The 65,415-nt window shown below is 42.5% G+C and overlaps 1 long non-coding RNA gene across 4 annotated transcripts; it reads left to right on the top strand.

Annotated features, from left to right (window-relative positions):
- Positions 1–13,212: 13,212 nt before the first annotated feature.
- On the top strand, positions 13,213–21,003 carry LOC111944471 (uncharacterized). Of its 4 annotated transcripts, none has more exons than XR_015284676.1 (3): positions 13,213–15,969; positions 16,159–16,248; positions 16,400–21,003. It is a non-coding gene; the product is annotated as an uncharacterized LOC111944471 (long non-coding RNA). The 4 variants fall into 4 exon arrangements; XR_015284675.1 differs by having other exon boundaries at positions 13,213–16,248; positions 16,400–16,468; positions 19,045–21,003; XR_002871318.2 differs by having other exon boundaries at positions 13,213–16,248; positions 16,400–16,675; positions 19,045–21,003.
- The last annotated feature ends 44,412 nt before the right edge of the window (positions 21,004–65,415 follow it).

Genomic DNA, 65,415 nt, shown 5'->3' with positions numbered 1-65,415 from the left:
GACAGGAAAATTACCAGACAAGTTGTGGCTTTTACTTTGGGAAATTGATATGGACTGAGAAAATTGCAGAAAGGTGAGATGTGGTGTTTTTGACCCGTATTTTTTCTGTCCTGCAGAGCCTGTGTTGTCTTTCACAAACAGGTGAGGAGGTATCTGTGGTTGTGAACATGTTCTTCCTTTTTCTTCTTGGAAATCCACTCTCAATTAGTCTGGAACATTAGATAAACTGGTGCTAATGAAATAAAAGGTTTTATTAGGTTACACAACGGTATGCAGTGACTTAGGGAACAAAGTCAAATATTTACTCAGGCTAACTTTAAAAGAAAGAAAACAGCTAAAGAGATCACTAGTGAAACAGCTGAAAATTAAAATTGCATCTGTCAGATAGATTTGTAAATTAATTAGGGAGATAAATGACATAAGGGTGTTACGTGGAGAGCAACTGGTTTTTTTTTTTTTTCTTTCTATTGTAAGTCTTTGCAGTTACCTCCAAACACCTGCTACATGACTGAACTTTGGATCAACTTTGCAAAACTCTTCAGCATATGATTAAAACCACGTGACTTCATGGGAATGTACTTAACTGTGAGTCCAACAGGTGCTTGAGGCCCAAAGACACCTCTTGTTGAGGGCATGGCTCACACCGATGTCAGGAGCACAGGACTTGGTGCTCAGAGTGATACTTTTCTGATCGGGTCAAGAAAATTGCATCAGAAAAGATTACCTGTGCTGTGGAATTGCTTATCTCCCCCCACAGACACCACAGTAGTGATCAGTTTGGAGACAGCTATCTGCTGGAAACTGGAAGCTGAGTTTGTTTGGGTTGGCATAGGTTTAAGTGACTAGAGATACCACCATGGCCCAAAATACCCTTAAACGCCACAATCCCAGCAGAAACAAAATAATTCCATGGGCGCTTATCCAGCCAGGTACATACACACACTCCCGTCTGTGTTTTTCTGGGCAGAATGTGTAGGCTGCAACCTTTTCCAGATATTTTTGAGCAATATCCTTCTCAGCATGTCTGGGATGTCATGAGACCTAAGCTCTGCAAATGCCAGCCTGGAGCCCAGCTCATGAACAGCCTGCTGCTCCATGCTCCTCATTCAGCAGGTGCTTACACTGACTGCAGCCACAGCAGTGTGAGTTTGTACAGCAAAACTGAGGCTGAGACCCCCTGATTGTCTCTGTCTCCTCCATCTGAAAAACTCAACAGCCAGTGCAAACCCCAAATTGCTGAGCAGAGATGACTGCATGATTTAGTAGGCATAATTGCTCCCATCCCCTGATGTCACCCTTTCTCACCAGGTAAAGAAGCACATGCTTCTGATCAACACCAGCATTTCTGAGATTGATTTTACCGATTCTCTGGAAGCAGAAATGCTGTGAATTTAAAATGTGCTGTTTCAGTACTGAGATTTACTAAAGCAGGATGTTTTTCGCTTCCCACACACACTTAACCCGGGATGCATTCTCTATAGTCATGATGTTATTTGTCTAGAAAAGTTGCTACAAATGTTGCCTAAGTGGAAGCCAGAAGTATAAAATATTTTATATAGCTAAACCAGAGCTCTGTTGCAGGTGACTGAAGTGGGTAGAGTGGCAGAAGGTGAAGCATGGGACTGCCTGATCTTTTCCTAGTTTGTTTTTCCATTGAGTTCCCAAAGCTGTAGAAACTTTTGCACACAGTTCAGCACGGGAATAATCTTACTGCATGTACTTCAAATTCAGCAGGTGAATTCAAAAGAAGGGCACATATGCACAATTGTGTTCCTGTGACCTCCATCCCACAGGCATGTCAGGGGCTGCAGCTTGCTTGAAGTTTGGTCTCTCAGCAGAGGTAGAGTCTTGAAATAACCTTTAAGAGTGTACAATCACACCTGAGGGTTTTTTTCTGGCTGCAACTGAAGACAGAGAAATAACATTCTTCTGGTCAAGGGCTGAATCCAACAAATGTGCTTAAAGGAAAACTCCCAGCTCTCTCCATGGAGAAGACCACTGACAGGGAGGTTTTAACAAACCAGTAGAAAAAAAAATGTTCCTTTCTGCATTTTGGTGTGTTAAAAATATGAGCAAAAATTTATACATGTAAAAATGTATATATGTATATTGGCCAGTGTTTGCACTTTCTCAGATTTAATAGATTAATCTATTCACTGTATTTTTTATCCCCTCCTAAAAGGAAAAATAAACAAATTTTATAATAAACTGTTTAACTTGGATATTGATGCTGCTTGGTGTTAAAAGAGCACAGAACATGGAAATCCCCCAGTACCCTTATTTTCCATTTATCTGTTTTCTAAACCATACTTTTCAGTAGTCCATATATTTAAAGCTTAATCTTCACAGCATGTCCTGATTTCTGCTATGCAAATGGAAATACACAAAGTGCTGTGAATTTAGATCCATATTTTTATATGATGCCTATTCTTTCTAGTTTCAAGACATAATACAGAACATTTGCAGCTTCTTTACAACTCTCCTATACAGACATTGTTATTTTAGAGTCAAGCTGTTAAATGCGTTGCCTGTGACTGATTCCTTGTGAAAAGTCTTTACTGCAGCAATGATCAAAAGCAGGTTTTGGTCCAAAAAAGCCTGATGGAGAAAGAAAGCAGGAGAAAACAACCTGTGCAATGTACACTTTGAATGCAACAGAGCAAGAGTTAGATTAAATACTTTAATCAGAAGGTGAAAAGCAATTTGGTTTGGCAGTTTATATCACATTGCCTGTAGATCCCAGCTCCTGAGAACAGGAAACCCTAAAATCACAAGTCAGTAAAGAAGAGATTTCCTAGAATCAGAGGAAGTGTGAGGGATGGGAGCAAGGAAAGATATGGTTTGCAGGAGGGCATGACGTGGAAAATGCTCACCAGAGGCAAAGATTACTTCAGGCAGAAATTGAGATACAACTGGTCCAGAAAATGTGACAGGAAGCTGCTGCAGACCTTGATGGCAGAATGAAAAGACAGAGGAAAGGCTGGCAAGCTCAGATAAAGGAGGAGGTTGCATTCTGGGTGATGGGGACAGGGACTGTGCGGAGGCTGCCAGGGCACAGGGAAGGAGGGAAAGGTATTTCTGCAGATGGCAGGGCACTCTTTCTTCCACTTTCATAAAGGTGGGGAGGGGGAGTGAGTGGCAAGATCAGAGGGTACTCGCTGAGCAATGAAACGGAGAGGAGAAATTAACAGGGAGCTAGTTATCATTCCAGAGTGAGGGATCCTGCCATGTGCTAGAAATGGCAGACAAGCATAAAGGCTTTTCAGGTTTCAGGTAATGACAGTTCAGACAGGCCCATCTCTGTCAGAAACATCAATACAGTGTATTGCAGATGTTCACATGCCAGGCACAAAGAAAACCCCCTTCATTTAGAAAACATTTGAGTCATGTTCACCTTTCCATAAACCTCCAAGCCACAGCTGGCACAGTCCTTGTTCCTGTTTGCAGTGCCACAGGCTGTGTGATGCAGGTGATGGAGGCAGGTGGGTGTGTGGCTGTCCCCTGTCCCTGTGCAGAAGATGGAAGGACTCCGGAGAGCCTTGGAGGATGCTTGGGAGAGGCAGTAGGGATGCACTCTGTCAGTGCAGGACCCTTTCTGCTTTTGGCACCGGCACTAGAAGTGAGCGGGGTCTGAGTGAAGAGAAAGGGAAGTGAGCAGAACAGATGGAAATTGCCCTGCCTGAGCCCCAGCAGCCCCGATGCCATTGTTTGCTAATGATGTGGAGCTGTTTGCTTGCAGCAGGGGGACAAGCAGGGGAGAGGTTCGCAGAGCCTGGAGTGGAAACCCGAAACAGCGAAGCAGGAAATCTGGGTTTCTTTCGTGGTTGTCACCACGGGTGGGGAAGGCACTTAATCTCTGTGCTTCAGTTCCCCGGCTCGGGATGTTGTAAGCGCTCGGCTGGAGTCAAGAACAGGCACCGGCCCTGGCGGGGTGGGGGGAGCCCGAGCACACACACCTGTGAGGAAAGGACCTCTCCACTGCCTTCTCGCATCCAAAACCACAGCTCTGAATAAGCAGATATTGTATTACCCTGATGCTGGCAGGCTAATCCGAGTTTTTCCTCTCTCTCTCTGTGCCCTGTTATCCGGCCATAAGGTGCAGGGGGATGGCAAGGAGGAGGCTCTGCTTGGCCCTCTTCGAGCATCCCCTTGCGTCTGCTTGCAGCAGGAGATTAAATTTGCTTACCTGCCCTTCTTACTCTGCCTCTCCAGCAGTGTTGTAGATGGATGCCAGGCTTCTGTCCTCATATCAAACACCATTTAGCAAAGATTAGGAGGTAGTAAAGTGGTAAGAATAGTTGCATACTTAAATACTAAATGAGGTCCTAAAGCCAGAGCAAGCAGCCTAGCCTCATATTATTCAGAAGTTAGCTTGGGTCTAAAACATGGATACGTGCCTGTGGAGGACAATTCCAGGGTTATAAACACCCACAAGACCACAGTTTTCACCCTGCCTAAGAATTAACCCAAAGTAATTGCAGCTTTAAGGCTTTGCTTATATTTTTGTTGCTGTTAATGTTCATTGAAAGAGATTATTTCTTCATTTTCCACCTAACCAGATGAAAATTTTCACTGAGAGCTGTGTCTGCTGTATAAATAACTGTTTCTTGTACATTAGAGGCAGAAGTGACTTTCTCCAGCCTCTTATATGCTGGTTCATCCTACAAAGAAATTGTTAAGATGGTCATGGGGAATAGAGATGGGGAATGGGAGTAAAGATAACACAGATATTTACCCTTGCTTAGGTTGTCCTTATAAATACTTAATATCTTTGACCTAATAACTGAAGATTTTTTTTTTACATTATACATCCTTTTCCTATTTTCTTTTCTTCTTCTGCCCTTATCTTTTCAATATCAGAATTATCTGACTCTCTTTATCTTGTCACTTTGACTCCCTTCTTTTGTTGCTAATGCAGTTTCCTTCTTTTGCCTCACTTCCCTTCTGAAGTCTCTTTGCTTTTGTGCCCTTTTCCAGGAGCATCATCTTCTATCACAAACTGCAGATTGTATCTTTCAGCCTTCTCCCATCATGATTGATTTTAATCCTTAGTCCTAGTCACTTGTGACTAATTGGATTGCTTTCATAAAATGATAGGCATTTGCACTGGGAATTTACCCTGTGGTAATCTGAATTTAAGTAGCTCCACTCTGAGTTGTTACTACATTCAATCAGTTGCTTTTCACTGTGAAAGATCAGGTTCAGGGTGGGTTTTCTTCTAACTTCTTTATTTTGAAGACCATTAAGGTATATTCTCTGGAAGAGGGGATTTATTTTTTAACCTTTTCCTTAATTTTGTTTTTGTTTTCTGTTTTTGTTCATTTGTTTGTTTGTTTGATTTGTTTGCTTCTTTTAACAGCAACAAAACCTAGAAGAGAAGGTTTTGATTTCATTTCCCCCTCTTCCTGCATCCAGCAGTTGCTCAAGCCCTTTCTACTGTTTTCTATCTCTTGGCTCCTTGCCCCCTGGAGCTGCCTGGGATTTCCTTAACACATGGCACTGTGCCAAGCATTGCCTTCCCTAAGGCCCCAGTATCAAATCTCTAGCTGCTCTAAGCACCATGTTCTTCCTGTGCTCATTAGGCTTCATCTTCACTTTTCAGTGGCTTTTCTGTTTCTTGTTCAGTACTGCTTTTACTTACTGAAGTTTTAGAATATTGATCAGCTTCTCAGGCTGTCTGTACTTGCTTTGGTGGGAATTTCTGTTTTGTTTTAGTTGATGGTTTTGTTTTTAATATATAGATCCTATATCTCATACTGGTGGAAAGAGCCACCCTGTAAAACCTTGGTGCACCCTTGGATCTTGTACAGATGAGTATGTGTTCTCCACACCTGAAGGAAGATACAGTAGAATCCAAAAAGCTATAGGGAATGGCAAATGATGGCAAAATGATGAGGAGAATGGAGCAAATGCTTATCAAGAGGAACTGAAAAGGCTGGATCACATTGATTTGGAGAAGAGAAGGCTGAGGAAGGATGTGACAGAAGCTTACAAAACATGAAGGGGACAGTAAAGGGAATAAAAAGCTATTGTTCGCTTCATCCATCAATAACAAAAGTGTAGGCACAAATGAAATACAAATGAAATACAAATTTGGTAAATTTGTTCCCACTGGAGGTTGTGGAGATGGACAGTATGAGATGCAAAGGGACTGGAGTAAAAAAGTCATGAACAACAGATCAATAACCAGATCCTAAAGAAAAGAAGCCAGGACATCCCCTCTAACTTCCCTAATCCTGTAATTGCCGTGTGGGACATTACATGGACAGTGGGGCACCAAGGCTTGTGTGCTGTGCCCAGAGAGCCAGGACACAGACTCTGCTCTGGTCTGATCTCATCTGGGGTGGGAGGGTGTTTCCTGCACTCTCCTGCCTTTCCTGTTTATTGCTAGAGATCATTAAACAGCAGGAGTAGCACCATGCAGAGGGAAGAAAGATGAGCAGCGTGGCCTTTTGGGGTGGATGAAAGCTCAGAGGATGGAAGAGTTAATAGGAGTCAACAAAATTTCAGAGGGCTCAGGTGAGACTGAGACACTGGGATGCTCAGCAGGAGAAGGCAGAGGGAAGATGTGATGCAAATGGGGCTCTCCTTCTACCCTAAACTATCTTCTTAGATAAAAATGGCAAGAGAGGAAAACTGATTTGTAGTTTTGCCATGCTGCAACTCATTGTGGGTTGTAGTGATAATGAAAATAATCCAGAAAGGAAATATATGGTGCTCCTGCAAACTGTTAAGAAACAGACCTGCCGTGTGTTAAGGAGAAAATTTGTTGCACACGAAAGAATACTTTGTGATTAAAGCCAGTTTCTGGTTTTACGCAGCCTTCCTGTATGGGCTAGCTAGGGCTGTTCAAACTGTAATTTAAAAAAAAATACCTGTGCCCCCTGTGTCTTTAGCCTTGTCTGCCCAAACTGTGAGCAGTTACCACCAGGGACCTGCTCTTTGTATCTGGTACCTGAGAAACATGATTTAATTGAGCATGTAATGCTATTCTATAAGCACTTTTTCCTTTGAATGGATGTTCTGTAATGTCATAGTATGGAAATCCAGTAAATTCATCCACTGATGTTATAAGGTGGTGGAATCATAAGTGAGGAAGAGAAACGTTTTCCTGTTGTGTATAATCAACCCCTGGGAGTCAGAAACACGGAGGTTTTTAAACCACCACTGAGCACGTGCAAGGTGAGTATCAGAAGCTCGTCATGGTGAATAAACATTGTGCAAGACATAATATACTTCATGTTTAGAAAACCTCTAGCCTGTAATGGAGCTGAGGACCTTGTGTGAAGGTGCATCTCTTACCATTCCCCTTCATGAAATCCTGACCACCCTGCTTGGCCCTTCTCCCAGACAATTGTAAGCAGGAGGGGAGTCAGCTCAGCTTTAGATCTGGTCCAGGATGGCAGATTTGGAACTCCAGTTTATTTGTAACACAGAAAATGTTAAAATATGCAAGCACATAATCAGTAACCAAAGGATAATATTTTAAAAAACAGAGTTTTATTTTTTTTTGTGTGTGTGTGTGCAAACCTCTTCCCATTGTCAGCATTTCTGCATGATTCCTGTTTACCTTTTGCTAGGGAGTAATTTCACAATCAGCTTCAGCTAGTTCATTTTCCAGAAACCCAAACTGAAACTTAAAATAAAATTGACTTATAAAAATAACTCCAAAATATGCACAACATAGGGAAAAAAAAGGAGGGAAAGGTTTGCCTTGAACCCTGATAAAGAGGTGAAGTGTAATACTGCCCTGCTCCCTATTTACCCAGTTCAACAGGCAGCTGTGTTTGGTCCAGCCAAGTGAAAAGAGCAGCAAAATGTTCTTGTTTATGTTGGGGCTCCTTTAAATCTGTTTTGGTGGCTGTTTGCTTAGCTCTAATTTATCAGAAATGAGACACCAGGAAAGAGTGGTTCCAGTTGAAAACCTTGAGGCAGGGATTTTTGCAGGCATCAGTGGTGCTGGCCAAAGGTGTCCAAAAAATCTGAGTCTCAGCCAGAGCCAGGCATTGCTGATCCCCACACACGGACTCTGCGGGAATTTGGGAGGTTAGAGGCTGGACACAAGCCAGAGGTTGTAAAAACAGGACACTTGACTCCTGTTTTGTGGCAGATACTTGTGTTAGCATCTTTCTCTCCTACAGAAATCTTCCATCTGCCTATGTTAGTGAAAACCCACCAAGAGCCAGGCTGGCCCCAGCAACAAGTCCCTTCACCACTGACTCCTTCTCAAGCATTTCTATCATCTAAAGCTGATGGTGTCTTTTTAAATGCAGCCCCAGCCCTCATGCGTGCAGGGAAAAAAAAAAAAAAAATCAAACAAACAAACAAACAAAAACTCTGCAATTCCTTTTTCCCTACTATTCGACCTGTCAGAACATCAGCACTGGAGAAACTGGATTCCTTTCATTTCAGCAAGGGGAGGGGAAGCACTTTTATCACCTTTTCACATCATGACTGAGGATTAAAAAAAAAAAAAGGAAAGAAATGTTTCAAGTTGAGTGAATCCTCTGGAGGTGCTGCAATTTGTCAGATTACATGAAGGTTTTCTGAAACTTTTGAAACATTTTCAGATTAAAGACTTTCTTGGAAACTGATGTCACTCTCTCCCTCTACCCAAGGACTGTAAAATGTAGCCTGAAATTCACAGATTTGGACAACAGGGAAAGAGATCCCCATCCCAGGATGTCATTATTGAGTGCACCCCCAGCACATTTGCAGGTGACACCAAGCTGAGTGGTGCAGTTGACATACTGAAGGACAGGATGCCATCCAGAGGGACCTGGACAAACTCATGGGAACCTCATCAGGTTCAACAAGGCCAAGTGCAAGGTGTTGCACCTGGCTTGGGGCAACCTCCACCATCTGCACAGGAGGGGGGATGAATGGACAGAGAGCAGCCCTGACAAGAAGAACTTGGGGTGCTGTTGGGGGAGAGTCTGGATATGGCATTGTGCACTTCCAGCCCAAAAAGCCAAACATGTCCTGGACTGTATCCAAAGCAGCGTGGGCAGCAGGGTGAGGGAGGGGATTCTGTCTCTGCTCTCATGAGACCCCACCTGCAGTGCTGCATGCAGCCCTGGGGTCCCCAGCACAGGGAGTACATGGACCCTTTGGAGAGAGCCCAGAGGAGGCCCATGGAGATGATTAGGGGAATGGAACACCTCTCCTATGGGGAAGGCTGAGAGAATTGGGGTTGATTAGCCTGGAAAAAAGAAGGCTTTGGGGGGACCTAACTGTGACCTTTCAGTACCTTGAGGGACCTTACAAGAAAGGACGGGGACTTTTCACAAGAGCATTTAGTGATAGGACAGGGGGGAATGGTTTCAAACTGAAACAGAGTTGGTTTAGATATTAGGAAATAATTCTTCACAGTGAGAGCAGTGAGGCACTGCTACAATTTGCTTGGTGAAATTCTGGGTCCTCCATCCCTGAATGTGTTCAAGGCCAGGTTGGATGGAACCTGTGGCAGGTGGATGGCAATTAAATTATCTTTAAGGTCATTTCCTACCCAGTCCATTCTATGATTCTGTGGCTCTCTGACTGCCCTTTAACCTGCAGATTATAGGAGCCTGGACTGAATATATTTCTTGGGGTAAAGTTGCTACCTAACCTTTACACTTTCAGTCAGTCTGGTTTGTATCTGCACTGTTGATTTTTGCTCATAATAGTCAGCCAGAGTTGTGCATGGTACTGTAATTGCTACCTGCATAAGCCCTGTGGTTTCAGGTTATCAGAAGAACACCGTGCTATTGAGATACTGCTCAAAAATGCAAACATGCACTGTGAGAATGCCCAGAAAATATGGTTTCCCATCATACTTCTATTTTTGCAAAGGAAGATAAACATTAAACAGTGGAAAGAACAAAAACATGATGGGAGTTGAGAGCATGAGGCAACAGGAGAAGATAGAAAAGTTCTTTCAATGAAGGTTTTTGAAAAACAACAAATACACTTGCCTTGAAAGCCACAGACGTTGTTTTCACATGACAGTAGCTTTCACACAGGGGCCTTGGGCTCAGTGTAATCTTACAAGGTATTTTTAGATGAGGGTGGCTATTGCTGCTATCAGTGTCCAACCTCAGCTATCCCTTAGTGGGCCAGTTCCTTGCTTACCTTTCAAATTTCTTGCCTTGGCCTTTTACAATAGCTCAGATTTCTGAGTCTCCTGTATATGAGCAGATTTCCCCAACTAGTTGATGCAGTCTGTGAAGAAAATCTGTGAGTTCAAAGCAAGGCTTAGACAACACCAATATGGACAAATCCAGAGGTGAAAGAAAAAAAACTGGAAGACCATTTAGAAGGTATAACTGTGAAAAGGTGAACAGTTCCCTTCTTCTTCTTCTTCTCTGCCCTTTTTGTATCTTTCAGGCAATGTGGACTTTATCAAGGTGATGTTTTATCTATAACTTTGTGAAGTTAGTTGAGAGCTGAAAGGTTGTGATCACCTAAAAGCTACTTTGCAAAGCATTCTTGGTGCACCAAAAACATCATGTTATGAAAAAAAAAAAAAGAAAGTAATTCAAATCTGAGACAACTGCAATGCAACAATTCTGCTCTTGGAAATAATTTCTAGCAATGAATTGATGTTCATTTACAGGGATGGGACTAGGGTCCAAAACAGAACTAGCAGACAAAACAGCTTGCTCAGTGGGGTTAAGCCCTTGTCCAAAGTGGAGAGAGGAGAGGGGACGGTGTGGCAACATGAGGTCTGAGCAGACCCTTGGTAAGGCAGTCTTTGGAGCAGCCTGGAACATAAATCATTGTGTGGCTAAAGCCACTTCAGCTATAAAAGTTGCCACCAAACTGACATATGATTGATAGCTGATAGCACCTTTTATCTTACACTGCCTGAATCATCTTCATTACAATTAGCACACCACGAGTAGCTTGTAAATTAGGGGTGCAATTTTTCTTAACATCCCAACAGTCAAGAAAGAGAAGAATGAAGCTCCCCAAATTAACCCCAGTCTCCTGGAGGTGTGTCCCCTTCTCATGGAGTGTGCACCTACAATCATGAGTCAGCTACCCCTTTTTGGTGTCCAAACTTAAGTAAAAGAAAATTGGTTTGGAGGCCATTCTCCAAACATTCAGAAGGCAGCAGTGGTGGAGCAGGGTCTGTGTCACACAGGGATGAGTCTGTGCAAGAAAGGGCACCAAGGCATGAGGAGCCTTGTATGGCTGGAAATGGAAATGAGGAGCTGTGTCTGCAGCAAGGCTATGCCTTCTGACAACGTTTGCCAGTAGATCTCCTCTCTGGTGCTCTTTTCAAAGATCATACAGTCCTCCTCAGCCTTGTATCCAAGTGTCTTCCAGAGGACACTGATGTGTCCACCACAGTCTGCCACAGCAGGCTCTCAGTTTCATCCATAACCACAAAGGAAGTTTATTTCAACTGCCCAGCAATGACCATTGCAATGATAGATAAAGTGGTGCCTGTTCTCCTTAGAGGGAGAGAGATGGAGCCAGTGCCTAGGTCCAGCACTATGGATCAGAGAGAATCTTCAGAGGGCAATCCAGTGTCCCCAGATATTGTACAGCTAATAAAACACAGGGTGTGCATCAGTCCTGCTGTACCTTCCTCCCTCTTTGTTCACCTCCTACTGTCAGGAATGTTGATGCATTTCCTGTGTAACCACCCAACTCTTTCAGACCAGAAAACTGACTGTTCTTCCCTTTGAGGATGTGGAGAACTGCTGCCAAGTAAAAGTAGAGAAGTGTCTGGTGCTGCAGTGAAGTATGAAGACAAGGATAGATTACCTCTCCTTACTGAGAAAACTGGGACATCACATTCCTTTTTAAATCTCAAGAGCTTTGTGATACCCTTCTTGATTTCCATAATATTTCAAAATGTTTGGGGGGGGGTGTTGGGGATCGCTTGGAATGGATCCATTTTTGTACTCTTCCTTAGGTGAGTGTCACTACATCAGAAACAGGATCTCTGGCTGCACAGGTCTGTCAGCTCTCATCTCCTTAACATGCTCACATTTATTTCTGTGCCAATATTTTCCACTTGATGAAAGAGCTTCTTGGAATTTTACTCTAATATATTCACAGGCAACAAACATATCTATTCTCTGTCTTTGATTTGCAAGACTAAACAAGCTGGCAGCTTTCTCTGTCCATTCATAGAAAAGGTCTCCTTTCCCGTAAGCATCCCACACTGTGAGAACTCTGCCTGGAGAAGCCAAGGAATTCCTATGATGTGCATAGAAAATTACCAGGCACAAAACATTTCTGAAAAATACTGTGGTTTAAGGCATTCTATAATCAGCATTTTCTACTTTTCCTTCTTAACACATTGAGGTTACCTATTAACCTATTATTATAGATGTCCTAAAAATAAATTCAAATTCTTAAAATGAAATGTCAAGAAATAGAAAATACATAAAATAATTGTAACATTTTTTAAAATCTAAGCATTTTCAGTAAAAGAATTTTGATGAAACACACAACCTTACGTTACAAGTCAAAACAGCATTAGTAGTTTCAATGATGTTTTAAATTAAGCTGATTTATACATGTGTTATTTAATATCTCTAAGCAATATTTGCCTCATTTCATATAGATTTCAGGTTGCTTTTGGCAGTTTATATATAGTAGCTAACTCCTTAACACATTTGTGCATGTGATTAATTTATTTTTAGTTGTTTATGGCAAGTTAATATGTTTCTATAAGTAGCAATGATGGTAAGATTCTCCCAAAGCACGGCAGTTACAGATGCAAGCATTATAGAGACTAAATAGTGTGTATCATCTTATAAATTTGTCCTTGAGATAATACAAAATGAGGCACAGTCAGTTAAGATATTAATCCTGTATGTTTAAAGTCCCTGACAATGAAACTATTTTATGAAATAGCTTTTAAGGCAGTTATAAGAGCGGTTCTGTCTCCATTAACACCCACACACACATTAAGCAAGCCTCCATTTCACTTTGATAATTTTAGAACTGGATGGCTTTGTTATGAAGCTGAGAAAGCAACAAACTCTGTGTTTCTTTTGTGCTGCCTGCAAAACAGGGGAGATGATCTCCAAAAGCGGGTGTCCCTTATACAAAAGCGAGCCACGGACAGCGGGGCTTGCACCCAGCTGATGCCTCTGTGCCTCCTGAGGAGCTGCTGCAATTTGGTCATGGGGACCATCACTGCTGGGACCCTGTGCTAACCTTCTGCAAACGTTTGATGTCACAAAAATGGTCTGCTCATGACAGAGGTGTGACTGGGCACAAAACTGCACGTCAGAGGCTGCATCGCAGTGTCCATTCCAGTTCGCCCTGGAGGGTGGATGTATGTAGTACACACAGCTATAGATCTATCTATGCACAGTCACATCTGCTTCAGCATGGAGCTCCCGTGAGATGCTTAAACCCAAAGTGATGGTCTGAAGAGGTAGGGAAAGGCTGTGGGGAAAAGCAGACCTGAGGCAGACCTCGGCAGGATGTGGCTGCAGCAGGTGCTGCGAGTGCTTTGCCTCTTTTCTCTGCTTTGCCTACTCTTGCCAAGCTGCTGTGCTGCCACCACGGATCCCCCGGGTTATGGCTCTAGAGCTGGGACGCTGCAAGGTGAGCACCTAATTCCCAGTGGAGCTCTAGCAGGAACTGGATCTTCAGACTTATCTCCCTCTCTCCTCTCCCCCCTCCCTCTCTTCTCTCCCCTTCTCCTTTGCTCTTACAGCTCATTAACTCACTGATTTCAAGCTTGGTCCCAGCAGATTCTCACAGAGGCAGTACTCACAGAGCAGTAGCTGAGCTGCACAGACAATTTGTGTGTTATTATCGAAAAGGAATTGCTGCTGATCCATTGACAGGAGGGCAAACTAAGAGACAACAAGTTCTCCCCTCCTTTCTCTTCCCTCCCTCCCCTGCCCTTCTTTTGGGCAGTAAGAGGGAAATGGCTTGTGCTACTCAACGAGGATAAGGCACCAATATGAGTAATGAAAATATGCACAGTTCTATGATATGAGATGCAAAGCTTAGGCACAGAAGCACTCAGGCTTAAGGGAAAAGCCTGGCTTGTAGCTCGTGGGCATTCAGAAGAGATCCCCGGCGGCTTCAGCTGATGCTCTCTGGTTTCATTTGTTTGCAGATGGAGCAAGTGTTGCTGTGGCAGGAGGTAGACTGGTGGTGCCAGAGCAGCGTGGCTGTGAGGACGTGGCCCATGGGGGTGTGTGCCCCGCGCACTGCTGTGAGAGCCCCAGGCACCTCTCTGCTCCTTTCATGGCTGTGACAAGGAGGGCTACCTGGAGAAGCTATCATGCATCTATGCCTGTGTCCATCTCAGAGTTTGTAGTGACAAAAACAGCAGGACAACCTCTTCAGAGAAATACCACCCAACAATGCTAGAGTTGCTGGGTACACAGAGCAACTGTGGGATTTTTTCAGTTAATGATTCAGGTGCTCCTGAGGTCCCATGTTGACCCCAGTCTGATGTTTCCCCACGTCAAAATGAGATCCCTGTCAGGAGAAACTCCAACATAACCAGAGCACTGAGGAGGAATCACTTCTCTAGAGCTTTAGCTGTCACAAAAGCTGTCCCAAGGCAAAGCAGAAGAGCTACTGGTTACCACTGGTCCTGCTGGGTTTTGTGTTGGTGTCAGCCAAATCTCTTCAGGATGGCACAAGAGGGATGGGTGCAGAGGGGAGTAACTTTGCTCCACCAGAGGCTGGAAGGAGAGCACAGAATAGCAGGGTGGGAAATCAGGTGTGGAAATAAATTAGCAAATAAATTAGCATCCTGTCCCCAGTGGGAAAAGTGTTCCCATACTGCTTACAAAGCCAGCAGAACAAATGAGTATTTCTGGGCCACCGCCCCGTGCAGGGAGGGGTGGAGGACAGCCAGCTCAGAAGGAAACCCTGCAGCACCAGCGGCTGCTTCTGAGCAGAGGAAGTCCCTATCATGGTGGCTCTTGCTCTGCCCTCTTGGGCGTAACTATTTAGACTATTCATTTCCTAATGTTTGCTTTAGAGTAACAGATAGATGCACCACATGATATTTACTTGTGTTTTGCCTTGGTGCCAAGTACTATTACCCTGTATTCTGTGTGTTGAAATGGAACAGGGACACCACCTGCTTGCTGAAGTTCATTCTCCCAGTGCACATGACAGAAAAAAAAGAATTTTTTGTCTTACAGGAGGATGAACAAAACCTCACCCAAGTAGGGTTACACTTCAGCAACTCTTAAGCACATCCGCTTTGCAGCAGCATGTGCCTAAATGATTTGCTAAATCAGGACCTTCAAATGGAGCCAAAGCCATTTCAGGAAAAAGGTCCCAGTGCCAGCAATTAAACAGGGACTAGCCAGGTCCAAATTTTTTTGTGTTAATTATAGGAAGGCATTTTATCTGCTAGCGCATTCTTTCAATTCACACATATAACTCTTCCACAAGTAACCCAGGAGGTCAAAAAAATATTTTACAAAGCTGCCAAGGTGCAAAGACACAATAAGAGGAAAAATTTCTTTTTTCCATTAAATGGCAAAACCAGAAAAAAGGGTGCCACTTCTCTGGAAATTACATTTGCTCTCCTGCTCCTCTGAGGCTCTTCTAGGAAACAGGACTGGGTTCCTTCGGTTCTCTTTGAAGAGGACAATGTCACTGAATTTCAAGCCATTCATTTGCAGAGACCAAAGACAAATATTTTCCTGAACTTTGACTACCTCAATCAGGGAAAAAAAAAGTTTATAAACAGACACTGATGTTATTGATGACATACTTGGCTGAAATCACAAAGGCTTATCAGTATTCAGGGGTTTCTGAAGTAGGGTTTGTAAATGTCTAATATGTGTGTAAGTGAGCTATTTCCTGTAAATCAATGTACCTTACTTTAGACTTCAGCTTAATAGCAAACATACCCTCCAAAACAAATGGCACAATCATTGCTTTATCTCTTCATGAACGCTGCCCTATACCATTCTGCTCTTTTGTCTTTTTCTTCCAGCAGAAAATCCGTATTCGTCATAAGCTTCAATTAAGGTAAATGAGCGCTATAAATCTGGAATCCCTGAATGTATGATCAGCAAACAAAGGCTGGTTTCTTGGATGTTTTTATTAAGAGGATGTACCTTAATGAATAGATAGCAACAAATGCTAGAGATGACTGCAGCATGGCAAAGTGGGGACTTGCTTTATATGGTTTTAAGAGTGCTTATTCTGATAATTTAGGAGACCAGAAGAATAACATGGAGCAAACACACTAGTTCAGAGATGAGGGAAAGAAAACAACCCCATTTCTTCTTGTCCTTCAGAAGGCAGGTGGATAGAGGTTTCTGTACTCTGGATTTCTGTTATTAGCAACATTTTCATGGCCAGTCCCCCCTGCCAAGTGATGTAAACAGAAAATATCCTGAACTTGTTAAGCCCAGCCAGTTTATCAGACCTTCATGTGCCTTTGTCTATTTTTCAGAGCTGCCATGTGGAAAGCACACTGTTGGCCAAGCAGCAGAAGCTGATTGAACTGGCTCTCATGACACTGGTGGGTCTGGTCCACAGCTCCATCTTGCCCTTTCTTTCCAAGCCAGAACCAGGATCTAATGCACATCATTTGTCCTATGGAGCTTCAGACATGAAGCTGGCAGAAGGCAGTTTGTCTGTCTCTTTCACAGCTCATAGGGTGCCCCACTGAATCACCATAGAGTGGGAGCCTCCAACGCCGTGAGCTTTCCCCGTTCTATGAACAGAGGTAAGCAAGCAGCCCAGCCTTGCTGTCCCAGGGGCACTGGCACGTCACTGGGTCCCTCAGGAGACTGACCCTTGGGCCCTGCTCACTGTCACATGCTCTGGGTGAGGCAGGTAAATATGTGATGTGCTCTTTGGACAAGGGCTGTTTGCCAACCTCTAGAAGAGATTGAGGCTCTTGTTTCACAACTGAAGGGGGGAAAGTGAAAACATTTGGGAATTGGCCCTGTCTGAGTACACACATCTCTCTTGCTAAATGGGATGTCTCAATTGCTAAGTCTTCAGCAGCATTTTCATCAGTAATATAGCGTTACACAGAAACATCTTACACAGAGCAAAAGACAAAAAACCTCACCCCAACAAGTAGTCAGGGCTTAAGATCACTTTGAGATTTATGAATTTGAAATTATCTTCTCAAATTCAAAATGGATGGCCAGAGAGAGGGAGGAGATAGCCTGGACCATCTCACACATCTGACACTAACCAGGCAGAGCAGAAACTAAACCAGACCTCTCTGAGCAAATGCAGAACCTTCCTGCCAGCACTGCTTGCCTGTGTGGATTCTCTAATGTCCAAACAAGAATTAATTTATCAGCCATCACCTCCCTTCACAACAATTCTCATCAAAAGGGAAGAGTTAAAACACTGGATTCACACGTTATGGAGACAGCAGAGACACACATATGCCTGTAATTTTTCTAAGATTATGTATCAACCTTAGGAAACAAGAGTTATTTATCTGCTAGAGTAGAAGATGGTACAGCAGCTATTCCTGAAATTGGAAGTGCTCACTGAAAAACCTAGCAGTGTGTACTCCACTAGCTAAGAGGACTCTTGGCCATATATCTTCACCCATACAAACAGCAGAGGATTTGCCTGCTCCTCTCCCTGATGAGCACAGAAGCATGCACAGCTCCCCACTTGGTGATGTCACTGAGATCAAAGACAAAATCTCCCTGTTCTTGGGTGGAGCAGTGGGGTGCATAGTGAGCTCCTGTCCAGCCATGCCATGTAGGAGAAGGAGGTCATCAGCATGGTGAACAAATGGAGGTAAAATCCACACACACGTCCCTTGTCTAGGCCCTCCATGCATTTCATGCAGCATGGATGCAGGATAGCCACCTTCTGGAGAACGCTGTGTGTTTGTCCATGGCATGGTCACCATCATTGCAAGGCATCATAGTGCCCTGCTGTGCTGACCCTGCACTGGAGAGCTGGACACACAACACCATGCTTTAAATCTTCCACTCTTTTCACCAGACACCTGTTCTTGTGCCATTAACCCAATCAAAATTTGTCTCAGTGAACACCAGGGACATTTCCCTGGCAATGTGACTGGGACAAGAAATCCACTGGGCCATAGGGTGCCCAGAATCTGTGAAACCTTCTTTCATCACCATCACTCGGGAACTTGGGCCATGATTTTGCATGGGTCTACTGAAATCCGGAATTCACAGGGGACTGATTCAGTGTGCTGTGCAGGGACAGGGATGCAGATGGACCAAAACATCCTGGGCCACTTCTCTTCCTGCCACCTGGGCACTACTGGAGCCATCCTTGGGTCTGGGAAAGTCTAATGCTCTGTCAGGAAAGTGTGCTTGAAAGCCTGAAACTCTCCTTTGTGAAGGCTCCATGCATGGCTGAGGTCAGGCTTGAGGTATGCTGGGAGAATTAGGAATTCATTCCCTTGCTGCAAGCTCAGCGAGGGGGATTTTCTCCATAATATCTGAGTGCTGTTTTATAATAAGAAGCTAATTACTTTAAATGAAGTAAGGCTCAGTGCAACTAGAGAATTAAATGTAAAGTATAATCATGCCTTGTATCAACAGGACAGCAAGTAATTGGCTACTTTCCTGCAATTTTCACCTCAGCTCACCTCAGTATGCAGTCACTTCACTGCTCTGCCTCAAACTTCGTCTCTGTGCCAAGTTAATAAGGGTGCAATCTTTTCCATTAATTTTAAGAGGTTTTGGAGCAAGCCCTGCACATGTGGGAATTACAGCTGCATTGTGGCGGTGCTGCCTGCTGTCTCTGAAGCTCTCATTCACAGAGCTCATCACACACCAGTCCATAGGCAGGAAGCCAGAAATGCACTTGTTAGCTCCTTGTAGATACACCTGTGAGGTGATTACAGTGGCACAAATGGATTTTTGTGAACTGGTAGTCACTGAAAAAGCCAATGCTCTCCACGGATGCAGGCCACTGGGTCTGACCCAGTAAAGCAAACTAAGGGGAGATCAAACCATTCAACTCTGTCAGCTCATGGAAGCATTTAAACAGTGCTGTGTTTGGTGCCATTTAGTGAAATGAAGAAATTACTGTATTTCTAATAGTTACAGGAAACTGATACTTCCTTTTCTATTCATACTCCAGGGTACTTCGGGCTTCTCCAGGTTTGCTGTGTCTGTCTGCCTGAAAAATGTTGAACCTGCCTTGGCTGTTTCCTTGAGCAACGTGGCGACAACCAGCTGGGGAATACTTTCAGTTACTGATCTTGATGTCTATTTCTGGAGTAATTTACTGAATATATAATATTTCAATAATCACTGAAGCAGACCCTGGTCCCCCGCTGCCAGTTTACAAATCCTATGGATTTTCTGTCCTCATCTCTCAGTTAATGTTTAAATATTGATTAGTTATTCTTTATTGATAAATATTTAAGTGAGAGTGGTATGCTTCTGCGGGCTCTTACAAGAGAGATGGTTGAGGAGAATTAAAAAGAGAGAAGTTGATTTGAAGCCAAATGTAAATCACAGTGAAGATATGACCTGAGTCTCTTATCCCTTGGATGAGCAGCCTCAGAGCTCAAGAATTAAGGGACAAGACTATAGCACTGTAGGCAGACAACACCTTTGAGAGTATTTGCTTGTTCATTTTTTAGGCAGTGGCTCTGGGACCCACCCAAGGCAATCAGATGCAAATTCCTAGATGGACAGAGGCCCTATCTGTAAATGAGAGCATCCTGCCATGCCTTACTGCAGCTGTTCCCTGACAAGAGGAAACAGCCTCAGGTTGTTCCAGAGGCATTTTAGATTGGATATTAGGGTTGTCAAGCATTGGCTCAGGCTGCCCAGGGAAGTGGTGGGGTCACTGTCCCTGGACATATTTAAAAGATGTGCTGATGTGACACTGAGGGACAAGGTTTAGTGGGTGGAGCTGAGTTAATGGACTGAACAATACTGAAGATCTTTTCCACCCTAAATTATTCTATGATGCAACACCAGTGGCTTTTCTGTTCTCTGCCTAGGCATAAAATTAGGAGGAGCTCCATTTCCTCTTTCCTCTAGCTGATTATGGAGCTTTCTTGGCCTTTCCTCTCCTTGCCACCATAAGCATTAGCTTTTCTGCTGGGCTGGGATTTGTATTTATTTGGGTCTCTGTTTCAAAACACGGTAGCCCTGACTATAAGCATGTTACTTCATCTGTGTTTGTAAGCATGCTGAAAGGTGCACAGGATCATGTCTCTGAAGACAGCTGAGCATCTCATGGTCCTGTGGAACACAACACAGAGGAAAGAGGAAAAAGCAACACATCTCATGTATGGATTAGTAAATAATGCAGAGGTCTAAGGGGGAGACAGAAGAAAAATGGTTCTCGTGAGCAGATCTGGTCAGGATAAATAAGACTGCAATTAAATTGACTCTCTAACAGATATCTTTTTTTGGTACTTGAGCACAAGTATCCAGGTATACTTTTCCTTTGAACTGTGCCTCAGCCATGTGCTTGGAGCTACCCTCACCTGCCCTCTGTCCCTCCAGTGTCTGGAAAGAGGGACAGTTTCAGCAGAGAAGAGCACAACCCTGCCCAAAAGGTAGTCAAGGTGGTTGCAGCCCTGCAGGAGAAGATGCTTTCAGCTCAGAGCAGTCAGGGAATAGAAGATATCTGACCATTCTTCAGCCTGTAAAATCAGTCCAAGGCCCCTTGCCAACTTCTCACCACCAAGATGTGGTAGAAATGGAGTTTCTTGATCCCAGCTTGGTTTTATCTGACTTGTTGTTTAACACACAAAACATGGTCAGATCTAGAGCTGCCCAGAGACAGAGAGCCAGCTGCTAAGTGGGATTTTACATTTTAAATTTATTCATGGGAGCAGATTAGCGGATTAGTCATATTTCTTTTCAAGTGCTGGTCCATAGTATCTCAGAGTCCCAGCTGTAAAAAGGATAGTTCCCAGCTTTTGGAACTGTTTGGGAAAGAATTAATTTCTTGTGAGGAGTGTGAAGTCAAAAGTGAAAACTGTGCTTTGGTGTATGAACACACATCTCAGTGAGTTTCTGGGACAGAGGTGTTAATAGGTGCCACGGATACAATAAAGCAGAGGACTTGTTCCCTGGTGGAGTGATATTTCTTTCTGTTTATTCATATTACACTTATTATAACACTATCAGCATGAAGAGGGTTATAATAATGAGGGCAGCAGAGATAAGATCATGTGCCTGCACAGGCTGCTGGTACCTTGCACACAGCTTGATCCTATTCAAAGGCTTAAACATACTTAAATCCTATCCAAATCCTTTATCATTTTAAGCCTCTTAAGGCTTTAATGCTTCAAAAATACACCCTGGATCACTCGGCCTGACAAACTGGAAAGAGAGGAAAGGCTGGGACTTTTGATGGCACCTGGGGTTTGTGCCTTCAACACCTAGTTCAGGGTACTCAGAAAATCCTCGGTGGCCAGGCAGGATCCCCCTGGGACCAGGGGCAGGAGGAGGCTCCCTGAGCCCTGGGGAGTCTCTTGGGAGTGGGGTGGCACTGGGCATCATGGGCATAGGAACACATGCCTTTCTGGGAGATGTGAGATGGAGCTGGGTTCATGGTGCTGTAAATGAAAGCCTCTGCATAGCAGTGGGCTGTTTGAAAAGGTGAGCGTCCCCCTGGTGCTGACAGCCCTTATCCTGGAACAGGCACAGTGCCAGAGATCCATGCCACCAGCGTTTTAGGGTAGTGATTGTGGGAGGGTAGGGTTTATTTTCCAGTCTGTGTGCTCACCCTGCTCAGCATGACAGAGACCCAGCGCTGGCCAGAGCCTGTAGCTTTGACTGGAACATGAAGAAGGAAAAATGACAGCAACACTGCCAGTCTTTGGAGCTGGAGTTTGTTCTGTAGGGAAATCTCTTTTAACCTCTAAAGTTTAGGTATTGTGAGTTGAAGGAAGACATTATTATCCACCATAGTTCTTTTTCCAAAGACAAAATAAGAGGTTAGTAGGTTTGACATTAAAGGATGCTTTTAAAGTGTTCTTTTGCAGTATATTTTGTTGTATATATCCACCAAGTGTGGGAATAAAATGTCATACTTAGGGATTTACTCATCACGCAGCTTCTCTTGTTTCAATGAAAATAATTGATCCCAGACATGTACATGCAATAGTGCTTTGCAAGGAACCACATACTGTACCAAATTCTGCATACTGTACTCAGATTAGAACTTTGTGTCAACCCATGTGAATTATTTGCAAGGCAAAATACAGAGGAATTCTCTCCAGGGTAACACTGAGGTTACAGCAGTTCATTTAGCAAAGACAAATCAGCTTCTGGGCTGGAAAAAAAAAAAAGAGCTGTATGATCTTCTTGTGGGGCTGTTCTGGTTCAAATATGAGTGTGCCAGCAGCAAATGCTAACAGGAAGAGTAAGACACATCTCAGAGATGAGCAGCAGTGACCATTTTGCAGCACTGCAGATGGCGCACAGGGGACGAGCTCCTGCTGTGGCTGAGCAGGGCCAGGGCACACGAGTGATGCTGGACTCCAGCACTGCAGCACTGGGGGTGCAGGCTGGGCTCCCTCTCTCCTCTCCCCATCACCTCCCCATCCCAGCTTCCAAGCAGTTGTGGCCCCAAGTAACAGAGTGACAGGGCTGCTGGGATGACAGGGCAATGGTGCCCACACAGCCTTCCTGCTGCTGATGACAGACATGCATCAGGACAGAGCATGGTTTTGTGCTATCCCCCACCCCTGCCCACTCTCATGACAGCACAGCCTCTTCAGTCTGCAAGTTCAGGCTGCCTGATTCACCACTAAACTTGTACCATCCTGCAAAACCTTCTTATGTTGTCAAGCCAGACCTCACAGAAATTGCTCTGTGGGCTAATGTTCATAGCTGCCATGTACATCAGTGATAGCAAGCATGTGCCAGCCCAAACTAGGCACCTGCCAGATGCATCTGGACATAAACTTCTATCAGCTAATGTGATTTTTAAACACCAGGACACCTCAGGTCACATATGAACCTCATACAGCACAGCCTCATCTGAGAAGCCTCTTTAGTGCCCTGAAATGCTGACTTCATACAGTTCAGATTCCCAAAGGTATTTGGGCAGTATATGGGGAAAATCCTGCATGCCTGCCTCCTTAACCTTGTATCACATTCCTCCTCATGGTAAAGATGCAGTGCTATGCTCAGTTTCTGCTTTCCATCCTGTTGGGAATTTGTCTCTTTTCAGAGAAGCCCATGGACTCGTCTATCGCCTTGGTTCCCTATGATGGAAGGGCAAAAAATGCAGAAGTGTCTGCAACACCTTTCAGGGCCAGAGGATGCCTCCATAGGCAGTGAGTGTCAGAGTTACAAGCTTATTGTCTGTCAGCAACAAACCATGGGAGCTATAAGGTCCACAGCACTGCATATCCAGGTTTGATGTGTTCCAGCAACAACCATGACCAATTATTAGTATCAAATCTGCAGAAATTTAAATTTTTCTGAATTACTTAACATTTACATAATCTTTCTGATGACATGTACAGCCCAAATAGATATGGCGGGGAGGGGTTTGTTTGTTTGCTTGCTTAAACTTTAATTTGCTGTTGTTGTCCTTGCTAGGATTTTTGTTTGGGTTTGGTGGGGTTTTTTTTGGTTGGTTGGTTGGTTGGTTGGTTGGTTTGGGTGGGGTTTTGGGGTTTTTTTTGTTTGTTTGTTTGTTATGTTCATGTACTTGTTTTGTCTGCATTTCCATCCCTGCTTTCCTTTATTCCAGTAGTAGGAGACAGTTCACCCTTGCAATATTTCTGATGTGACTTACACCCAAAGGAGCTGGCTCCATATGATGGAGAATTCCAGCCTTCATAGGCAATTCAGCAACTGAACTACACATTCAAATACAGGTTTCATATTACTTCCCCTTATTAATCAACTGCCCAAGAAATCCCAGCATTCGAAGATGAGCAGCCAAATTCCTTACAGGTTTTCCTAGGGAAAGAGAGAAGTCTTTCATGAGGGGATACTGCATAGCCCTGTGCATGGAGTCTGCTGAGGAGACCAGCATCACAAACCCAAAGATAGGCCTGTCATGCCAGCTTGTCCATTTCCAGAAGAATTGGTACCATCCTCTGTACCAAGTGTGTTGACACCTAATAATCTGACCTTTTTTAGTAGTCTGACAATTAGAGAAATCTGCCTGTGTCCATCTTCTGAGCTTGGTTCTGAGGATCAAGGTATGTCTGTTTGTATCTTTGTAAGACTTTAAAACTTGTGGGTTTTTTGCATCTGTGTGTGTGTGGATGTGTGCACCTTTTCCTTTTATTTCTTTCACTCTCTTTGACCATATGTATGAACTCCTGGAGCCATAGGAAAAGAAAATCCTTGCATCACCTACAGATGTGAAAATCACCTTCATAAATGTCATGTATAAACAAACAAAATAATGGCACCCTCTTTCAAACTAGATTTTTCCATCGCAGCTGTGTGCTGAAGGAGGTCTGGGTGGGAGGGGTGGACATGTCACTTTCTACCTCTGGTCTAAACTCCTGCTGTGACGTGTGAAAGAAACCAAGGAAGGGGAAAACCTCCAGCTGTTTTGCTGTATTTAGACATCCTCTTTCTTTCTCAAGCTGGTTGAAGCATCTGCACGTAGAGCTACTGCCACTTGAGCAATCTGTCTCTGGGACAGCCCCAGGGGTGTTTGTGACCTGTGTGTGCTGGGGCTGTGTGACCAGGGTTTGCACAACCTGGGCCAGACAGGTGCAGAGCAGGGTGAAGCAGATGTTGTGAAAGTCAGCTGGATGGCAGTAGACTGAAGGCAAGTGAGACCCTCATTTCTCATCCCTTACCTCTCCTGGACACAACCCAGCTCCCAGTCTGGCACTGCATTCCTCTCACATTGGGGTTTACCCCTGAAGAACTGCTACACCAAACCCAGAATACAGTGATGTGAACATGGCAAAAACAGAACCGCTTGGCCTCCCAGCAGCCCCTTCTCTCCCTCTTTCATCACCCATCAAGTGCTAGGCAGTTTTTATTGCAAATATCTGTTTTCTGAAAATTACTTAACCATTCATTGTTTCCATTTCTAGAACCCAATGAGAAACTGAGAGCTTGGAGGGAAGCTCTGGTCACTTCATGCTGCTGCCAGCAGCTGTGGTAAGCCACTTGGACCTGAAGCAAGCACAAGGACATCTGTTCTAGCCTCCTCACACCAGAAGCCACAAAAGTTCCTGCAGGATGCTGAAACAACCTTGGAGACTTCTGTAGCAAAGACTCAGATTCTTAGGGACTTTACTTGTACCACACCCAAAAAGTAGGAGGACCCTTCTATGTATTTGGCCCCTACAGTGCAGGCAAGTCGCTGAGAAGTAAAAACAGTCCTTCCACTGTCTAACAGTCAAAGACAATATGATGACAGTAGAGATGCATTTCAAAGATTTGGACACAAGAACTTTCTCCTAAATTGTACTGACAATTTTCCTGCAAAAAGTAAACTTAACTTGTCCTCTCCATTGGCAGCCACAGCTTAGGAAGCTTGCCTTGTGTATTGGTTTGGATTGTGCTTTCTTCCAGGGCTGGGTAGAAAGGTGTATTTTAGACTGGGATTAAGAAAGGCAAGACATCTGAGGTCAAGAAGATTAGTAGTGAAATTTTGTTTAGCTGGACAGATCACTAGCTACACTGTACTGCAAGAGCTCCAGTTCAGCTGGCCTGGCCCAGCTGTTGAGGTAACAGTCAGTCTTGCACCTTTCAACAATGCTGTGGGTTTATTTCCCAGCAGAAATACTTGAACTCTGTCCAAGTGAGTGACTGAATACTGCCTCTCACTTTCCCCCCTAGCACAGGAGGACAAGCAGGCCCGCTTGGAAGGGAGCTCGCATTTCTTCCTGCCTTGCTCCGAAGGCATGCGAGCTCAGCCGCGTCTTATCACTCCAGCCTCCGCGGGCCCGAGCCTCTGGGGTTAAGAGAGTTCAGGACCACACAGAATCAGAGGCTACATTAGATGGATAACATGAGTTCAAGTCTGAGGCTAGCGCTGAGAACTGTGCAGTGGGAAAGCAGATACTGCATTAGCTGAGTGCCATGACGCTTTCAAACACTCTTTGATACCGTGATGCTGGGTTTCGTATTTTTTAAGCACAATTTGAGCAACTTTAGTGAGGCATTTTGCAAAATTCTGCTAATTGGTTGCAGTATCACCTATGTGTTCCATCTTTTTTTTGAATGTTACCCTGTCACTTATTTCACCATAATGATCCTATAAAAAGATCTAAAAAGGTTAAATGCACTACTCTGATGTCAAGGAGCTTGGCAGTGAAAACCTAACTTTACAAGTTGCTGCCAGACAGTGAGTTGCGAAAGATTCACCGTGACCGGCAGAGAGACTGGATATGGCCTTCCCCCATAAAGTCTCTGGAGTACAAATATTTTTTTATCAGCTGTGTAAAATACCAATGCCATGAGTGTGTGTGAGAATGCCAACCAGGCTGCAGCATGTCTGCCTGACCACAAAGGCAGTCTGGGACTGAGAAGGCTGTAATGGATATAGGCTGGGAATCTTCTCCTTGGGACAGGCAGCAACAAAGGGTTTCTAGGATTTTTCAAGACCATAGCTTCTCTGACCTTTGAATGCAGAAGGACACTCATAGCAGTCATGCCCCTCAAAGCCTGATTGTTATTCTTCCATTCACTTAAGCACCTCCCCAGCTCTAAATAAGTAGCAGCAGATGCCAGGCAGCACTAAGGCTAAGAAATGGATTTTTGGTAGCTCAGAGAGTTTCTCCCAGTGCTGGTCCCCTCTTGTATGAGTCCACTAGTGCTCCAGCTGTCACCAGGGAAAAGTTGCATTTGCTGCAATTTTGTTTTACATCTCCTCCCTGCCTCCCCCACAATGTACATTGTGGAAAAAGTAAGAGTAGGCAATACCCTACATTCACTGGGGAACAGCAATGAAGTAACCTTATCAGGAGGATTTTCCAAAATTTCAAGGTCTGGTTTAGCATTTCATTCTGGCACTTGTTTGTCTTGATTTATCAGGGGAAAAGGGGGCTAGCCAGCTCCAATATTCCAGAAGGTTTTGCTCAGTTGTGATGATGGTGAGAAATGTGCCAAGCCAAGCAGAAGATTTGGTGATGTTTTCATTCAGTAAATCATCTGGTTATTGTAACTTGTAAGGCAGGTTTGAGCCATACATGCCCTGACCAAAGGTCTCTGTTCCTCAGCACCCCATCCCTGCTAGTTCAATCTACAGTTCTTCAGCAAAAGTGGAAAACATGAAGACACTTTCTCAGATGTACTCTCCCAAATTCCAGCTGTCTATGGCTCAGGGAACAGAAACTGTCCTTATTCACGTCCTCCATGAGCTCTTCTCGGAGCAAGTGGTGAAAATTTCTTACTGATGTTCCCCTCCCTTTTCTCTTGTATCTCAAACTGAAGCACAAACCACAAAGTTCAAGACAGAATGAGGGGCTCATGCCTGTGGCCTCAAACAGAGCAGGAATCCTGGGAGAAGGGTGAAAAAGAAAGGAAACCAAAGTAGTTGGGTGTGTAGCATCATGATGTTTTATGGCATAGCAATGTCAGATTTAGCTCTTTCTTGCAAATTTCAAGAATTTCAAAGATTCTGTTTTCAAATATTGTTGTTTCAGAGAAATATTATTTACATCAAGCATATATCTATGTATTTCATAGCTGAGTGCCATCTCTCTAAAGAAGGGGTAGGAAAAATACGGCATGACTTGAGCGACTGATTACACTTCATTAAGGGCAACAATTGTATATCTATAAATCCAGGGCAGGAACAACCTACAGGAAAGCACATTCCTGTAATCCTCAAAAATAATCAACAAATTCCCAGAAATTAGGGAATGATTGGAAGGCTATACTGACTGACTAATTAAGCCAGAACAGATGATTCACTTACTCTAATCAGCAAAAATACATGGAGAGAAACTTGAAAACCACTTAGCCACTGAATTGCTTGGCCCAGCAGTAGTTGTTGGTTGTTTTTATTGGCCATTAATGAACGGATATGTTTAAAAAGGCTAAATATAAAAAGGCCCCTTACAAAAAACGACGGCGGCAAGCCGAGCACCGTGTTTCACCGTGACAGCTGGAACAAAGGTCTCTGGGTGGTTATCACCATCACTCCAACTCACTCATCTGGAGCCTCTGCTGTCGTTTTGCCTCTGCCTGCTCCAGGAACAAGAGCTGTTTGTCTCAGGGCTGTGTGTTCCTTGGAGCCACGGAGAGCGCTGGGAGCAGCCCAGGGCCGTGGCTGGGGTGTAACCCACCCGTGCGCTACATGCAGCTTTTCCCTGCACCAGCTGTGGAGATAATTTAATTTGTCCACGGAGCTTTGGTCACACTTGTCTGCGCTTCTGAGCGCTGGCAACTGTGCTGCCTGGTGGTGGGGTGGACTTGAGGCATCTCTGTGTGTATTTATAAACTGCGCCGGGCCCCGCAACCAGAGGCAGCTGACAGCAGCAGGACCCTCGTGCCTGATCTCCGACCAGCCACTGTCAGTCAGGATGCTGAGATTTAAATTTCATGAGCTAATCTGGTTTCACAGTGAAATGTCTCTCAGCTGGAAAATGCTGCTTGCATTAAGACAAACTCTGTTGCAGAAACTTTTGGTTTTTTTCCATGCAAGTTATTTTTAAAAAATTGGTCAGAAGCTATCAGTCAAAAGCATTCCTATTCAGCCTTTCTGAGATGAAATTTTATTTCATCATTTATTTCATTTTATTTCATTTTATTTCATGAAATTTTATTTCATTCATTTATTTCAAAACAACTTTTCTATTTTGTATTTATGTGAACTTTTCAGATGTTTTAAGTCCCAGAAAAACATAATATTTAAATTTTTTTCACAAAAATTATTCTGACTAGAAGCATTAGTTTTCTCATTTAAACATTGTCTTCTAAATGGTTTATTCTTTTTGTAATTTTTTTTCGTCTTCCATTCCTAAAAAGTAAAAAGTTGGTCCCCACAGAGCCCTTTTTAACAGAGGGAGTATATTTCAGTGTTCCTATGTTATATTTCTATGTCCCTGCTACAAAGAACTTCCAGACAAAACTGGTTTAAAAGTAATTTAATTTAAATTTCCTTTTCTGCATAAGCTTCTGCTGGTGCTCACTATTGTTTCTATATCTCTGTTCTTCATTCATAGCAGACTCATTCTGACCTCAAATCCCACTTCTTACTAAGCCTGGGAATAGAGATTCATAACTTCACTGGGTATTGAGTACCATGGATTTGGTGGAGATACCGCTTTTACAGCATTTCATAAGCTTCCTCTCCTCACTAAAGTTTCCCTGTCCCTAGGCATAAATGAAGAGACTGTCTCTCTTTTCCTACCAAAATTAAGCCTACTTCACAGGTCCCGACGACCTCCTTTCCAGTCCTCTGAAAAATAACTGATTACACTTGGGGCATTTGTTCACAATCCCTATTCAGCTTTGAAATTTGCTGCTTCTCTATCAAGCCTGAAAAACCTCTTGCCTACCTGAAAGCCTGTCTACTTTTTCAAACGACATTGTTTGTCCAGTCAGAGAAAGTATTTCTAACTCCAGACTTTACCTTGCCTTTTATTGCAGATCTATTGTTATTCATTGTTACTTATTGTTATTGTTAATTATTATTTTCAGGGACAGACATCATGAAGCAGAGCATGAGACAACAGGAGAAGAGCAGAACACCATCATTATACCAATACCATGTTGTAGGCCCTGGACTGAGAATCAGGACACCAAATACAGACCTATCTGCTTGCATCCTCTGTCTGCCGAGGTGGTCCCACTCTTGGTGTCAGGATTAGACCAGGCTACCTCACACAAAGCCTGCTCTTCCATAGGAACACACCAAGACACACCACAAGGAACAGCCCCCCTTGTGCACCTTACATCTTTAGGAGAGTTGCTAAAATACAGAAAGTGGGTCTTCTAATTTGGAGAAATCAATGCAACTAGAGCTAAAAGCCCTTTGTACATCCAGTGAAGAACAAAGCCAAAATCCAGCAGTCCTTCCAGCATCGTAATGTACAGTCCTGCTTGCAATTCTTCGTCAGATAAGAATGTTTTGTGTACATTGGGCCAATTTATTCTGGAGCAAAAAGCTGTAGCCACACACAGCCCACTCCACTCCTGTGGGAGTCACTAAAAAATCTTCTGTTTTTCCATTCCCCTGACCAAAATATTTCTAAACATTCTGGAGGATCTTGCAGGTAACCATATGACTACATTTAGGAAGCAAGCAGACAAGGACAGGCAGTCACCAGGGGATACACATTCATTCCTTCTGTATCTTGCTGAAGTTTTTATGAAAGAGAGCTTAACCTTTATTTGGCTTGCAAACCCCTAACCAATTAACTGCTATTTATACAAGATAATTCCTTATAATTGTAATAGGAAGAAATTCTCCCTATCCAAATCCTTAGAGGGCATAAGAAATACAAGAACAATAAAGAGTATCTAGCCCTGAATATTTGACCTCTTCTACTAAATTCTAGAATCAGAGTGGAGTAATTATTCCAGCATAAATTCCCTTCTATTTCAGAACATAATGTGTACCTAGGGAACTATCATGGAATCACGCAATCTGTTGGTCATTTCCCCATTTAGATTAGACGTAAATCTTATTTCCCTACAGTTCAACTACTGTCTTGCTTCAGATATAGTTTAAAGAAAGGGAAATTCATACCATGTGCATGAACTCTTCTGTTTGTAAATCTTAAAACTATTAAGTCGAGTAGATTATTCAGCAAATCTCAGAGATAATTAATTAATTTAAGAGCTATATAGAAGATAATTCTCTAAATAAGATAGATTATCAAGCAAAAATTTTGTGAAAAGGGAGATCAAGCTGAAAGAAGCCTGTGGGGAAATATTGTTTTTTCATAGTTTCAGTCTTCTCCTCTTCCTAAGCCTGTTTTGTCATTATAATGGGATTACCGATTAATGGCTCAAGTAAAGGATTTAGGATCCATGAGCTTCATGTTAGGGTGCACCAGGAAAGCAGCTGGACTACAAGACAGCAATGCCTGAACTGCTTCTAGTTCTGTAGAAAGCTCCTGTGGGCATTTATTACATATTGCATGTTACAAATGGAGATGAGAGCTTAGACAAATCCTGCCCTTGACTCAGATTTCTGGCAGTACCTCTGTTTGGGGTGGCCTGCACCCCAGATTGTTCTTGCTCACAAGTTCTTAATAATGGCCCATTAGGTCTATTACAAAATGGATTATTTATGGAATGGACACAAAACTAAAAGGTGTAAGACTTTAAAAAGGCTACTTACTACACCTTTCAAGTGGTTATCTCAGATATCATAGTGGCTTCTTTCCACTGAAAGCTCGCAGCAGCCTAAACCATGGGCAGTAGTGTCAAAATTTTGTGCCCTTGACAGGCAGACTAAATCCCCCCTTGGGTTTTTCCACAGGAGGCTCTCAACCCAACCACAGCAGACTATTTTCTTCTCTTGCTGGGAGCATTCAGAACATTTGTCTCCAGAGGGGTTGTGCAGATCTCAGTTACCTTGGTCACCCTCAACAATTCCTATAGCCCTGTCTCAGTCATCACCTGCTCCTTCTGGGCCCCTTTTGTACCTCCCCAGCCCTTGTCCTTCGTGCCTCTAAAGCAGCATGTCTGCAGCCAGGCCAAGAAACCTGCTGTGGCAGCCCAGCTCTGCTGCAGTGTCAGTTTTGAGCACTACATGAGTTGAGTAAACTTATAGAAAAGTTACAGCAAGCTTGGAGCCAAGTTTGTGTAGGAGCCAGCCGATGATTAAATTGTGTTGTGTGAATTGTTGTAATCAGAACAATCATAAAACCAGTTTCTGAATGCTCTGAACTGCAGCCAAATAAGTTGTCCTGAACTGCAGTATATAGAAAACATCACAACTGTCATGCTGGTTTAACATTATTTCATGATCTTCCCAACAACTCCATCCTCAGACAGGCACTAGTTTATTCACTAGTTAGTGCACAGAATCAGATGCAAGACTGGATATATAACAATATAATTAATATTTCAGAGAAGTATGATGTGGTACAAATACCTAGGGTGGCCCAGGGTATCCTAAAAAAAGTGGAAAGAGGTCACTCCTCTTTCACTCCTGTGAAAGTCAGAGGGCTTTTCTGTTGGTTTAAAAGAATTCAGCATGGAACCTTAAAAAATGCAGAATGTTCAAGAAGAAAATCAGAAGTCACTGAGTTTTTGTCACTGTTTTAAAGTGCTTCTGCTATAAAATAAAACTCTCTTTGCTGCCATTAAAACACCATCCAAAATATGATAGCCTTGATATTGTTGAGTCTGCAACAGAGTATAAACACATTCTATTGGCAATGTTACTGGAAATAACCGCTTTCAAGTGACCTTCAGAGTGGTAACACAACAGATCATATTCTTCATTATTATTATTTCGAGGCTGTTCACCATAATATGTGAAGTATGAGCCAGACAAGCAAAATTGCATCTCACTGAGCTGATTTTTAATGTCTTGATTTGTCAAGTAATGGGGTGTCTGTTGGCATACATGATTCTCATTCACATACATTGGTGATAATTGCAGGAGAGTATCCCAAGCAGCTATTTTTCAAGCACTCAATATTGACGATTATCGTGAAAAATTTCCTAGCCTGTCCTGGATATAATTAACAGCTTGAGCAAAACATCTTATTTACTGCTATTGCTAAGCTCTTCTGAATACACTTTCAGGGTGGTGAATTGACTGGTGCATGCAATCTTTAAAGGATCAGATTGATGGTGCGTGCTGAGAAGACAAAAGGCTCTCTTTGACAAATAACAAGAAGTCTAGTTTGTGGACTTCACTGAAGACGGGCTTCAGGTATTAAAAGGAATAAATGCTGCAATGTGGTGGGCTGTATTTTAACTCTGTGCATGGACTTGATCAGCAGCCTCAGAAAACTCTTTTAAACAGTAATTTACACAGTTTGGGAGGGGGAAAAAAGCTTCTGTTCATTGTTTGCACATTAGAATAAATAACATTTGATGACAGGAAAAGGAACATTTGGCTCTCTCCACCCTAGGACTCTGAATTTGTCTTTTAAATTGCTCACTTACAGTTATACAGTGGATTCTTTAATGTCTTTTCTGTAGCATCCTGGGTTTGGAGGTTGCTGTATTTTTATTTTTTTTTTTTATTAGTGCATCCCTGGCCCACCTTGGGATGCTTGGCAGGGACTGGGAAAGGTACAGTGGCTGAATTGATGTCCACTTCTGGCCCACCAGAGCCATTGGCTTTTAAAAAAACCACGCCTGATTACAGGATGGCCATGGACTGACTGTCTGTGAGGGCTCAGCTCGTTAAAATTGGACTTGAATAATATAGCTTGACCCACTTAAGCAACCCAAGTTATCAGTCACTATTTTTACAGAGAAAAATGCTTCAGGAGGCTGACTGTGGTCTCCCCAAAGCACTGGAGGGTTATTCTCCTCACCAGTTTCTCCTCTGCCTCTCATAAACACTGGGAGTGTTGGGTTTAACACACCAGTATCTGCTGATGGAAGAAACATTTTGCTGCTGCAAACCCTGGGCTGTTGTCACCTGTGGCTGTCCCCAGCTGATCATGCTGCTTCCTGGGGGCTTGCTGGGAGGTCACATATTATGGGTAGAGCTGCCTGCACAGAGGACTCGTGGCCATGGGGCTACAGCTGGTTTGATTGTTATTAACAAGCACTCAAATCTTATGCTTAAATTTCACTGCAAAACTCCCCCTCCTTTTTCCCTTTTTTCTCACAGAGGAGAAGGTGGCTGCTAGCCAAGCAGCTTTTTTAAGACATGTTTTTCAGACAGGTGCCTATAGACCTATTTTTTGGGGAGGGAAGGAGAGGTAAGGCAGAGGAAGCCATAGCCACTGAACCTGTGCTGGGTCACGTAGACTTTGCAGTGGTCTGCATTCCAGGAGGATCTCATCCCATGGCTGGGGAGCCTCTGCAGCAACACTGCTGCAGTGTGAGCTCTGCTCACCCCTCCAAGAGTGTTTGCATCCTCATTTTCCTTAACCATTTTTGTTAAAGCTGAAAAACAAACCAGACATAAACCTTTCCACTGGTTTTAGTACCTTGTTTTGTTGGGTTTTTTTTCCCAAACCCCAAATACAGAGCGGAATTGAACCTGACAGTGTTTTCTTTATGTTCATCATAATCTTGCTACTAATTCACCTCATGCCATGCTGGAAATATGCCTGACAAGTGTTTTTAGTTTGAAGGAAAAGGACCAGAAAAAGTTATATCACTTGCAAATTAATGAATGCAATTTTTTTTTCTTTTTGAAAAAATTATCTGCTCTCATTTCCAGCACCCTGTTCTTGTAGATGTTATCAGTATGAGAAAAACAAGGTAATGCTGGAGCAGGCTGTTCACAGATCTGCTAAGAACCATTCCAAGCCTTTGCATATTTGTTTGTTTGTGGTTTTTTAAGTGCATGAATGGTTTACAAACTCATCAGTATCTCAGGTAACTTTGGATAAGATTCTGCCACTTTGTCTCCCATTATATATTGTGTTACTGCACTGCTCCAGATACCACACTCTGCCTAGACAAGGCTGTTTAAAAACATGTAGTTACCTCATTGCTGTTACTGGTCTGTGCCCTTCATCTTCCTGAACCCCTAAGTGCCCTAAGCAAACGTCCTTTTTTGCACCAGTTTTCTCAAAACTGTGCATTTCCACACTCTAGACCAGTCCAACAGGGACTTAGGCAGCCAAGTGGAAAGACAAATCTTTTGAATTGTCACAGTAATTACAAAAACTTGTGTTTGCACCACAAAAGAAATTAAAAAAAAAAAAAAAAAGAGAGAAAACAGGAAGGGGGTGGAGGGAAGACAACTTTGAACACATTGAGTAGCAAAATAAAAATTCATTAACGAAGCTGGAATGAAAATTCCAGCGAAGACCATTTCAGAAAATAACTGGGAAACATAAACATATGCTCATCTCATCTCCTCTAAGGCCCTGTTGGAGAGGAAATGCAGCCATGGAGGAACTTTCAAAGCAAAGCACAGGATTTCTGGTCCTCCTCCTGTTTTTGTCTCTTGGACAGAGACCAGAGCAGCGCAGCGGTCTCCACAGTAAATATTCCTTGCTGGTCAGTGCCAGCAAGAGGAAGAATATAGGTTCAAGCCAAACATCATGACTGACCTGGTGTGCCCTGACACCCAGAACCCTCTGTATGGGGAGAGGGGCAACCGAGGGTCAGCGGCCTGTGCCTGCTGCAGCAGCTGGCAGAGCTGAGGCAAGACAGAGCGCTCCTTGTATGAGTGTGTTCCCCCATCTCTAAGCAGAAATGTTCCTTTTGATCAGATTCTTGAGACAGAGCTTCTGTCACAAGTCAGGCTGTGCCTCTAGGGCACAACAGAGACTAGAGGGGTAGGGAACATGCTGCATGCCAGGGAACATACTGCATGCAAGTACCACATCCTCCCCAAATCTAGCAGGGGATTGGTGAGCTGTACATTTACTAACACATGCAGTAACTTTTAACAGAAAATCTGCCATATTCTGGCTCAAGCACTCTAATTGACTACAAAAATAAAAAACTGCTGACGGTAAAAATTCAATTCAGTAGTTGCTGAAAAAGCTGATTTCAACCAGGAAAAGAAAGACTCTCTTACCAAAGCTTGCAATTACTGCACCGCAATGAGTTAATACAAACTGCACCTTGTTAAAAGGCCAGAGATGAACCAGCAGATATATGTAGGGAGGTTTATGCTAGCACCTACTCCTACAGGGTATGAGTCAGGCCAGTGCTGTTGCTCTTTCACATTTATAAGCATTAAACCTCTTTGCAAGCTCTTGAACTACTCCAAAATTTCAGGTACAGTTTTTCAACTGACTAACTAGCTAAAATGTCTGCATGGTAATAAAGACAAGCTTTAAAGAAAATTTAACAGAGATAAGAGAGAGGGAAAAAGAAGTAAAAATAAAGAAAAAAGGAAAAAAAAAGAAAAAAGAAAAAGAAAAAGAGAAAAAGAAAAAAAAATATGAAAACTGGGTCCATTTAAGAGTAACAGTACAAGAGTAAAACTGAAAGTCTAAACCTTGATTGTCTGAGGCATTACAGATGTATACTGTTTTAAAGGTGATTTGCTAATTTGACTTAATCAGGGATTTACTTCTTAGCTGTAATCCAGTCCAGCTTCTTTCTTAATTTGAGCTCTGATCTGTAGTGTTTAGAGTATATTAATTCAGAGGCTACCACTCTGTCCTTTAAAGAAAACAATCAAAAAATAAATTAAAAAAAAAAATCTCCCTTAAGACATTGACTGAAGCATGGGAACAAGCAGAGAGGTGGGACACATCATTTAACCCCACTGCTCTGAGGAGAAAATTGACAGCTTGAGGGTGAGACCAGAAGGTGAGACCAAAGACTTGTGTTGGAATCACCTCCTCACTGTGATGAAAGTAATTTTTTTGACTCCTTTGACTGTGAAGAATCTGAGGAGAAACACTAAAGTCAGTGTCTGTTTTCAGGTTTCAGAATATTTTTTTTCCAACTCATTGCAACACGAACTATGTTTTAGAATTTACTTCATTTCCACAGGTTTCTTTTCCTTCAGACAATTAAGTCTTATGGGCAGTTTTTATTTAGTTGTTTTTCCATACTATTTACAGCTAGAAGCAATTTTTTATTCCTCTTCAAACCCACACATACATGGAAAAGGCCAGTTTAGCTTCAGAGGTATGTGTTAAGGTAAAGGATGATAGTGGTAAACATAGTATGTGTAAAAGTTGGTGCTGATTGGGCTACATTTAAGGTTTAGAAACTCCTCCCAATGCATCAGCAAGAAATCAGAGAGCTCACAAAGACAGATCTGCTACAGATCCTCATCACAACATGATCCAGACCTCCTGCAAGTGGACCAGCACCCTGGCTCTTTCCAAATGTCCTGATGGAGGTTCTGGAGCTGGGGGTTATGGCATTCCTGAAAGAAAGTGGGAAGGTGTGCCTTCATAGAGCCTTTAAACCTGGTTCCCAGAAGTTACACACCCCACTGGGAGTTATTTGAATAAGACAGTCTCATCCATGTTGCCAACACTGAACTCCTGCACAGCTGGGAAAGGGAGAACTGAGCAACCTGTAGCAGCTAGCAGAGAAAGCACAGGAAAACAAGGACAGTCATCCTGATGAGGCATGGTTCAGAGACATCCTCTAGGAGGCTCCTGCCAAGAGAAGGAGGGCAAGAGCTGTCATTCATGGAAGTTTTAAAGGAGGTACAAATGTGCAGAAAAACCCACAAAAGACCTTTGATGTAAGAAGGGCCAGGACTTTCTGAAGAATTTTCTTTCTGACACACCATTTGTTTAGCTGTACTCAGCCATTTCCAGTTTTGAAGCCTTTGTGCCTTTCTTCCCTCACATATAAAACTTAAAGTAATAATACTTTAAGAAGTCTACATGTCTGACAAAATTCAACACCTCTCTGGGTAAATACATCCCACTGCGCCCTGTAGCTTTCATTGTGAATCAGAAGAGATGACTAATGCCATAACTGCTTATTAAAAAGAAAATTATTAATTTCTTTGTGAGCTGAAGTCTCAGAATTCTTTTTAACACTTTAAAACCAAGGAAAATTAGTTTTGGTGATATAAAGCACAGGCATTTGGGCTCTTTGTAGATGTAAAAGAGCATTTTTTTCTCAAGAGCTATTGCTGATTTTTCTTTTTGCTTGACAGATGAGCTTATCAAGTGTCACTGACATTTTTGCAGTACTGTGCTAAAATATGCTTCATTTGCTACTCATCTGAGCACTTCAGATATGTGTCATTCCGATGGCACTAAAGGCCTGATCCAACAATCATGTGGGCTGGAAATGCCTCAGTTTCCTAGACACCTCTTGGTTTTGCTCCCAGTGCCTAAACCAAGAGTAGCAGATAACCTGGTGAATTCAGCTCTTTCCCAGGCAGTGGGAAGTGATGATTTGAACCTCCTCAAGCTGGTCCAGAATGCCTTTCACCACCTTTGGGGAACTTTTCTCAGTCTTTAAGGCAGCTCAAGGATGTACTTAGGCATTCAGTGGTCTTCTATGCAAGAACAAACTTACACAATGAAGAGAGAGCTGTATCCATTGCTTACCCTCTGCATCTGTGAGCACTTAATCCTCAAAAACAACCAGCCATTTGAAACAATACTGTAACTGAGGCCTCAAACAACAATACCTGACTGAAAAGCTAAGTAGAGATTAATAGAAAAAAACCTGGGTGATAGAGACCACTGCAGTCACCTCATCCAGCCCTGTACTGGAAGGACAGCCAACTTCTAAGCTAGATCTGAGGATGGGGGGTCCTGTAATCCCAGATCTGATTACATCCAAGGCCTCTTTGGACAACATGATCTAGCTCTGCAGAAGGGGTTTCACAAGCAATAAATGTAGAGGAAAATCACTTCCCTGAACCAGCTGGTATCTGTTGATGCAGCTCAGGATCCTCCTGATCTTCTTCACCCAAACTTGTTGTCATCCTGGACCCCCAAGCTGCTGTCTGTAAAGCTGCTTTCCAGGCAGTTTGCCCATAACCCATAGTGCTGGTTGGGATTATTACACATTTGCACTCATCGTCATTAAACTTCATGAGGTTTCTGCCAGCTTGTTTCATCAGCTTGCTGACACATCATTGAACAGGAGCCCTACTTTCTATTTACTCTCCCCACTTTGGTGTCACTGGTGTACTTGCCATGGGTTCACTCTGCTCCTTCATACATGCCATTAGTAAAGATATCAAACAATATCAGCCCCTTTATCAAACACTAAAGAACGTCACTCATAACTAGTGATCAGTTCAAGCTATTGGCTATTGGTGCGGTGGGACAGTGTGTTTAAAGCCTTGCTAACAGGCTTTTGTTTTCAGAGCCAGTCATCTCACCAAAGAACACAATCAGACAGGTCAGATGTGATTTTCCCTTGGTACTGGGGCTTCCCCTGGAAGGCATGTCCAGGCACATGAATTGTGGTTGTCTTGTGCAGAGTCAGGAGTTTGGCTTTGATGATCCTCGTGGGTCCCTTCCAGCTCAGGGTACTCTATAATTCTACTATTAAGTGATGATAATTCTATGATCAAGATGCCAGACCAGTAATCTTTCTCTCCTTTATGTCTGGATATGTCTTCCAGGAGAATTTGCTCCATTGTCTTCCCAGGGACTAGGGCTACGATGATCCTGACCAATAATCAGTTTACTGGTTTGCCACTGATTTCATAGCAAAGCTTCATGCTCTCAAGCCACTCTTGTACCCAAAGTGGAAGTCCCCCTCCTCACCTCCTCTTTCTGACCTTTATAAAGACAGTCCATGGCACTAGGCATCAGCCAAACTCTCTTATTGCATCCCTCTGATCCTACCTAAAAGGCTGTGGTAGGTATACATTTGTTACCGTAGATTTCTATTTACTTCTCTCTTAGCAGAAGATCCAGCCTCAAGAAGAAAACATCCAAAAGGCAATATTTAGTTCCAGAGGTTATATTTGTAGTTTATGTTATGAGATTACAGCACATGAGCTCTTTTGCCTTCCACTATTGGTTTTCACATGCTTTGCAGAATTTGAGGATTCTTAAATGCTGGAAAATAGTCTTAGTGTATTGGGCCTCTGACAGTAAATGTATCCTTTCATTGAGAAGATCTGGTTGTTAAGTTTCTTCACTTTATGGAGATTGATGAGGTTTACCTTACACTTAAGGCTATGCAAATAATTGATTTTGGAGTCAAATGGCAGAACACAGCTAATGCCAAATCAAATATTTTCAAGTTTTTCTTGCCAAAATAAAAAACCAAAATATTTCATTTTCTTTTTGAAAAGACCATTGAGCTCAATCAGAAACCAAATGCTTCGCTTTGTTTAATTTTTACTGAAAAAAAAAAAAAAAACAAAACCAGCCCCCCCAAACCCTAAAACACACTCCAGCAAAACGCCAGCAACCAAGGGGTAAAGTCAGAAAATCAGCATGGGACAAACTGTCCATTTTACCTGTTTTCCCAGAGTCTGGCAGACTTTTCCTGATCACAGAATCATCACTGAATCTTTGAATTTTTAAGGGACCTCTGGAGCTCCTCTAGGCTAATCCCTGTGCTCAGAGTAGGGCTTAATCTGCAAAGCAGGTTCCATGTGAGTCCAGCCTTTCCACAGGACAATCCCTGCATCTTTCTTGCCATGTGTTTGCAATGCCACTTTACTGGCAATAGCCTGAGTGGCTGCAGGAAGGTTGAGCAGGGCATGAAATGTCACACAGGCACAAGGATATAGGTTGTTAAACTAGTTAAGAGAGTGAAAATCCCTCTCAAATAATTTTTACTTTTTTTAGAAAAATGGAAGAAATACTAGCTATTCTGGTAATTAATACTCCTCTGCTGCAAAAAGAAAATACACAGCAGAGACAGGATAAGGCAGAGCAGTTCCCACACTGCTGAAGAAGCTTACATAAAGCAGGCTGTTCATGCCTCTTACAAAGCATAAGTCTTTGATATTTTTTTGCTGTTTGGTTCTGATTTCCCATCATGAGTCTCTACTCTTAAAATGAAGAATACACTCTTGAGTGGCAGGCTAAAATCCTGCAGAGCTCACTCTGCTCTTGCTCCTTGTCAGCAGAAGGGGAACCTTGCGTAGGAAGAGGTGGCTACCCAGGTGAGGAGGCCAGTCATGCCCTGCTGTCCATTCATAGCCAGCCCTGGACTCAAGGCTGCTCTAAATGGTACCCTCAGCGTTCAGGGCACCTCAAAGCTGTGTGCTATGCACCTCTCATTGGTATCAGTTTGGCCAGAGCCCAACGGCTGGGGAAAGATTTGACCTTGGCCATTTTGAGGACCTGCTGCTAATACAGCTCAGGAACAAGGTACTACGACAAGTAAAACCCCAAATTCCACCCTGCTCACAACAGGTTTGGCTGCTCATTTGGTGCACCCTTCCTTCAGCTCGTTGGTGAACATGGAGACCCAGCAAGCCCCTGTGGTGTTACTCACTACCCCACAAGGACCAGATCTAGACAGTCCCTTTCCCTGTTGAAATTTTACCTGGCTCCCCTTTTTTAAACAGGGAGGTTGCATGGGGCAGTCTGTTCCCACACCTGAACTGTCTCACATTTGGCTGAAAGGTTTTGGGGGATAGCTTAGGCCAACATTTGTGAGGAAAGACAAGGATTTCCATTCTGCTGTGGTAGTGGTGTGGGAACAAGCTACAGGCCCTGTTTCCTGTGGTACTTCATCTTTATCTTGAAATCCCCTGTCCTTTTTTCTCCTCCTCCACAGTATATTCATCTCTGATACTGACAAAAGGCATGTGGAGAACCTACAGCCTTTCCAAATGTCTAATATTTAGGCAGAAGGATCAGAGCAGAAGGAGAATCCTGCATCCAGTTTTTTCCTGTGGCATAGTCACAGCAAACTGCTCACAGTGTCCAAAATTTCTGTGGCGTGTGGTGAATGGGAGAACAGCTTTACTGTTTAGGTTTGAGTTAGAGCTGAAGAGTGTTATACTAGTAGATTCACTTTGTAAAATAATTTTACAATGTCCTCAGATAAAACAGAAATTTTTACCACAGCCTCAAATTTGATCCTTTATTTATACTGAAGGAATTTTGGACACCTTGGAATGAATTCCCAGATCACTGATATTGGGGGCACATGGGAAAAGAAAATGAAATCACTCCTCAGACAGCACTGTTCAGTGAGTCACTAGCAGGGGTGGATACAGAATTTAAGGACCCATGATGTTGAAGCCTGTGTAAAAACCACTTGTTACCACTAGGTTGACAATTTTTTTTGGCCTCTCTTTTAGACATGAGTGTAGAATGGTTCAAAAGCAGTGCTGCAGACATGAACAGGAACACTTCAAGGCAGTTTTAAGAACAGAGTGTTAAAGCTGGTTGCAAGTTCTTCTGATAGATGACTCAGAACCTGTTGGACTCTACAAAATTAGTCATTTATTAAAAGGTGTAAGAATCATTTCTTAATCTATTAATGAATGCACTCTACTGTAAAGTGTGACTAACTTCCCATAAAAAGAGAGCAACACTGTGGGTGCACACAGTCACTTTGTTATCCTCCTGCCATAGCCCAGTCTGCTTCTGCACTGTGCTTAGGCACATTCAGGAACCGAGTCCACAGGTGCCTGAAGGCCCCTGGGGAAGGCAGACAGACTCACTCCTTCAGGGGAAACCTTTTCTTGGAAAGTCTGACTCTATACTTATTTGGAAGACAGTGAAAGCAGCAGCAGCCTCTCTCATTTGCTTCACCAAGCCTAGACCTGTTTCCAGTCAAGCTATCAGTCCCAGCCACTTTTTAACTGTTGTGGTTTTACTGACCCAGCCCTTATTTTATATTTAGGCCATTTTCTTGTAAGAAGTCACAGCTGTGACTGTCATTTTACTACAGTGAAATGTGTCAACAGGACCAAGAATAGCAGCTGTCTATCAGACCTGCACCCAGAGTGTTAATGGAGATACCAAGCACTGGAAACAAAACAAAAGACACAGAAACAGAGAACGCATCTCTACAATGAAAGTCATATTTAAAACAGTATGCTTACTTTTTTTCTTCCCTAAAAGAGAGAGTAAAGATTTTTTTTTAAATTTACTCAGAGGGGCTTGTAATTTCTAGACCAATCTAAGGAAATAGAATTTACTCAGATAAACCTTCTGCTGAGAGGACTGGAAGGTCCAGAGTCGTCTGTACCTCTTCATCATCACCCCAGCCACCTATTCTGATTGATAATAGCTGAGAACTTGTAACTTCCAGCTTCATAGGAAAATACATATGGCCTGGGATTACAGCATGAGACTTGAGATGAGGTTGTCTCAGCTCTGCCACAACTGCCCCTGTTCCAGACATTAAAACATTCACTTCTGAAGGAGCTTCTCAGCTGTGAGATGCTGCGGTCTGTGGTGCAAAGGCCAGCTCTCACTCAGTAACTAGCAGAGTCCCTAGGGGAGCTGAGACCTTGTGACACTCCTGTTGCTCAGATGCTCAAATCTTTCATTTGATCTGCTAATCAGCTTTTGGGCACTGAAAACTTTTACAGAAGCCACCAATATTTCTGTGGCTTTAAGGTCTATTGTGTAGTAGTAATAGCCTACAGATGTTAACACATTTTGATTAACTTGCTCCTCAAAATCTGTCAGGAAAATTTCAAGTGCCTTGACAAATCCTGCTTCATAACCCCAAACTAACACATAGTAAGTCAGTATGCTGAGAGAGGCATAAGCAAATAAGAGTCTGCCTTAGTCTGCCTGAATCACTAGTGCTGGGACAAGTTTAAAAAACTACAGGTTCCCTAAGACACAGACAAAGCAAGGTAGCTGAAAGCACTTCCTTCAGAATCTGTACTAATGCTTAGGTGGTTCACACTAAATGGCTTTAGAACAGGGTTCCTGAGATTTTTTTTTTCTGGGAGGGCTGTTTAATGAATTGAACATCAGGCTGGGGCCAGGTAACAAACTTCATGTGAAGTGAAATTTCCTTCTGTTTAAGAGTGTAATGTAACAAGCTTTACAAATTGATGCTGAAGTAGAGCAAATACAACAGCATTTATTTTTCCATGTTCAAGGGAAAAATGAAGGGGATTTCATTTCCAATAATTTAAGACAAACTCTATTCAAAACCTTCCTCAGCCTGAAGGACTGAGTGAAGGTAGCCCCCATCACAGATCTCCCCATGCCACTCCTAAAGGAGATTAATCCAAATCTGATAAGACTGATGTGTCTAGAACAGACCTCAAAGAAGTGTGTTAACTCAACATGGGATAACAGGAGGGCTCAGTGGAGTGCTTAGGCACAGAAAAGTTGTAGAAATTAAACTGATTATTGACTGATTAAACTGATTATTTCCAGCAGCCAGTCTGGGCTGGTCAGTTTTGTACAACATTGCAGTGTTTTATGGGAGAAATTTAGGCACAGGGCAGGGAGAAAGAGTGGTACAGTTATGTGCACTGTGCCTTTTAGAGAAAGAAAAATACCATCAGCAATAATTATTATCGTGTTACTCTAAATCATACAAAGAAGGAGTGTACCTGCTCAAAGGATGGAAGCACTGATGGAAATGGAGTTTGTTCTGTCTTAGATAGCGCTACATCAGCATGATGCACCTAGTTAAGAGATTCTGGGATTCTAAAGATGAGAACAACCTTTTTAGAAATAGCCTGTGGTAATATACCTCTTCACCCTTAGGTGGCTCAATGCTTGAGTCTGGTTAAATGCTTGTTTCTCAGAACGATATGTAGAGATGGCAAAACCATCACTTCTTTCCATATCTTGTTCCACTGGTTAGCACTATTTGTCTCCTGATATCTTGGCCTTTCTGATCTGAAGGTCTCTGATTTCGACATCTGTACATTGGCCCGAGTTCTCAACCAAACTGAAAGCCCTTTCCATATGATATTTTACCCTCTCAAGGGTCACCAGTACCTGTTCTTGTCATTCTCCAAAAACCAGGTGGCAGTTAAGCCTTGGCTTGGATAAACAGACCATTGCTCTCCATATACAGCATTTTTCTCAGGCCTCAAAACATTTTTATGACTCATGTTATGATCTTGGACGCAAATACTGTGCTTCAAGGAACCTCTGGAGAGCGAGAGCTGAACCCATGAGAGTGTGGCTCTGCTTTAGATACTCTTGTAAGAGATTAAAGGTCTGGGATGAAAGAGATATGTATTCCCCAGGAATGCTTAGCGGTTCCTTGTGGGGAGAGCTTCAAAGCAAGGAACCTGAAATACCAAAAGTATCTTAAATACTGATATTTCAGCTGAGAAAAAAAAAAAAAGAGATATTAAATTCAATATGCAAAGAGTTAAATCAGGCAACACAGATGGATAATAACTTAAAAATGAATTTGTATTTATGAGTGTGTTCACAATCACCACTGTCAACTGATTGTACCATGTGTCACTAAATAACAGGCAATGTTGAGATCACACTCTCCTATTATTAGAAATATAATAGTCATATCTTTTTTAAAAACCTGTTTTTAAATCTGTTGCCACCTGGAAAACTAGATTAAACTGATCAAGAGTTAAGGTTATCTACAAATATTCTGGGCAGAAACGTAATTAGGGCTGTTATTAGGATTATCATTTAGTAGGCAGTGTAGATGAGACTGAGAAGATAAGCCACTATCAGTTGCTGTTGAGGGCTAAAGCGATTATTAAGCTTGTAAGTTTGGGCCATGTGTTTTCCTGGCAATGTGGACATAATGTTGAATAGCTTTCAAAAACCCAAGGCAGGTGGCTTCTCCTAAAAAGCTTTTCCAGTGTGGAACCATCAGCAGACAGGTAAAGTGCTGGTGTGTGCCAGAGCCTTCTTGCAGCGCTCCAGCACCAGGGCAGGGGATCTTGTAGCATGAGGTTGCAAAGTGTGACTGAAGCTGCTTGCCAAGCAGCCCCAGGTGTGTGCCTCCTGATGTGACCCCCTCAGGGCCCACACTTTCCATCCCAGATGATTCACTCTGGACAAGAAGCACTCAGCACCGCTGCACAGCACCTGCAAGAGCAGGCTGTGGTAAGAAGAAATTCCGTACAAGGATGGAAGATTGAAATAATTTTTGCATCAAACCATGGCACACAGGTTGAACCTCTAAACAAACATATTTCAGGATATGTAACAGCCTGAGCACTCTGCGTGTGCCTGTAGTGCATGACTGGAGGACATAGAATCATAGGATGGTTTGGGTTGGAAGGGACCTTCAAGATCATCTGGATTCAACCTGCCTGCTGTAGGTAGGGACGCCTCCACTAGACCGGGTTGTTCAAATCTACATGGGTGGAAACATTCACCTGATCTCATTGAAGATGACTCTGCTCACTGCAGGGGAGTTGGATTAGATGGCCTTCAGAGGTCCCTTTCAGCCCAAACCATTCTGTTATTCTGTGTGGGAATACCAGTTGGAGTATCTTCCCAAATGGTGTGAGCAGCCAGCTCTGCAGCACCAGCTGCTCTTCTCCTCTGCTACCTCTCACCTCAGTGAGATGAGCAACTGCCCAGCAACCCCACCCTGGCTTGGAGATATATTTCCCGATTCCCCCAGGCCTTTACCACAGCTGCCACCAGGGAAACATTGCTGTAACTTCTTGTCACACAGAAATCCTCGTGGGGTTTGGTACTGGGATCTGTGTGCTTCCACTTCCCTCCCTGGCATCTGCAGGGGGAACTGGAGGCACCTGCAATTCGAAGTCTGCATTGCATCAGGGGAACTCCCCTGCACGGACCATCATGATGCCACAGGCAACTGGCAGAGGTCAGCATATCTCTGCAGGAACTGTAAAGGTCAATGTGGCTGTCACTTGCTCAAACAGACTTGACTAACCCAGAAGATGCAGGCACTCCCCAGCAGCCCTCTCTGCTGCTGTGGCTTCAAACAGCCCAGGATATAAAAATAAGGGAGTCAGAAAAGGTGCAGGTTTGATGTGGTTGGTGGTCTCTTGTCACAGGAACTGGCCTGTTCCTTGGAGCAGACCGAGCACTCCTACTGAACACAGCAAACCAAAGACAGCTTCTGATTCTTTGAAGCTGCTGATGTTTTGCAGCTTGCTGAGCTGCTTAGTAAGAAACCCTCATTTTGTTTTCAGAAACAGAAATAAATTGCTTTCCTTCAGATAACTGATATTTTTCTTCCTCTTGAAATACTCAATGGACCTGTTTTTATCTGTGCGGTGTTTACTTTCCAGGAGGCTTTGCCACATTTGCAACTTCATGAGGTTTTTTTGCCTTAAGCTTCTCCACAAAACACACAGAGAGTCATGGGCTGGTCTCTGCTGTTGGGAGGGTAAATCTGCTTCTGAGACAGAAAGGATGGCCCTTCTGATGACTTTTTCTTTTCTTGGTTCTGTTTTGACATTTTATCTTCCTTCATGCTACATGAACAGGAAGCTATAGGGACAGCCACAAATCATCTTGCTGCCTTATGTCCTTCAGCTTCACTATTTTTACGCTTGTTTTTGTAAAAGTGCCTCTACATTTAGAGGATGAAATGGTGATGGCAGAATGTCTCTGATTACAAATTCCATTACGTCTAAGAAGACCAAGTGCCGTTCCCCTTATTCAAACCCAGCCAAGGATCTTTCCAACTCTGAATTTATAGAAACCATAATTCCAGAAGATCCTCAGATACCTCACAGTGGTTTTTTTTCTACACAAATAGGTTTTACAGCTGGGCGAGGTCTTACATTACTGAGAAACTTATGCCTAAACATCTGTTCTTAAATGTCCTTCAGCTCAAGGTGGTTACAAATCCATCTACAGCACCCACTGTAAGATATAAAAAACCTACTCCCCTAATTTAATGCAGAAAAGTATTTGTAATTCCACTGACAGTCTGGATAGCAGGAAGGAAGATGTCAGGAAACTTTAGATTCATGTCAGACCTCTCAATTTTCTCAGTGGTAGGGAAAAGTTCTCATCTTTTATTTTTTTCTTCCTCTTTGTACAGTCTGAAATGTTACCAGTTCAACCAGTTCAGTGTTGCTGTGAATAGACAGTCCTAGCGGTCCTAATAGGTAGAAAAGCACACTCACTTATTTCTGCTTGCCCTAAAACTTTTGATAAGGTTTTGCTGAAGCTCATTGTGGCAGACTGACTCCACACACATAATGAAAAATAGTCCTTGATACAAGAAATGCATAGCTAGAAGATGAAACCTACAGAAAACTGTATTTGGGGTTTCTTCCACTGTCATGAGTAATGGCTTGTTTGAGATAATAGGGCAAGCATGTCTGTAAGTACTGCTGACTTACTGAATTAATAAATATTCTCCCTTGCCCATTTTTGTCTCTTTAAAAGAACAAAGAAGGAACAACAACCAATAACAACAAAAAACCCAACAAACCTGGAGAGCTGTCATTAAGCAGACCAGCCTGGCTCCATATGGTTGACCACATGAATAAAGTTCTATGGGGTCATTCTTCATGGAGCAGATCTTCCTTGTGGTTTTCCTAATTCAATACTTAATTTAGCAGTGTATTGACCTAGACTCAATCACTTTTGTACCTCAGCATCTTTGATGTTGGTCTTTCTAGTAAGAGAGTCCATACAGTCCATCCTTCTTCAAATCCAATGGCACAAGAAATGTATCCAAAAGAAATTTTTGTTACCCAAAATTTTACCCTGATAGATTTCCAGCAGTAGTATACAATAGCAATTTCATTACGTCAAAGAAGCTATGTCAATCATTGCAGAATTATATACATTTTGCTATAGTAATTATGTGAATTGGAAAATAAGAATATTTATAACTGAAAATGTAAACTTCCCCAAGCTGGTCTCATTCAGGTTCTGTAAATGCTTAAAATAGTTTTCATTTTCTATGCCACAACCTCTCTTTTTCTGCCAGCACATTTAAACATGAATAGCTCTTTTACAATACTGCTGTGGAGTTTCTGCATCTGCAACAGAGCCAGCTTCAACCTCATGCTCTTTTCGAGCATTTTCATACAGCAAATTTCTTCTTTAATAAGTTAATCCCATATTGAAATAAAGCTAGCATTTCATGTGGGCTGTACATTCAGAAGAGTAGACACCTGGAATTATGCCAAGTGACAACAAGGAAGGACAGAATCAAAGGGTCATTTAGGTTGGAAAAGAACTCTAGGATTATCCAGTCCAACAATTGTCCTAACACCATGAAATCCACCATGAAACCATGTCTCCACATGCCCATACTCACATCTTTTAAATTCCTCCAGGGAGGGCAACTCTGCTACTTCCCTGGGCAATGTATTCCAATGCCTAATAACCCTTTAAGTGAAGAAAATATTTTTAATATCCATTCTAAACCTCACCTGATGCAACTTGAGCCATTTCTTCTTATCCTATCACAAATTACAAAAGGAAGATGAGACTGACATGTCACTACAACCACCTTTCAGGTGGTTGTAGAGAGCAGTAAGATCCTTACTGTCCCTTTTTTCCACGCTAAACACCCCCAGCTCCCTCAGATCTCCTCAAATCTCCTCATCATATTTGTTCTCCAGACCCTTCACCACCTCCATTACCCTCCTCTGGACTAGCTCTAGCACCTCAGTGTCCTTCTTGTAGTGAGGGATCCAGAACTGGACGCAGGATTTGAATCCAATTCTGAGTACAGGGAAAAAATCCCTGCCCTGCTCCTGCTGGCCACACCATTGCTGACACAGGCCAGGATGCCATTGGCCTTCTTGGCCATCTGGGTACAGCTGGCTCAGGTTCAGCTGCTGTCGATCAGCACCCCCAGGTCCTTTTCTGCTGAGCAGCTTTCCAGGCTCTCACTGGCTGTAGTGTTGCACAAGTTGCTGTGACCCAAGTGCAGGACCTGTTATTTTTCCTTGTTGAACCTCGTTCAATTGGCCCTGGCTCATTGATCCAGCCTGTCCAGATCTCGCTGTAGAACTTTTTCTATGGAGGGTTCTATAGAGAACAGCAAATCTGGAGAGATAACAGATCAAGACTGGTCTGCTGATCAGCACTCCTGCCCAGCTGCAAAACAACTAAGGATGCACTTGGTTCCCTTGTCCAGATTGTTGGTAAAGACACTAAACAGAACTGGCCTCACTAGTGTGCCCTGGGATCACCACTAGTGACCAGCTGCCAACTGGATGTAACTCTGTTCACCACAATTCTCTGGGCCTGGCCATCCAGACAGGTTTTACCCAGTGAAGAGTGCACCTGTCCAAGCCACAAGCAGCCGGTGTCTCCAGAAGAACGCTGTGGGAAATGGTGTCAAAGGCTTTATGAAAGCCCAGAAGGACATTCTACAGCCATTCCCTCATTGTTTAAGTTGATCACCCTTTCATAGAAGGAGATCATGCAGGACCTGACTTTCATATACCAATCGTGGCTGGGCCTCATCCCCCAGTTGTCCTGTACATGCCACATGTTGGCACAAAAGATGATCTGCTTCATGACTTTGCCCAGGACCAATAATTCCCCTAATCCTGCTTTCAGCCTTTCTTGCATTATATTTTCTAGCCTCCCATCAACAGGGACATTCCCCATCACGGCTGCTGATAAATGATGGAAAGTGGCTCAGTGTGCACTTTTGCCAGCTCCCTCAGTACCCTCAGGTGGATCCCTTAGGTGGATCCCTTGGGTGGATCCCTTAGATGGATCCCATTGGGCCCCAAAGACTTGTGTGGTTCTTGGTGGCATAGCAGATTGCTGAAAATTCCCTCCTGGATTGTGGGGGCTTTTTTCTGCTCCCCATCCATGTCTTCCAGCTCAGGGGGCTGAGCATCTGAAAAACAACTGGTCTTACTGTTAAAGATTGAGGCAAAAAAGTCATTAAATACTCCAGCCTTTTCCTCATCCTTTGTCACTCTGTTTCCTCTTAGAACAAGAAACAGTTTTTTTTCTCTTTTGTCTCAGTCTTTTGTTCTTAGACCTCCTTTTGTTGCTGATGTGTTTATAGGAACATTTTTTGTTATCTTTTACAGCAGTGGCCAAATTAAGTTCAGTATAGGCTTTGGTCCTTCTAATTATCTCCCTGCATAACTTCATGTCATCCTTGTAGTCCATCTGAGTTTCCCTCCAAAGGTGGAGGGAAGCTCTTCTGTTCCCCAAGTTCCAGCCAAAGCCCTCTTTTCAGCCAGGCTGAGCTTCTTCGCCACCAGCTCATCTCTCAGCACATGGGTGCTCCTGCACCTTTAAAATTTCCTTCTTGAAGAATGTGCAAGCTTCCTGGACTCCTTTGCCCTTCAGGACTGCCTCCCAAAGGGACTCTGTCAGTCACACTTCTAAATTGGTCTTAAAAAGTAAAATTTCTGTAATAAAAGACAGGAAGCCACCTCTTGGCACAGATTTAAGTAATTTGGATTTTTTCCACTGACTTTACTAGTACATGTATTATGCTGTCAATTTTTTTCTCCTTTTCTCTCAGCAAAATTTTTCTTCCTTGGTGCACAGTGCGGGTCTCTTGTATGTGATGAAGAGCTGTGTAAGATATTTTTCACTCTTCTTTATTTGATTCTTTTATAACATTTTGCTGTGCTGGTGTGTGGGCCTTACGTGACTGGTACAAATGCAGAACTGGCAGAATATGCTACAGATGCAGATGAGAAGAAAAAAAGGAGCATGTGACATCTTTTAGAAGGAAGAATTTCTGTATTAAATACTCACTTCATTGCCAAGCTGCAAAAACGTCAGTGTCTGGAAGTAACAGATCTCCATTTTTTCTTTAAAAACTTATTATATATAATATAAACAAACTCAACGTGCCCAGCACAGAAAGAGTCTAGATGGAGGTTACAAAGCTTAAAAGGAGTCACTGACTTTCTAAATAAGCCTTAAATCCATGGTTAAATGGTTAAATCCATCAATTTCAGGGATGTAAAATCATACTATGGAAAAGCAAAATTAGAGCCTAAATATTATGCTAGGCTCAGCTTGCTCTAATCAAATTCATTTAACCCCATTATTTTCTTTCTTGCGTATCACAGATGAAAACAGTGGAGCCCTCTTGGCAGGAAGCCAGTCTGAAACCATCTATTACCCTCCATACTGAAGTTCTGACAAGGAGAACAAGGCAGCTGTCCTTACAGTAATTGATATTAATGACTCAGGTTAGAGACCATTGTGCCAGCTTGGACTGACAAAGAGAAACCACAGCCCAGCTCCATGGTAATAGGGACAGGAGTAGTCTGAAGACAGATGGATACAATGGGAGCAGAACGGTGGAGTCCTTAAAAAAAAAATAATTTGTCTTGGATGTTATTTAGATGAGACATCAATATATATTAAATGAGAGCAAGAATTATGATTGTAATTGGCAGTGTCTTTCTGTGTCATTTCTCTGATGTGTCCTGCACTGTGTTCATGGGCTGGAAAAGGCAGATGTGGGGTTGGCCACCTGCCTGGAGTCATGCCCACTGGCTGGGCGGATTGCACCCCTAGGCATGGCACAGTGCAGGGTGAACTGCATACAGGTTCAGCCCCAGCTGCTCCCCAGCAAGCCCTGGACTGAGCTCAGGGCCTGTCCAAACTCCATTCCCAGGCTTCTTACAATATTCATAGTAAGGTTATTTTCAGTGTTTTGTGGAAGTCTGTTCTAGTTTTATCAGATGCCTGCAGATTTCACACATTTTTGCTGAAAATTAGCTCTTGCTTTCAAATTAGCTGGAGCTGTTCTAGCCAGCAGAAACAGCGATTTGCATTGGTGAAAACCAAAGTGTTTGTATCTACTCTGCATAACTTTTAACAGTCTCTGCTCTCACAAAACGTGGCTCAAGGTTGAAATGAAAGGATGAGGAGGCAGCCTGTACAATACAAGAGACAGTATTTACACCAGGGAACAGAAATTTTGCAGTGCTGCTTGCTTTAGTTTGTGACAGGCTTTGCTTTTCAGTTGATTAAGGGAAGAGTGGTAAAAGGGACAAACATACGTGAGGGGCCTCTGTTGTATCAGCGTGGGGACAGATGCTGTGTTGTGACCCTGGGATTGATACACCACTCTGAGCTGTCTCTGGCCTAACTCAGGTTTTCCTGGTCTTCTTCATGTACTATTTTCTCTTGCTGCCTTATCCTGCTCCAAGCTTTCATATCCCTTAGCCCTCCAACTGTCTGGAGCAGATCATGTGAACAGTGATTACCACATCCCACCGTTCTGCCTCTTGGGGTGTTGTGTCTTTTGGCCATCTTATCATCAAGGTGTTGAGAAGCTCAGCATTGCAACATACGCTGTCTGTTAAAATAAGTGTAGTGTCTGTTGTCATTGTTGTTGAGTAAAAGGCTTTCCTAAGTAGGTCCTTGAGAAATACATTTTCTTCTTGACCTAATTCTTTTCAAAAGACTGAGAGATAGAGTCAAGTGCATCACACTTTTGAAATGAAAATAGCACTCAAGCTTGCTCTGTAATTTCTGGTCTCTCATGTAAGCATCTGATGACATTCCCTTCAAACTTTGCCTGCTTTTGCACCTTTGGAGTATTTTAGCATAAAGTGAAAAGAAGGAGCTCTTTCAAAATGAAAAACTTAGTCTGAATAGTCCCTCCCCACTACTCAGGAAGAAAGCGAATCCCTGGGTTATTACACAAATATCAACATTGGAAATGCTCTTGCTTTCCCAGCCTCTTCTCTACTGTCACACCTCCAAAGTCCAATTAACACGAAGCATTTACTCACTATATGCCTGAGCCAATAATTTTTTAATGACACAATAATCTGAAATGTCAAGACACAATTCAAATCTGATTTCAAATGTTACTTTTAAGCCCCAAGAGATTCAAAACCGTGATTTAGTTTCCTATTACAGGGAGTAGGGTAAAATTTCAGGAAGCAAATGCTAACCTGGCAGACGAGACACCATGATCAGGCAGGTAGATTTTCCAGGAGGAGGCTCATCCCCTGCACCACCTTTTTTTCTTTTTTTTTGGTTTTTTTTTTAGATCATGGATGAGATCATCTTTGATGATATTTTAAAACATACAGAAAGCAGGGAGGTGATTATACAGAGCCAACCAGCTTGCACCAAGGCCAAATCCTGACTGACTAATCTAGTAGTCTTCTAAGATTGAGCGACTGCATCAGTGGACTAGGTAAGAGCTACAAATACCCTCTCTGTGGTCTTTTGTAAGTACCTTGATAAGGTCCCCACAACATTCTTACCTCTAAATTGGAGCCATATGGGCTCGATGGATGAACTGTTAGATGGGTAAGGAAAATGGATGTCCACTCAATGACCCAAAGACCAAGGGTAGGTACTGGGTCCAATACTGATTAACATCTTCATAGATACAGTGGTGTGCTTGACACACCTGAGAGAAGAGACACCATCCAGGGCGATCTTGGCAGGCTTGAGGGGTGGACTTACGTGAGGATCATGAAGTTCAATCAGGAAAAGCACAAGGTGCTGCACCTAGGTGAGGACAATCCCCAATACCATTACAGACTGGGTGGCTATCACCCTGAAACTAGCGCCTTTTGATTGTCTAGAACATTGTTTATTTTCTCTGTTATTTTAGTTTTGATTGTTTAAAATATTGTTCATTTTCTGTGATCATTTTTCATTTTCTTTTTTTTTTTTTAAAGAAAAAAGGATGAGATGTCGCCCTGAAAATTAAATTTTCTGATCTTTTTTTCATAGTTTCTAGCCACTTTCTCAGGATAGTAACAATAAACATAGATGTTTAGACATTCTTTCCAAGAAATGTCTTTTGATGGACGTTTTGCATGAGCAGTGTGATTGGGAAGGTGATAACTTAACTATTCAATCCCTGGTCATTGTTGAGAATCTATTAATACTGGAGTCACAGAAATCAAATCATCCTTTTCCCTATCATACACTGAACCGTGTCCATGTTAATCATTCTGTGTCCTATAGCAACAGGTGGGGAATGAATTGAGAATGATCACAGAATCATAGGATTTGTCATAGAATGATCCGCCCTGAAGAAAGAATTTGGGTGTACTGGTGAGTGTAAAATGAGACATGAGCCAGCAGTGTGCATTTGTATTACAGAAAGCCAACAGTAACAAGTACAGACAGCAGCTGAGGAATTCAATTCTCCTCTGCTCTGGCGAGACCCCACCTGGAGTACTGCATCCCGCTCTAGAGCCCTCAGCACAGGAAAGACTCTGTTGGAGCAGGTGCAGAGGAGGATCACAAAATGTCTGGAGGATTAGAAAACTTCTCCTATGAAGAAATACTGTTCAGTCTGTAAAAGGCTCTGGGGAACCCTAGTGTGGCCTTTCAATATACAAATGAGACTTTGAGAAAGACTTTTCACCAAGGCCTGTAATGACAGCATGAGGGGCAAAGGTATTAAAATGAGTGTGGGTAGATTTAGACTCTATATAACAAAGAACTTTTTTTTACCATGAGGGTCATGAGACAGTGGAACAGGGTTCTTAGAAAAGCTGTGGATGTCCCATCTTTGGAAGTGCTTAAGGATAGGCTGGAAAGAGCTTTGAGCAACTTGATCTTGCGGAAGGTGTCAATACCCTTGGCAGGGGTGTTGGACTAGATCTTTCAGGGAGCCTGGAAAGCAATGCAAACAAGCATTAAAACAAGCATGAAAACAATGAAAAATTAAAAATGAAAGCAATGAAAACAATGAAAACAAACATGAAAACAATTCCAGGATTCCATGAAATTTACTATGTATGGGTATGTGAATATCCATATATATATATATGTATGTGTGTGTGTGTGTGTGTGAGTGTGTGTATAAATGAAAACAGTAATGTCCCAAATAGTTTCAGATATTTAGTGCCTTTTTTCCTCTATCATGTGCTTGAGATGCTTTTAGGACCTTTCCATTTTCTCTAGGATGCCACAGCTAGAGAGTGTTAAAAGATTCAATGGTATAGTGTGACTCACAGGCCAAAAGCAGCCCATGAGGAGTTCATACTTGGCCAAAGTAAAAGACTATTTCCTGTAGTAAATCTGTACAGCTGGGTAATCCTAATTCCCAGATGTGAAAGGAGACATAGGAGTCCCCAGTGCCACTACCATCTCCTTATGGGAACATGTCCCAGAGTATTCATAAGCTCTCAGCTGTGTGAGGTCTGCCATAAATGTATTGTGGTTGTCAAACCTGGACATCTTGTCTGTGTTTTGCAGAGTAGAAAAGGTCGCTATCTCTGTATAGCTCTATGTGATATCTCTTTACTCAGTCTTGGCAAGTTTGTCTCGTACAGCTCCCTCCTGAACTGTGGCTTTCCTTTCTCTTTGTATTTGCATTTTAATCTTTATTTACACACCTTTTTCCACTCTGTCCTCTGGGCTCCGAATTTCTTTCCTAGGTGACCTGGCAATATCTCCTTTCAAATCTATAGAATTCTACCCTTCTATGAATTGCCCAGATACAAGACTGGGGGTTTTTTTCAGTCAGAGTCAGAGTATTCACAGACAGACCCTTCCTTTATGTCTCAAGTGAAGTATTTTCGTCACAACAGAATTACTGACATTGTTTACAAAAGTCCAGATTGTACATTAACATGAATTCTCCACTTGTGCCAGATTCTGTAAGAAGCAGCTCATAAGACAGTTCATTAAAAAAAATTTAAACATTAAAGTATACACATTTCAAAAACAATAGCATTTACTGTCTGGAGATCTGGATCTTCCTACTTAAATCAGTTGCTTATTTTTTAAGCACCGTGGAAGCCAGAAGGCGCTGAATGAACATCATTCATTTACCCATATTTTTCTGAGCAAAGGTGAGTCTCATTTTTTCTTCAAAGAGGTATTTGGCAAATATTGAAGAAATGTCTTATATAAGAGATTGGCATACTGGCTTTAAATCTTAAGGCTCATAGGCAAGAGTAAGCCCACCTGTTACAGTGTTAGTGTTCAGATATTCTTCAATTTACAGTGAAACAAATGGGTTCCAGCTCAATATGTTGTCTGGTCTGCGACCACAAGACAAATTCAGGGTCATAACTGCCCTTCAAGCCTTGAATTCGTGTGTGATAGGAGCTGGAAGGTTTGTTTGATTAAGATTTTAGATCCGATTAGGATAGAATGTTATTGAAGAAAAAAGACTTAGCTATAATACTTAAATGTGCTAGTCAAAGCCTGTCAAACCCTTCAGATAATTTAATGAATCTTGTACAGGAACTGATATGCCTCTCCGAGTGTCACACTCCAGCTAGTCTTTAAAAGATGAGAATGACACTGATGCTGTTAGTTACTAGGGACTACTCGATTACAGAACCACAAGTGGTGTTCCCCAGGGCTCACTAGCAGGGATAGTTCTGTTTAATATCACAGAACACAGATTCACAGAATCAGCTGAGTTGGAAGAGACCCACAAGGATCATCAAGTCCATCTTCTGGCTCTGCACAGGGCCATCCCCAAGAGTCACACCAGGTGCCTGAGAGCACTGTCCAAATGCTTCTTGAACTCTGTCAGGCTTGGTGCTGTGACCACTTCCCTGGGGATCCTCTTCTAGTGCCCAACCACTCTCTGGGTGAAGAACCTTTTCCTGAGATCCAACCTAAACCTCCACTGACACAACTTCAAGCCATTCCCTTGGGTCCTGTCACTGGCACCTTACAAAAGAGTTCAGTGCCTGCCCTTCCTCTGCCTCTCATGAGGAAGTTGTAGATTATGATGAGATCTCCCCTCAGCCTCCTCCAGGCTGAACAACACCAAGCGCCCTCAGCCACTCCTCATACAGCTCATACTCAAGGACCTTCACTACATTCATAGCCCTCTTTTGAACACTCTCTAAGAGCTTAATGTCTGTCTTATATTGTGGCACCCAAAGCTGCCCCCAGCACTGGAGGTGAGGCTGCCCCAGCTCAGAGCAGAGCAGGACAATCCCCTCCCTTGCCTGGCTGGCCATGCTGTGCCTGGTGCACCCCAGAACAGGTTGACCCTCCCGGCTAAGATTCAACTTTTCATCAACCAGGACCTTCAGGTCCCTTTGGTCAGCTCTGCTCTCCAGTCTCTCACTCCCCATACATCTGTCCATACATCCAGTCTTGTCCCATCCCAGGTGCAGGCACTTTCCCTTGTTGAACTTATTATGGTTGGTGATTGCCCAGCGCTCTAAAAGGTCAGGGTCTCTCTGCAGGGTCTCCTAGCCCTTGAAGAATTCAGCACTCTCAGTTTTCTATCATCTGTGAGCATGCTTAGTATTCCTTCCAGTCCCACATGCAAGTCATTAATAAAGATGTTGAAAAGCACAGGGCCATGGATGGAGCCCTGCAGAACCCACTCCTAACAGGTTGCCAGTATGATATCACCCCATGCACTGTAAACCTTTAACCCCACGTACTCGGCACTGGTGAGCCACACTGCAAACCCTGTGTTCAGTTCTGGGCCACTCAATGCAAGAAGTATATTGACACGCCGGAGTGTGTCCAGAGGAAGAAATGGCTTCAAATTGTACCAGGGGAAGTTCAGATTGTATATTTGGAAAAATTTCTTCATGGAGAGGGTTGTCAGGCATTGGAACAGATTATTCACTTAAATAGTGAAACCTGTCCCTGAAAGTGTTGAAAAAACTTGTGGATGCGGCACTTGGGGTTCTGGTTCACCAGTGGTGCTGGGTTAACAGATGGACTACATGATCCTAGAATTCTTTTCCAACCTAACCAGTTCTATGAATTTAAGTGCAGCATTAGCTATCAAGAGCCCTTATGTCCATATCTGAGAAAACTTAAATACATTAATGTGAGCAGTGAAACAAAATTTGTACCACCTTCTACCAGTAATCCACTGAAGAAGCCCTTGGTGTTAAAGGCACAGGTTTTGCTGAACTATCATCCCCATCAAAATAATTTAACTCTAGCTGGCACTGATTTTCATATCTGCTGTTCTCAGGGGTTTAGAGAGATCACATATTGTCTGGAGAATGGAAGCCCTCCATTCCAATAAATTCACCAGAAGGGTACAGTCTGCAAGCATGCATTTGGCTATTCTGCAGTGTTTAAAAACCCATTGCCATTTATCAAGGGTGAATTGAATTAGTGTGTAATTTGGAAGAAGCAGCTTCTCTCCTCAAGGGATGATCAGACACTGGACCATGGTATTGATTCATGGATCAGTTTGTTCAGTTACAATTGATAGAATTGGGATAATAATTTGTACATTTCAGTGTCCACATGATAATTCGTTTCTCAGTGGTTTACACTGTTTTCTATTTCTTCAGCTTACTAGCAGCTCAGGTGAAGCATAGGTTATAAGGCCTCAATTGCTAGGGTTGGATCTGGACAAAAAGTGCAATAAATTTTGCTGATGTTGATTTGGAAAGCTTGGGTGCACAATTTTGGTTTCTACTCCCTTAACTCAAGGTTGCCAAAATTACTGAAGCCCTACCAGTGTAAGACAGCAGCACAATTTTCTCCTGTTGTTTTTTACCTGGTAGACATACGCACTAGCAGGAACTCAAAGTCCCTTTTCTTGTAAAGACGTCATGGGCAAAATGTTAGGCTATAGTATTACCTGGCATTATAAAGCCCTCTGAAGCAGGCAGAGTCCAGTGAGTTCTCAGCAAGATGGGAACAGTGGCTCATTCACGTCACAGCTACATGTTATTTTTGGCATGCAGTTCACTTTTCCTTATTAGAAAAATAAAAACTATTCAAATAGAAAGTTCTTCTAGCTTGGTGTATATACCAATTTGGCTGCTTTCAGCCATATTGACTTCCTTTCACCTACAAAAACTTGCTTTTTTAAAAAATCTGCAGAATTTTGTTTGAGGCTGGTTCTTTTCAAGCTCCCTTTGTCTCTGTTCTTCCTCTCTGACTGCGGACAAGGGTATCCCTTGGGAATGACGATGGAACTGGTTATGTGCCCGGAGGAGAAGGAGTCAAAGTAGACAAACAAAGGGTAGTGAACACTCAAAGTAAATTTGGCTTTCTGTGAGCAAAGCACACACCCATGTGCAGAGGTGGCCCCTCAGACAGAGACTGCGGGGATGCCACATATAGGCGGTGTGTCCATGTCACTCTCAGTGTTCCTCTTTTACATAACTTCTCTTCTAACAACAAGCTCTGGAGCTGGCTGGGCCAAGGATTTTCAAAGAACTAAGACAATGTTGATTTTGTGCCTTCCACAGAGATTAGGCGGGAAATTTTAATTAATAATGTCTGGAAACCTTGTCCTTTTATTGTTTGAATTGAAATACTGTATCTGAACACTACAACAAGGCCTGGTTCAGGGCAAGTCATTTCTAATGGCATCACTCCAAGATGGTTTTTTCTTTATCCATACCAATCCATCAATCCATCTTTGCACAAAGGTAGCAACTTACTTGTTATTAAGTACTTATTAGTACTTACTGTTGTACATCAACATAATATATAAGGTGTAAGAAAAGATGAGCTGGTCTATTTTTATAGGCTTTACTGAGGGGATGAGATTATACAATTGTACAATATGACTTTTTCTTATTAGGAGAATAAAATTTCTAATGTTGGAAAGCATCTCTTGGTCATCTCCTGAAGTATTTCAGATTTTCTCCAGTGTCTTCTTGTTATTTAAAAGGAATGTAGGTCATGGGTTACTTTCTGGACTAGATCTCTGTCATGATGGCAGGCATATATTATACAGTAAAATCATGCAGGGCCAAGGATAGTTTCCATTTTATTCTGAATGAATGGAGTGATAAATGAAAGATGGAAAGCTCTTCATTTCAGCATGTGTTATGGACTCAGCTGGAGATTAGCTTCTTTCCAGACTAACACAGAAAATGGAATTGAATTTTGTAAATATTATCCAGCTTTATATACATATAACCTAAACTGCTTTCTGAAAGTTTTCTTTGGTTTAACCAGAATTAAACAGGAGAAACTTACCTTCAGCTGAACCTGAACTGGAACTCACCCAAAGTAGGTACTGCTTCTAACTCACCAGCTTATAGAGGAGGTTAGCATGTCCTGACACCACTTGAGCACTGCAGGAGCCACATCTCTTGTGAGACTTGGATTGAACCAGGTCTTAATTGTGGTTAATCCAGAATGCAAATATCGCTTTACTGCCATGCTCCACCTAAAGGTGATAACTTCATGAAAAGAGGGATTCATCCCCGCTCAGAAGGGGACATTTGATTCAAGCTCATTGTATTCTCCATTTACAGTGATAGATGTAGGGATACCCAGAGGAAGATTCACACAGAGTCCAGGTGGCTACTTTAAACTGATTTCATGATTACCAGGGGACTGTTGGACAAAAATTTCACAGTTGAAATACCTCCACATGTACAGACACCCTTTGCTATTACAACCAGCTGCTCCTGGGTTCCATAACTTTCGAGATGACATCTTCCCTCTCTCTGAGGTACCTCAAAGCAAAGAGCTTTATAAAGTGACTGGCTTCCATGTCTTGTGAAAAGTTAACGTTTTTCAAAAGACAGCTTTTATTTTCTCTGTTTGATTACAAACTGGCAGCACCCTTCTGAACAAAACCAATGGAAAATATGCACTGGAAAGTCCTCATGAGCTGGGAGAAAAAGTGACAGAAGGCAATTTTTTATGTTTATTTTAATTTAATTTCCACAATTGTAAGAAAACAGGACGGTAAGAATCTCTCTTGATTCTTTCCTTAGTTCTTGTTCCATCTGGAACTAGTCAGGAAGAGATTAAAAAGAAAGAATGGGTTGTTCAAACTTGCTTGTCCATGAAAATATCTGTTGCAAGAATTATTTTTTCTCTCAAAGATCTAAAATGCTTCATTTTACCAGCCAGACTGGATAAATGCTGTAAAGTAGTTATACAAAAACAATTAAATTTTTAAAAAAATTAATCTACTTTAATTGTGTTGGCATCTGGTCTGGTTTTGTTTTCCACAAATATTCATGCAAATAAGTTATTTGGAACAAAGTCTTTTTCAAAGTAAATATTAAGGATGAGCAGTCAAATAAATGTATATGCAAAGAAAAATTCACATTGTCTTTCTTCAAGGCTTCAGAAGCAAAAACTCAGGAGTATTAGGTTTATTCCTGATATCAAGAAGATGTAAGAATACAGCGTAGCTGAAGAGACACGTCCAAAGCAGGAAATCCAGGTATTATTTCAGGGGTGAAATCCTAGCTCTCCTGAATTCATTAGTGGAATGCCCATACATTTCACAATGACAAGATTTTGTTATACTTCTAAGTCCCCTTTTTTTAGCCTAAGAGTTAGACAATGCTGATTAATAAATTTTAGAAAATACCTTTATGTTTTGGTGACCTTTAAATAGCACAGAGTAGGCAAATAATCTTTTTCCATTACTGCTCCAGGTTAATTTTAGACAATTTTTGGGCTGTGTCACTGCCAGAAAAAGTATTTTGCCAGCTCTGTCTATGCCCTCCCATTCCTCCCCTCACACCTGGCACTCTGGTTGATTTGTTTAGCTTGACTGATGAGCTGAGCCAGCAGAAATAAAAGGTTGTGAGCTGGCTTAGAGACAGATTGGCTTCGCTGTGATAAGCCCCCCTGATCTGGCTGGCAGCTTGGCTGTATAAAAAGAGGAGTTTGTGGAGGGAAGGTGTCAGGAACACCAGCTCTGGAGGGGCAGCATGACATGGGACTGCCTCTACGTTGCTTTTCAAGCCAGAAGTATGGAAAGGGGCACCTTTAGCTGCTCCTGTGATTCTCCTGGACATTTTGCCCCAAAAAGGTGAAAAAGTAGAGATGCCAGTTCAGTCTTTAGTAGTAGATGAGGGTTGTTCAGGAAGCAGGCAGGAAAGCAGCACACAAAAACGTGCCGATTTGGAAAATGAGGGTTTTCAGCCCGGTATCAAAGACAGGGAGGCACAATCTCCTCCTTCCTGGTATTGGCAACAATGGTTAGAACAAATGGCCCCTCTCCACACCATCTGCTTTCCTCTTGGGCTGGGCCTTTGGCCCAAGGGGCCCACAAGTTCTAAACCCGGCTGGTGCTCCAGAGGCTCCAGGGTGATACATCTGAGGGGCTGTGTTGCTCTGTTCTCCCTTCCCCACTCCCACAGTGCAGCCTGCCAGGCTGCTCCTGCTCCCCTGCTTTCCAGGATACACTGCCACTGGATTCACATGGATATTATTAGATTCACAGCTCTGTTACCTGTCTTGGCATTAGGAAGCAGACCTGAACTGCTTCTCCCAAATGTCAGTCTGGAAGCCAGGTCTCTACAGAAGCAGGGCAGCTGCCTCTTTCCACTACCAGTGGAAATCCCTTCAGCATCAGGATGTCAAACCTTTGGCCTTTATCTAATCTTGTCCATCCACCCCTTCCCACCATTCACTTGATATCTCCACAGCTGTAGATGTGTTTTTCTGTGGCCAAACTCAGTCATTTCAGGTTCCCACAGGAGTACTGTTTCTAAACCCTTATAATTTTCCACTGTGCCTCTGTTGAAATAGAGAACACTGAAAGTCTTTTATGGAGGAGGCTTATAAAATATGAACATCTGTTTGTTATGAAACTTAATGCTTTCAGCTTGTAAGAGCCATCTAGAAAAGTATTTAACTCAAAGTGCTCTTTGTGTGCATTGGAACAAATGGCTAATGTAGGTATATTGGAGGACACACCGACCTCAGGTAAGGTTTATTTCAAGATCTTGTAATTGGGAATTCAGAAAAGATTCAAAACAAAAAATGTCAATTCTCCTGGGACTCCTCTCCAAGGTACACTTAAAATGCCAGATTTTCTTGGCTCAAGACCACTATCAGACATGTATTGTTACCTGAAAATACCTGCATTTATTCAGTTTTGGCTTTCCTAGATGGCTACACTATGAAGTAAAAATCACTGGCATTCACCAGCTACAGGTGATGGTTTACAAAGTTATGTGTTAATATTCTGTGACTACAAAATGCTGCCTCAGGTGAGTTGATTCCAATGGAAAGTTAACAATGTGCTTATCTCTAAAGTGATGCTATTGAATTATATTTGGTGTAGTAGGTGGTTTTATACCTTGCTTTTATATCAAACTAGTTTAATAAGCAGCATGAGAACAGCAAAAGAGAAAATAGTGAGCTTTGTTCAAAGCATTCATCAGCTCATCTATGTATCTGAGAGGGATGAGAAACTTAACTCTTTTATAAAAATCAATCTTTCATATTAATAGACCATTTGATACATTGCCACATGTGAATGTCAGATGTTGCCAATACTGGTGACAGTGGGATCTTAGAAATTAGATATGGAAGAGGGTCATTAGCTTTACAGTCTACCCTTCTTGTTGATACACCGCTAAATGACTTTCTCTGGTGTATTCTGCAACTGCATTTTAAATGAGTCCAATGTTATAGTCTGTTAGTCAGTAATCAGGGCTGAGGAACTCAGAGCCAGAGGAAGTGTGCAGGTTAAGTGTCAAGTCAAAAGAATTTGTTCCTAGTGGAATTTTTTTTTTCCCAAAGACTGTGTACTGTTTTGCATTATTTCAAATGGAGCCAAGAAGACTCAAATTGACAAAGCTGTGCCTCAAAAAATAAAGTGCAAAACAAAACATGCTGGTGATGTTTTAACGAAACACTGAAATATAGTTGGACCATATTGCATCTCTAAGTTCTCCAAGGATTATAACTTTTTATAATGATTTTTGTAGTTTTCCCCCTTTTTACTTTATAATCAACAGGGAAAAAGAGGGGAGAGCACAGGAGGCACAAAATAACAAAATAACACACACAGAGTTATAAAAGGGAAGGTTCATTCTACTCTGTTTAGTCAGATTATCTCAAGTGTAACTCGAAAGCACTAGGAGATCCAAATGGAAACTGAACATAGGGTAAATTTAAAAGTTTTGAAGAGATGGCATAAAATATTTCAGCTTAAACTTTGACAAACATTTGTATTCACACCGCCAGTTTAAACGCCAAAATAAAACAAAGTCATTCAAAGTTAAACACAGCCCACAACCCATTGTCTTTCATACCATCATGTGAAATCTCAGCCTAGCAAATACTACACTTTTGTAAAATTTACCATTTGTCTTACCAAGACAAACCTCTGGTTCCATGGCAAATTTCAGTTCACAGTTGCTGGACCATACATGGGCAGGCTCATTTGTGATAGGAGTGCATATGCATGCAGGACATGCAACATCTGCTGGTGTTGTAATAATGCACTGATATGATTATCCTTGGGCCTCTTTGGGCTGGCTATTATTAAGTTTCTGGTGTGTTATCTTTTATCTATAATTTGTAGCTTGATAGCCTTAAATCCCTGAATACACTGAGATTACTAGGGATAGCTCATCCTAGAGGTACTATAGCTAGGAGACTTCTGGAAATGCATGATACCCTCCCTCTCCTCCCAAGCCAAAAGAGGCCAGGATGGGAGGATGCATGCTCAGGACTCAACCTGACAGGCAGCAGAGCTGATTCCAGCTCTGCTCTGCAGACCTGGGCCTCAGGACATTCATCTGCCCCAAGAATGTCCAGAAAGGCACAAAGGAAACAAAAGGACTGCTCCCTTAGTTTTGTAGTAGGCAGACCTCTTTATCAGCCCCCAAAGCCTCTCAGAAATGCACCCCCAGTTAGCAACCCTGTTCTAATGAGCTCCATAGCTTGGCACAAACTCAGTTGTACTCCAGCATGTAACCACATTAAATGTGATTACTTTGCTCATACTAACTCTCCTTCTAAATAAGCCAGACTTCATAAAATGAGAAACCACAAAAATACCTGAAGCAATTAATTTTTATTGACATGATGCTACCAAGTGCCAGATTAAATTAAAACTCACTCCAAGTGATCAAAAGATGCTCAGCCAGCCTACTGCTTGCAAAGCTCCACTCACTCATGATGATCATGTTTTGAAAACAGGAGTAGACAAAATCCAGATTTCTTACAGCCTTTTGGCTGTATTTAAGGCTAAGGGGAAAGGGCCTTCATCACAGTTTCAAACCACAGCATAAAGAAGAGCCCTTGTTACCAAGAAAAATTACGGATACTTTTAGAAGATCAGGTGAAGGGAGTAAATATAGAACAAACTACCTTCCTGCAATAGCTTATATTAAGTCACAAAAGATTTCATGGTGAACATGTAGCAAAGACAGTTTCTGAACCAAAGAAACAATGAGTTGCTGATTTCTTTGCTTTTTGAATAACCAGTCTTGGTTGTTTATAAAACATATCCCATGGACATCACTTAAAATACTACTGGAGTTGCATTCTCTAACAGTGCAAGTGATTATATTTTTTAACTGTTGTCAAAAATTGCATTAGATTGTCTTGTT

Source organism: Cyanistes caeruleus, chromosome 3 (genome assembly GCF_971803275.1).
Source record: "Cyanistes caeruleus chromosome 3, bCyaCae1.hap1.1, whole genome shotgun sequence".
Lineage (NCBI taxonomy): Eukaryota > Metazoa > Chordata > Aves > Passeriformes > Paridae > Cyanistes > Cyanistes caeruleus.
The sequence above is the reverse complement of the archived record's forward strand: the minus strand, read 5'-3'. Positions and strand labels throughout refer to the sequence as shown.